Source organism: Diadema antillarum, unplaced genomic scaffold, assembly GCF_040938485.1.
Source record: "Diadema antillarum isolate AM-2024a unplaced genomic scaffold, OU_Dant_1.0 seq00002018_RagTag, whole genome shotgun sequence".
In the NCBI taxonomy this organism is placed as follows: Eukaryota; Metazoa; Echinodermata; class Echinoidea; order Diadematoida; family Diadematidae; genus Diadema; species Diadema antillarum.
In genome coordinates this window covers 189,203-261,291 of record NW_027272673.1, presented here as the reverse complement: position 1 = coordinate 261,291, position 72,089 = coordinate 189,203, and the positions used below count along the sequence as shown (strand labels likewise).

General features: G+C 38.2%; 1 protein-coding gene across 1 annotated transcript; it reads right to left on the bottom strand.

Annotated features, from left to right (window-relative positions):
• Positions 1 to 31,970: 31,970 nt before the first annotated feature.
• LOC139713624 (sodium/myo-inositol cotransporter 2-like) lies at positions 31,971 to 56,815 on the bottom strand. The gene is made up of 15 exons (XM_071625330.1): positions 56,729 to 56,815; positions 51,969 to 52,040; positions 50,472 to 50,576; positions 49,389 to 49,448; positions 47,629 to 47,733; positions 47,106 to 47,211; positions 46,364 to 46,444; positions 45,414 to 45,625; positions 44,716 to 44,851; positions 43,680 to 43,787; positions 42,533 to 42,683; positions 34,707 to 34,875; positions 33,555 to 33,770; positions 32,954 to 33,164; positions 31,971 to 32,158 (listed from the first exon to the last, which is right to left on the bottom strand). Exons 1-15 carry the CDS (start codon positions 56,813 to 56,815, stop codon positions 31,971 to 31,973), a joined length of 2,007 nt encoding a protein of 668 aa, XP_071481431.1.
• Positions 56,816 to 72,089: the final 15,274 nt, after the last annotated feature.

The following is a 72,089-nucleotide window of genomic DNA, read 5'->3' as shown; positions in this document are numbered from 1 at the left end:
CCACTGGAACTTGTTCGTTACACTTACAGGATAAATGAATGACCATTGCCAGACGTTTTAAGTGGTGGGGGGTAGCCGCCAGACGCCCTTAAAGACCCAAATTTTTCCAGCTAGGCTAGCCTAGCTGAAAAAATAACCTCATGAAACCAACTGGAACTTGTTCGTTACACTTACAGGATAAATGAATGACCATTGCCAGACGTTTTAAGTGGTGGGGGGTAGCCGCCAGACGCCCTCAAAGACCCAACTTTTTCCAGCTAGGCTAGCCTAGCTGAAAATATAACCTAATGAAACCCACTGGAACTTGTTATTTACACTTACAGGATATATGCATGGCCGTTGCCAGACGTTTTAAGAAGTGTGGGGGGGGGGGGGGGTAGCCGCCAGATGCCCTCAAAGACCCAATTGTACCAGCTAGACTATAGCCCTGGCTGGAAAAGTAACCTCCTGAAACCCACTGGAACTTGTTCTATGTTTGTATCTCACCTGATAAACACTATCGACATAGTATTCTGGTGTTCTTTCAATAACTTTCCACACTTTTGAGCTATATGACCACCAAATTCACTGCTCAGTTAAATGATTGCTGTCAAGTGTTAATATTGGTGAAGTCCGACTACGTCAACAGTCAAAAAGTCAATGAACTAGGCCTATGCCATTTGAAAATCTCTGTAATCACAAAGTCGATACGTGGACGAGACATCACTTCGCTTTTGCCTTGTTAGATGATGAATATTTGTAAGCTTCAGTTTCTAATTCAAACAGCACCAGCATACTGTACATGTCTGAGAATAGCGGTAAAGAAGATTAGAGTCTTTGGCAACAAGTGCAAAATTAAATTCTGTGCCTTATTTGCTAAACAAACGTGGTATAAGAGGACAACGACCTGTTAGGCAATATGGCGGACCAATAGCTCTATATTATTAGTGTTATAGAATAAATGACAATGACATGAATGATGTAGTTCTGAAGCATACTTTTCATTAGATGCTTTTGCAATGACTCAATGTATACTTTTAATCGAACTAAGTATATTATATCCATGACTTGCTCATGAATTACGGCAGAACGATTCGGTGAGGAAAGTTTTCTGTCATGTCATTACGGAAGAAGTGAACGTGTCAATATTTTGCTATTTGTTCCATAATTATTTCTGAAGTGGTTAAATGTATTTTCCTAAAATATTTTTTCTTTTATATGATACCTACGTTGCATCCAAATGCCTATACGTTGAAAAAATGCGGGCCATGTATTCAAAGGTCAAAGATCATAGGTTAATGGAAGTAGGGCATACATTGTACAACATTTCACTAAGTTGTTGATGTTGTTGTTGTTGTTGGTTTTTTTTTTTTTTTTGGGGGGGGGCATGATTCAAAGTGTCCTTAAACCTTGTATAATACATGTAGGCCCTATTTAATTTTGTAGTCACGACTCTTGCTATGTATGATGCCAAACTCTTCCCGCTCATACAAATGCAGCCGTTTCAGGGAAATAATTATGATGATTGGTAATGCTGAAGTGGTTCATAACATTCCATTGATACTATGTATAGAACAGAAAGTGAATTTGACAATGGTAGTCCATGGGCCAGGCCAGATATTGGTACCATCTGAGGTGGCAAAACCTGTTTGGTGTCATTTTGTTTATCGGGCATAGACATGCTTATCAAGCTATGATAGCATTTCCAAATGAGTAGCTTAGTCATAGTAAATGAATTTTTAACCAATTTGGTCTCGTTGTTATATCCCTATACTTCTGAATCGAAACTAACCGCTATACAAAGAAGAGCACTGTCTTCTGTATGTTCCACAGAGCTGTAAAGTGTAGCTCTATGGTATGTTCACAGGTGTTCTGTTGTAAACGCGGTGCGCTTAGTCCTTATTCAAGGCAGCGAAGGGAATATCCAAAGGTTATGATGCCCACAGCGCTTAGTCTTTATTCTAGACGGCGAAGGGAATATCCAAAGCGTATGATACAGTGTATATCCTTTTATCTAAAAACAACAACAAGAAAAGCAATTCCTCTTGAATTTTACCGTATCTTTAAATTATTTATCATTTTCCGGCGGAAACGCTACGGTGAAAACGCTGATACCACGCCAATGTCGCTTTATTTCCCTCCAACAACATAAGATAATGCAAAAACAATGTACCGGTACACTACGATACATTATAATGAATGATATTGTAAATGAACAGAGTGATTTTTGTTTAAAACTGATGCATTTGTTGATAGGGTAGTATAAAAACAGTATAGATAATCCCTTTTATGAGGAACTTTAGATATGATAACGGTACATTGGTCTAGATAAAGACTAAGCACACCGCGTGACAGCTGTGGACATCATAACCCTTTGGATATTCCCTTCGCTGCCTTGAATAAAGACTAAGCGCACCGCGTTTACAACAGAACACCTGTGTAAGAGTTCTGTGGGACATACAGAAGGCAGTGCTCTTCTTTGTATAGCGGTTTAGTTTCGATTCAGAAGTATAGGGATATAAAAACGAGACCAAATTGGTTAGAAATTCATTTATTATGACTAAGCTACTCATTTGGAAATGCTATCATAGCTTGATAAGCATATCTATGCCCGACAAACAAACTGACACCAAAAAGGTTGTGCCACCTCAGATGGTACCAACAACCCATTTTTCGGGTCTTGGCCCATGGACTATGGTATATGATATCCGCAATTTACTCTTTGACAGGTTCTATCATCCGATTAATAATGTATAAATTGAATATACAGTAGTCCCCTATTCAGTAACTACAGGTTAACTTAGATAAGCTGCATTCATTTTGCACGCGACCATGGCGTTATAGCCAAAGATGATTGAATTCTGTAAATCTCTGTGTGCCTGCACAGGATTGGAAAACGAAACAACTTTCTGTGTATAGAACAACGAAACAGAAAGTGGTGCATGCATTATTCTCAGTCACTTTGTTATGCATAATGATGGTTTGCTCATTGCAGTCCAGGAATCTCAGCCCGAGGGACTCGAATTGATCCCAAATCAGTCGGCACGCGTGTATCACCCAAAACAATATCTGAACACAATTATAACTGCAGTCCTCCATAGTCTGCATTGGTTGCCGATAAGGGCTGGTATCAAGTTTGATTTTCATATTATTTACAGTACATTGTATTTAAATGTTTTCATCGAAATGCCCGTGTACGGTATGCGTATCTCAGTTAACTCTTTAAACCATAGTTGTAATCTACGTGCCAAGAATCTCACGTTTTCAATAAGCGTGAACTCCAAGACATGTCGTGATAAGGACTTTAAGACAATTGGAATCGTCATTATAAAACGAATTCCCCTTTTACAAGACACGTTTTAGATTTTAGATAGAAATATGGATTCGTTTGAATGCATACAAACAGCTTCTTAAATCCTCTTACATTTTGTTTTTAAGATATGGTGTATACTTTAGAAGTGTAAGAAGCATGCTCTTGTTTTAGAGGCTTTGAGTACTGGTAAGAAGCATATGTTATTTTTATAGATTATGTCAATAAGTACGCATTCAAGAACGTTTTGAATAAAACGTATCCAGACAACTGCATATCATATTTTTACCTCTTCCTTCATGCAGATGTATACTCTTGCCGAGAAGGTTAACTGTTTGATAGATATAGTGCTCACCTTATTGAAAAGGTAATTTGGTAAATTTTTGGTTTCAGTATATTATTCAAACACAACTAAGTTAACTTTTACATTAACATTTTCACAACTCACAAATTCCACACGCACACACATTTCATGATTCACAAGATCCAAGTTACACTAATCCTATTTACTTTGCAGAGTGCAACAACAACATAAGTTATATACTGAGCAAATAGGCTTGCATCAGTTCGCACTATTTAAGGTTTAGAGTAGTTAAGGAACTAAATCGTACTCGATTATGTGATGCTAAGTTGCACCTTGAGATGATGGGCAATATTGTCCCTTTAAAGGAGCAGGCAGTGACACTGACTTGCTCCTTTAAAGGAGCAATTTTGCAGCAGTCATGGAGCAAATAAGCACCACATAGGTGCAACATCATACCAATAAGGCACAAGAATGCACCCTCAAGAGAGGGTACATTCTTGCATCCTTCGGGCATAAAGTTGCACCTAAAGGTACGAGGTTGCGCCTTTTTCAAGGGGGCAAAGTTGCTCCCGAGGGTGTAACTTTCACCCTTTCTTGCGGGTACATAGTAGCACCCAAAGTTCCAAGATTGCACCCTCAAAACAAGGCACAATCTTGGAACTTTGGGTGTTTCTTTGCACCCTCACAAAAGGATGTAAAGTTGCACCAAGATGTAAAGGCTACACGGGGTGCAAAGGTGCGCCGAAAGGTAAAGGGTGCAAGATCGCACCCTCAAGAAAGGTGCAACTTAGCACCACTTAGTGTGGGTGGAAAGATGCACCCTCAAGAAGAGGTGCAATCTAGCACCACTTAGTGTGGGTGGAAAGATATACCCAAGGGAACATTTTCGCACCCTCAATAAAGGGTTCAACTTTGCACCCTCTCTGCAGTATTATTTTATACACACGTGAATTCCTTGCTCCTTTGAGCTACGTTTAATATGAGCGTGACCCAGTATTAGACACGTGTCAAGCCTTTGCAGACACAGCATTTTTTTTCTTCATATTGTTTAAAGGTCATTTAAAACAAATTTAAATATATATTTATTTCTTTTAAGTGAAGAGGAGCAAATGTGGAGATCATGACCTGTGATACATGTTACGGGAAGTCTATATCTTTATGTGTACTCGGTTTTTTTTTTTTTCAACTACAAGGAATTGCCTATGAGCTAATTGGATAAAGAAGCTGAGCATTCCTTTTTTTTTCATCAGTTAATGTCAGTGCTGGTGTATTATTCTTGAGTTACGTTTCTTATGAGCATGATAGATCTGTAGACACGTGTCATAGTGGTTACAAACACTAAGTTTCCTTTGCTTTCATCGTTATCAAGAAGCGATTTTGAACAATTTCAGATGTTCTGTTTTTTTCAATTTCGTTACGAGAAGGCAATAATGATTTCATATAAAACATGTTAAGGAAAGTTGATAGTTTGGTTATTTTATCATTACTCATCTTCGTCTTCTCAACAAGAAGATGATACACATGAGCTCATTTGCTAAAGAAGTTGAAGGATGTTTAATTGCTGGTAGCCACGTAGGGGCTTTTGTCATAACATTTTGCATCTTAATCCCTCGAAACTAAGTACATGCAGTATTAGTTTATAGATAACATAATATTTTTGTTGTTGCTGTGAGCTTATTCATATGAATTTAAGACATGTTTCTCATATGTTTCTGTCATATGCTTTACTGAAGAACAGCAAATGTTGAGTTTATTGGCAAGAGAGGTTGATCACTACTTTACATTTAAGTTCATTGAAGTGCCGGAGCATAAACTTGTCTTGAAATATTAGCATCCAAAACCCTCCAAGCCAAAAACGTGCAATACTAGACACGACAGGAATTCCTTGTTGTTGTGAGTTATGTTTCTTAAAAACACTGAATTTTTTCTGCTTTTACAATGTACTATGTTCAAAAACACTCTTGAACAATTTTCAGATTTCGTTTCTTTCTTAAGAGAAGAAAACGGTGAGGTCATGTAAAGCATGCTCCTATAAGTTTTATTTCGTTAATAATTTTCTTTACCCATCTCCTCAACCGTAAGGTGATACGGTACCTAAAAAGTCATAGGCCAAAGGTGTTGAGCTTTACTTCCCCTTTTTAAAGTAAATTTAAGAGCTGGGGAATTATTTTTAAAAAGTTGGCATTTTAAGCTATGTACACCGAGGACGAGTCTTACTGAATGGATTTCTTGTTGCAGTAGAATTGTATTGTTTATGAGCTTGATGGAGTATTAGACAATAACATTGTATAAAATGTTTGCAAAAACTGTTAATGTATTCCGTTTTGCTAATGTCCAAAGAGTTCATTTGCCAAGTTTTGATTGTCTTTTGTTTTAATCATCAGGGGTTTGTTTTATCATGGTCATAGAGGAAAGAAACTTAATTATAAAAAAAGCCTTCATATAAGAAGAGATACTGAGAATTTCATCAAAAGTTGTGATTTTCAACATTTCCAAAATGCAATTGATGAATATTTCTCCCTAGGGCACAGAAAGAAAGTAGTTTTTGGTCTTTTTTTTCACGTCAGTATGTTATAATACCCGCGGGTTTACGCCAATCCCACCAATTTCCATCCGGATACTGTACCCGGCCCTGTTTTTTTTTTTTTTTTTGTTTTTTTGTTTTACACTGCAAAGAAAATGAGAACACTGATGTTTGAGAAAAATCCCGACATGTTTGATTGGGCAATTCTTTTTTGATGTCTATTATTCTTTCCAAATAAGTTTTTTGGTTATCACTGAGGACAAATACAGATACCCTATTTCTTCTATCAAAACCACAGCACTGTATACTCTCATATTTCTACAGTATTTCGTCTCAACACTTGCCCTATTGATATTTCAAAGCATGTTTCCCTGTGCGCTCAAGAAACTCCCCCATTAAAGGAGACCTTCGGGTGATTCTCAGATTGTTACATTTGTACAACTATGAATTAGTTATACTGAGGACAGAGTTTCCGAATTTGTGATAATTGGGATGAAGAATAAGAATATTTTCAAAAAATAGAACAAATTGCAATGAACAAGGATGATGACATGGGAGAGTCACCATAAGAATGCATGAGTTGGGGCTCAAGGAAGCAGAACAAAAGAATAAGGCATGCATAGATTATAGACAGGTGAACTCGCAAGCAAGCGGTATTGTTATGGAATTACATTGCTATCATTTCTGAAATATGTGAACCTTACAGCTGGTAAAAAATGGGTCTTTGAGAGCGTCTGGGGGCTACGCCCCACCACTTAAAGCGTCTGGCAACGGTCATGCATTTATTCTGTAAGTGTAAGAACAAGTTCCAATGGGTTTCATGGGGTTACTTTCCTAATTTTCAGCTAGGCTAGCCTAGCTGGTAAGAGTTTGGTCTTTGGGGCGTCTGGCGGCTATTGTCTGGCAACAATCATTCAATTATCCTTTGAGTGTATCACAAGAACAAGTTCCAGTGGGTTTCAGGAGGTTATTTTTCCAGATATAGGCTAGTCTAGCTGGTAAAATTGGGTCTTTGAGGGCGTCTGGCGGCTACCCCCACCCCCCCCCCCCCACCACCACCATTTAAAACGTCTGGCAACGGTCATGCATATATCCTGTAAGTGTAAAGAACAAGTTCCAGTGGGTTTCACAAGGTTACTTGTTCAGCTAGCAAGCCTAGCTGGAAAAAGTTTGGTCTTTAAGGGCGTCTGGCGGCTACCCCCCACCACTTAAAACGTCTGGCAATGGTCATTCATTTATCCTGTAAGTGTAACGAACAAGTACCAGTGGGTTACATTAGGTTACTTTTTCAGCTAGGCTAGCTCAGCTGGAAAAATTTGGGTCTTTAAGGGCGTCTGGCGGCTACCCCCCACCACTTAAAACGTCTGGCAATGGTCATTCATTTATCCTGTAAGTGTAACGAACAAGTTCCAGTGGGTTTCATGAGGTTACTTTTTCAGCTAGGCTAGCCTAGCTGGAAAAATTTGGGTCTTTAAGGGCGTCTGGCGGCTACCCCCCCCCCCCCCCACCACTTAAAACGTCTGGCAATGGTCATTCATTTATCCTGTAAGTGTAACGAACAAGTTCCAGTGGTTTTCATGAGGTTACTTTTTCAGCTAGGCTAGCCTAGCTGGAGTTGGGCCTTTAAGAGCGTCTGGCGGCTACCCCCCACCACTTAAAACGTCTGGCAATGGTCATTCATTTATCCTGTAAGTGTAACGAACAAGTTCCAGTTGTTTTCATGGGGTTACTTTTCCAGCTAGGCTAGCCTAATTTTGGGGGGTCCTTTTTGTGGCCCTCCTGGCCACACCCACCACCGATGACCAGCCAGACGTGCATTTCCATACTCAGGGGCATATGTACTAAATTGCTATACACATAAAAATTGGTAACCTTTTCAGCTAGGCTGACCCCCGCTGGCTCCCGGACTACAGGTTCGTTGTTTCTTCGTTTGGTGCGGCCCCTTTACCGTGCGCGTACGCTCCTCTAAAACGGAAACTTTGCACTTTGTCCACCGGATTGACGATTTGAACAACGGATGAGCAAAATATCGCCCGTTTTTTGTACGGTGGGCCTATCCGGCAAAGTGTGACAGGGGCTTTAGTCTCCCCACACCTCCGATGGGCTCGACAAAAACGTCAGAAATGAAGTTGAAGGATTATGTTATAAACAAAGTAAACATAGCCTAATTACATGAGTTAACCTTTACCCAGATGGTAATAGATAGCTTTAGGAAGTGGAAAAGAAATGAAATGAATATAATACGATTGTTAACACTATAATCTCAGAACAATTTGCGTAATGGCGAGTATTTGTAATATCAGTCCTTTCGTAAAATATAGCATAAGTTATCAAAATAAATGAAGTAGTATTAGTTTCAATTTACAAATAGGGTGATATTGAAATAAAAGGTTTTTCTAGTCATTACGGAATTACTTCGGGTAATGATTAATATCAAGTAATTTCTATAGTAAGCCACGATCAAATAACATTTGATAGATATCCATGAAAAACTGCTTTCTTGTTTTGAGAATGATAAAGATACTAAGTGTCACGAAACGGTTTTTGGCTACACTGTATTATCAGCTTTACCATTAATTTTCGAGTGGGGGGGGGGGATGGGGGCAAGTAATTTTCCCGGGAAGGGCTGTATGCGATTGTAAGTGTTTTATTGTTATTTTGCGAACAGCACAACAAAGTTAATATTGTCCAGGAATTTATGGCATTTATGGAAATAAGTGTACTGAGAAGTGACATATAATCCTGCCAGGCAAACTTAGACAGACTTAACTCATCCCACTTTCAAAGTTCGAAGTTTTGCGGTATAATTCCCTATTATAGTTATTTAAACAAATCGTTTTGCTTTTCGTAAACACCATTTGAATACTGGAACTGCTTTAATGATTACTTTCCAGGCATTCAACAGACATGTGATCATAAGAAATATTGGCTCAAATTTCACCATGAATCACCACAAAACATAAAAGCTATTACCGAGAAACAGTAGTCATAGCTACTCACCTAAACATGACAACAGCATGAATGCGGTGGAGGCTACAAGAGGAATGAATAATCCAAGTCTGCGTGGAATCAGAAATGAAATGTCTTTATTTGTGAAAGCTAGAACGTAGGGTAACAGATTCTAATGTAACATTATGTATATTAGCTTTAATATGCTTCAGCACAAGGAACTGATTAGAATAATAAAATTTCCACAAATTCGAGAGAACCTTTCTTTTAGAAGAAAAGGAGAACCTCAATCCTCCTAATTGCAATCCAGGACTACAGACACCTTAAAGTAAAAAGAAAAATGAATCAAAATTTTGTGATCTGTAAATCCAGACCTACGTGTAACTTGTAGATTTAATTCCAGCCTATAGCAAACATTGACTGTTGAAGTTTTTTATACGAATTTGACATTTATGCATGTCTTTGGCGCTCAAGCATGACTTGCTGTAGTCATTTCTAGTATGTGAAAACACCTCGAAAAATACAGCAGCTAGGGCAAATCACATCAAGTGAGAATCAAAAATGCTAAAGGCCGTGTCACACCAGCCTTGCGTGCGACTTGCAAAGAACAATTTTGACTACCCGGAGGTCCCCGTAGATATCCGCACATGACAGTACCTAGCATGTATCTCAAAAGTAGTCGCCCGGAGGTGCGCACGCATATTTTTTTACCCGCAACCGCGTTTAGGCCCTGTCACACCTTTCCGGGCAAGCTACTCGGGCTTGTTACGTGTAGGGATTTTCTAGCATACCGGACATTCCTGAGGGCGGAAAAGGATTTGTGCGAGTCAGTGCATGTGCCTTACTTGCTGGACGCGTTTTACTTGCGAGTATACTGTGTGACCTTTGTACCAGTCGCGTGGGGGCTGACAACTTAGTGAAGGAATTTCTCTAATGGAATGGCTGAAATCTCACAGAATTTCATTATCTTATCATTATAGAGCATAGAGCCAGCGTCATGATCGGACGTGTTTTTTGAAGAGCTCCGCTCAAACGTAACTTGTCATTCATTCCTTGTCACCAGAGTGCATGTGAAATCTGTATTCTTCCATGGTTCTGTGGTGTCTGTGGTGTTAGTCATGTTGACAGGATGACTTACCAATTTATACCCGCAAACTAACGTTTCTGAGATATTTTGAGGACATTTTGGATTTTGGATTTTGGATATTGTTCCCACAATGGCAAACACTCGGAACTCAAAGCTTCAACCCGAGGAGCTGCACAATACCATCCGCACAGAAATCGACAAAGTTTTGGAAAGTAATGCTGTTGCTTGCAAACTGGTGAGTGCCATAAAACAAACTTTAATTGATGAAGTGACGCCAATCATTACGGAAAAGGTGACTGAAAGTTTGCGGGAATATATTGATTTTGAGATGCAGACGAGAGATACTCGTATAGCTTCTCTCGAGAAACACATTGAGTCTCTACTCGACCAGCAGGACGAGTCGGACCAGTATTCTTGAAGAAACTGCCTAATATTTCACGGGATTAATGAGAATATGAATGAAAACACAGACGAAACTGTGATAAAGTTGTGTGCTGACAAGCTCAATATTGTCGTCGATTCAACAGACATTGACAGGAGTCACAGATTGGGGCCAAGTAAGGAAAACAAAACCAGAGGAGTGATTGCAAAATTCACAAACTACCGTATCCGAAACGAAATCTACAGAAATCGCAAAAAGCTGCGAAATCTTCAAGGGGGAGGTATCTACGTTCACGAAAGTCTCACAAAGACTAGGACAGAACTCTTTTGGAAAATCAAAACCAAGTACAGCAATCATATCGAAGCCCTGTGGACCCAAGATGGCCGAATTCTCGCCATTTTGAAAGACACAAAGAAACGAATTGCGTTCACGAAAGAAAGAGATCTGCACAAACTGCCTCCGCATAATCCCTCCGGCACAAAGGATGGAGTCAACTAACTTCCACTGAATAATTACATCTTCTATGGACAAGTTCGATAGCCGTGGCTTGCCTTTTGTTGAACCATGTCTATACGCGCCTCTTTCACTTCAAGATAAATCGCCTGGTATTCTGCTGTCAATTGAGCCAACTTGAGGGAATCTTCTTTCGGTAAAGTCTTTTGTGTTTAACTCTATACAGTTGTGTGAAGCACTCATATCGTCTGAATTGGAAACACCCCTGCCTGCAGGACCCCCACGTTCTAGCTCGTGGTTACCATGACTACCGGAAGCTGTTCACTGCAACGTCGCCCCACCCCTTTCACAAATTCCACCGAAAAATAGCGCCATCACCTGTCGGCAACAATACCCCACTCCCCTTTCGCTCTGCTTTTAATTGTGTTCTAATTGTGTGTGCTAGCCTTGCTCTACTGGTTGCGGTGCAAATGGTTCCAGCTGACACCCTCTCGCAATATCTGAATAGGATACACCCTGATTACAGTTCATTACGCCGTAGGCCACGTTATTCATGATTGCCAGACGCCGAGTAGTGTATTGTCCCCATATGTATGAGTGTAATCGAAGAATAGCGCCATCACCTGTAGACACATTACCCCACCCTGCTCCGAATCGTGCTCTTTTGGCTTGCCCTCTGATTTTCGGCCGCTATGTCGGCGCTTATGATAACTCAAATATTGTGTGATTTCAGCCATCGCATTATCTGTTCTAGGATTAACCCTTGACTGTAGCACTTTATGTTCTGGCCAAGGGTTTCCACTGCATTTCCGCCCCCACACCCCTACCCTCACGAATTTCATAGATGAAGAGCGCCATCACTCGTCGATGTATAGCAGCAGTTGCTGCTTTACCTCACCCTTCCCCGGACGCGTATTTTCCTACTAACTGAACAATTGTTTTACAGATCAGATTTTTGTTCTCCATTATGCGGTCGGCTGGTTACTGTTGGTAACCATTTCAATCATATTTAAAGTTTAAACAATTTAAAAATTAAACTATTTTTGTGAGATCGTACAACGTATCTGATGAATGCATAGTGATCACCAGAGATCACTTAGCATGCTTAGTACACGTGTTTTTAAAATTTATGTAAGATTTTGAATGATTTGTGTTTTAAATCCATAATTTTAGAACACTCATGCATATTGAAGTCTATACATTGACATCCAGTTGGAATATGACATGGTTATTTTGAGGAGTCTTTGAATACTCTGAATACTTTTATATTCTGTCTGCGGAACATTGTGTTCCTATACTCGCGATATACATGCGATTATACTTGTTTGTGTATTTTTTTCTCTCATGCTTTTGTGTTCTGCACAGTCAATGCTTCATTTTTGTTTCTTTTTCCCTGCTAAATGAAGTCTAGTATTTATAAATTTCCATGTGTTTGTTGTAAGAAACCTGTGAAAAAAAAATCAAAAAGGATTGAGATGTACTAACTGCCAGCAGTGGCTTCATATTGCTTGTTCTGGTATTTCTGAAGGAGTTTATGATGATTTGACAGAAACTTTTAACGACTGGCAGTGTAATATTTGTTTATTTAAGCAGATGCCTTTTTATATTGATTGTGAAACTGCTGCAGATGTTGATTTACATGAGGTCAATATGACACAAAGAAATTTGCCTACTTCAGGGGAACTGCATCAAGATGTACGAGGTAACGGTCTAAGGATTGCACATTTAAATGTCAATGAGCAGTCTCTTGAGACATATAGATGAAGTTAGAGCGTTTGTGACGTCAAACGACATACATTTACTCGCTCTAAATGGAACTAAAATTGATTTATCTATTTTCGATCATGAACTCAATATAGAAAATTACTCACTGGTGCGAAAAGATAGAACTCGTCAAGGTGGAGGAGTAGCGATATATGTTCATAAGTCGATTCATTTTGAGAACCTCATACATGAAAGTTTGAATGAGTTAGAAGTGCTTGCAGTAAAGGTTTATTTGAAGCGTTCAAAGGCGATGGTGTTCACTACTTGGTACCGACCCCCCTCTTGTAATATCGGTGTCTTTGATTTATATGAAAATTTCCTCAGTTATGTTGACAGTTTAGGTTGTGATACAGTCCTGGTAGGAGATATAAACTGTGATTTACTGTCCCAGCCTTTATCTGGTGTCACCAAAAGGTATATTGATCTTAATACTACGTACGCGTTGACACAGATAAATTGCACTGAACCGACCCGGATAACTAATCTTTCTGCTACTTTGGTTGATCACATTGTAACTAACAATCCCTTTAAAGTGAAGAGTTTTGATGTAATTCACAATGGAATGAGTGATCATTCGATTAGTATTATGACTTGGAAGTCTGATATTTCATTTTCTTCAAGAATTATAAATTTCAGAAGTCGGAAAAATTTAAATATTGATGACTTCAGAATTGATATTCACAATCAACCGTGGGAAAAGATTAGAGAATCTGAGTCTATCGACGAAGCTGTTGAATTATGGCAGAATTTGTTTCTAAATGTTATTGAAAAACATATGCCTGAACGGTGTAAAAGAGTAAAAGATAATTTTTCACCTTGGATGACTTCTGATATCTATAGACTTATGAAGAAACGAGATAAAGCTAAAAAGAAAGCATATAAATGTAAAGATGAAAATATGATGAATGAGTATCGAAAGTTACGAAATAAAGTTACAGCGGAAGTTCGGAAAGTAAAGAAAAAATATTATGTTGATAAATTCTCCCAAAATAGTAAAAATTCCAGATCTACTTGGAGTTTGTTGAAATCTATCATACCAAATAAGAAATGTGATAGCTCAGTCCATGTGAATTCTGATAATTTTATTGAAACTGCTGATCATTTTAATGAATTTTTCGCCACAGTGGGAAGTACTTTAGCAGAGCAAATTCCTGATGCACCTTTTATTCACAGTAAAGCTAACTCTGTTAATGATATATTTGAATTTACTTTGGTGTTGGAAAGTGAAGTTTGTAAAATCATTCGTAATTTGAAAGAGGTTAAATCCATTGGTTTTGATAAGATATCTGTTTATATGCTGAAATTATGCGCTTTTGATATATCACATAGCATTGCTGATTTGATTAATCTATCTCTGTTAAGTGGTAAGTTTCCCAAGCCATGGAAAAGGGCAAAAATCATTCCAATTCATAAAAACGGGCATAAAGATTATCCCTCAAATTATCGACCTATTTCAATATTGTCATGTGTTTCAAAAATTCTCGAACGAGTTGTTCAAAGACAGATACTAGCTTACCCACACAAAAACAATATTCTGACGTCTGTGCAATCTGGTTTTAGACCACAACACTCAACTATTACTACCCTTATGAAAGTCACGGATGACTGGCTTCATGCAATTGATAGAAATGAATATACAGGAGCTGTTTTTGTCGACCTCAGAAAAGCTTTCGACACAGTGAACTGTGATATACTAATGAAGAAGCTTAAGGAAATAGGCATTGATGGTACCCCCGGAGCTTGGCTGAGAAGTTATATGACGGACAGAGTCTGCCAAACATTGGTCAACTCCAAACTTTCCTCCGAATCTAATATAACGTGCGGGGTCCCTCAAGGGTCCCTTTTAGGACCACTGCTTTTTATAATCTATATCAATGATTTGGTACAATATATTAAAGTATGTAAAGTGCAATTATATGCCGATGACGCCGTTTTATATTTTTCTCATTCTTCAGTATACAACATTGAACTTGCTCTTAATCTGGATTTAGAAAATGTGTATAACTGGATGTGTCAAAATAAGTTAAGTGTAAATTGTCAGAAAACTGTATGCATGTTATTTGGAAGCAACCACATGATGTCCAAACAAAATGTTTTACAAGTCTCGCTACACAACACTCCTCTGAATCAAGTACGTGTTTTTAAATACTTAGGTCTGTGGTGTGATGAAAATTTAAATTGGAAATATCATATTGAAAAGATGTTGATGAGTATTGGAAAGATGGTAGGTTTTCTCGGTAGACTAAGACACTCTGTAAGTGAATCGATTCTGAAATTAATTTATAAGTCATTGATTCTTCCTCACTTTGATTATGGAGACATTATATATGGGTCATCGTTTAAGAAACACCTAGATAAGCTACAAAAATTACAGAATAGGGCCGGCCGAATTATATTAAGATTACAACCTGGTTCTCATGTTTCTGTTCTTGAAATGCATAACGCTTTGAATTGGCAACTCCTTGACCAAAGAAGGCATCATCACTCCCTTACTCTTATGTATAAGATAATGAACAATTTAACTCCTTCTTATTTAAAAGATGAATTTGAAATTGTAATTCATTCCTACCCCTCCCGTTTTGGGCAAAAATTAAGACTTCCCAAACCTAGAACTGAATATTTGAAGAAATCATTTAAGTATAAATATGCTAAGGAATATAATGACCTTCCCATGGATATCAAAATTTCCCCCAGTGTTCATATATTTAAATCTAAAATAAGTATGTTTAAGGTCACTGCCCCGTTGATTTAATTTTTTTTTCTTTTTGCTGATGAAAAAGAGTTATTACAGAATTATTTGAATTAGTACAGGTTATTGAAAGTTATGATTTATCATTTTTCCACTCCCTTTCATTTGTATCCTTCTCTTTTGCTATTCGCCATTCGATGTTGTTGTTGTTGTTGTTTTCTTTCTCTCAATCTATGTATACTGTATTTCAAATATGTACATTTTTACAAGAGTTATGTATTTCACAATGTCACATTGTATTTGTATAACTTCCATGTTCTGGACCCCATGGAAGACCAGCGATGCCATGTTGGCATCGCTGAATATGGGCCATCCAGCCGTTGTTGTTTTTATACGGAAAATAAAATCAATCAATCAATCAATCATCTTGGCTGCACACGGGACTGCGAAGTACCTGCGTGGGAATTGCCTGGGAAGTACTGCCGCTAAGGGTCTCCTACTGGCGTTCTGCGTGGGCCTCTACGGGCATTCCCGCGACTCACCCGGAAAAAGTTTTGGTCATGCTCAAAACTTGGATGCGGTTAAATCGGACTTGCGTGAGCACCTCCGGGCAACTACGCGCTAGATACTGTCAGGTGCGGACCAACTGCGGAGAGCTCCTTGGAGTAAATTTGTTTCCCCGCAAGTCAAGCCGCAGAAGTTCCCCCGTACGGTATGACCAGGCATGAATGAAAATTGCAAACATTCTTGTTCGCCCGCTGAAAATCTTCAACTACCTCCTCGCCACAAGCCCGCGTTATGGTGTGACACGGCCTTAACATCATTCGAAACCCCTCTATCGCGTGCGGGACTCTTTTCTTTGAAATACAAGTGAAAAACCCGACTCTCCACACAATGCACATTGTTTTGGCTCAGGGATACATTTCTAGAATCCTGACCTCACCTGTCTATTAGCAAACTCAGTAGCAGGGTTAATATTATCCGTGTCACAAACTTTGCCGCTAAGATTATCCCGGTTTCCCTGTTGATCGCCGCCTCACACCTGGACAGAGCTTTCTCAAAGGCTGTCTGCACGTTCCTCAACTCTTCCCAACAGCTGTCGTTGCCAACTTCGTAGCCCTTGTCGATAGTCATATTGAGAAAGGATTTCGTACTGGTTCTAGGGTCTTTGAGAAAGTTTGAGAAATTCTCACTGTCTTCAATGCACATAAGAAATTTCGGACTACAGCCAGACCCGTTCTCACAGAATCGGAAATGAGAAGCACGTTTTTGACAGGTGACCCTCAGAATCTCAGGAACCACGGGCACTGAGTTGAAAAAAGAATTTTGGTTTAACACGGACCTAATTCTTCAGAATGTCCACATAATACTCATGCACCACAATATTATGAAGATTTTTCTAAAGCATTGTACAGTCGTTCAGTTTAGGTAAACAAAACAATCGTGATCATTTTGATTATCCGTTTACGTTCGAACAAATTAGATAATTATCCTTTTAACACCAGCTTGGGAGTTGATTCATAATTTCCCTTTCTTGGTTTTAGTATAAGGTGAGCTCTACACATTCTACTTTTCATTGTCTTTTGTCTAAGACTGTGTTTTTCATTCTCGATTACATTTGCATTCCTGTTCCTCACTTGATGAATAATAAACTTGACTCATGTATCGAAAATTATAAATTATACTGGCTCTCGTTATGCTTTACACTGCGAGCAACAAACGATACAGAATCCGTGTTTTCGTTGCATCTCTCCTCACGAGACTTGAGATCTTTTTAAAAAAAAAAATCTATTTATCATTTCACTAAAGGGTGATGAGTTTGGATTGGACATAAAACGGAGGTCTCTTGTATGAGAGAGTCACAACTCATGAACGTAAGAGATCCCGCTTCATTTATTCATCGCGAAGAGCAGAGTGTTTAACCCAGTGAAGTGGTGCCGCCTTTGCACATCCAACTGGACCCTATATGGAAGACCAACTCTTGCAGTTGAAGTAGATGGACTATCCAGTCATCTTCTCACATGAAATGGAACAAACAAAGAACTGCTCGATTTGTGTCGACGGGACTTCAGTAATAGATTTACTTCAAGGGACCTTGGCCAAGATAATTGCAAGCTCTTTTTGACCTCTGCTGCCATATTGTACATAATGTTGTACTTATTACTTACCTACTGCTGTCCTCAACACCTCGTTGACGATGATAACCATGAAGATGATGACGCTTGCAAAGGTGCGGTATTTTCCCATCCTATCATTTGAGGCGCTGGATGATGGAGTACACCTCATGCACTTATTGTCCATAGTCCCGTTATAGTTGACGATCAACTCTGACAATGTCTGATGAAATCACATTCTTCTGTGTTCTTCGTTAAAAGTTCTTTTCATCGGCGAACCCAGCAACGGGCACAAGAGGGAAAAAAGAAAAAAAACGTATGCTAGTAGCCACAAGTGGTGACTATGCTTTGTTGACCCCCCCCCCCCCAAAAAAAAAAATATATATATATATATTTTTTTTTCTAAAATAATTCAAATTAATGGAAGTAACAAGGGTTGTATCATCCTCGAATAGGACACAATGAAACAACTGTGAGCAGAGATTTTTGTCGTTTTGTATTGGAAACAACAATGGACCAGGTACCAATGTACTGTATGTAACGCAATGTATATGCCCAATATGGCAAAGATTTTCCCGAAAGAAAACTATTGTGCCATTACACGCTGTGTAAACCTACTGTCAGTTAAGTAACTTTTACACGAGATAAGAATTCGGCCACGTTTGCTGTGTGTTAGTATTGGATTTTATGCAATGAAATGTACTGTTGAAAAGTGTTGAAATGCATTTGAAAGATAAATGAAATGGCAATAACGCCCGTATTCAAAAGGTGAGTCCCACCTTTCGTTAGGATCCCTTCGTTTTGGATATCTCAGCCATTTCAGAACCAAATTTCCATCAAATAAACTTTGAATCCCTGTTAAAATTACATTTTCTTTTACATTTCATTGAGGTTTCCCATTATCTCACAAAAATTGGAAACCGGAAGCCCTATCTCAACCAGATCTCTACCATCGCTGTAAAGTGTCGGATTTGTGACATTAGCAACCTCTGAAGAAGAATGTGGTTGAGGTTTTCCAGAATATTTACATGCAACTTAAGGGGCAGTTAACCAAAAAAAAAAAAAAAAAAAAAAAATGCTGGGCAGCTTCTTTGTTGCGTACTTCTAACCCCTTTTTGGCACTTCAAATGAAATAGTCTGCTTTGAAAGTTCATCGTTATGCGTTCGAGTGTCTCATTTTTTTTTCGGCCCTTGTTCAACCAAGCGATATTTTTATACGCCACTACCTCTTGGTCACAACACTATAGGGAGATAACTTATTATCATCATACATACCTCGAGTAAAATACCATCTATGATATGGAGTGTGACCCCGTGTGTGGTGACCATGCGTACTCTCTAAAAAAAAATCGAGTGAAAATGTTCACTCTTGAAGGAGTGAATACAAAAAAGAGTGAATTCAGAGTGAAATTGGAGTAAATTTCGATCACTCGTTTTAGAGTGACGTCAGGGATCACTCCAAAATCTTCGAGTGATCCCTGAGGTCACTCCAAAATGAGTGAAAATGAACGTTTTCACTCGAAATTCACTCCAATTTCACTCTAAATTCACTCTTTTCTTGTATTCACTCCTTCCAGAGTGAATATTTTCACTCGATCTGAGTTTTTTTTTTTACAGAGTATACGTGCCGGATTAAATCACTGATTCAAGAGCAAGTCAGTCAATCCTGTATTAACCTGGTATAAACAGTGAAGTTACGAAGATGTTGTTGCCTATCCGTGCGATACTTTTTCAACAAATACATCATTTTTTTTTTTTCAAAAAAGTGTGTAATTACGTATAGACTATTTTCAATGAATCAAATCCTTGCTGGAACGAACGCAGTGTCCCACCGTGTGTTCACAATATGTTATAACATAGCAGGCTTTGTGAAATCGTTTGAATCTTAACAGTGTGAAGATAATCTAACACTGTTGTAGTTATTTCTTTGAGAGTTTACATAGTTATTCTGTTTCACACCGTAAATTAATTATTTGAAAATGTATTCACAATGTTAAAACGCTCGAATTTAAAAGTGTGAAAAGATTCCACACCTTGTTCACAGCGTGTTTCACACCGTGGGAAATACTGTGTTCTTTCCAGCAGGGATGTGCAATCACACAATGACAAAAATGTAATGAAAGTGTTATGTTTGTGACATGAGCAACCTCGAAAGAAGAACATTGTTGAGATTTTCCTATATTTACAAAGGATGGCAATGGAAAATGGTTGTCAGCTGCTCTCACGGATGCTGAGAGGAGAGAACCATTGTGGGGTCGATGACAAATTGAATGTTTTAATACACGAAACTCTTCGTTCCTTCTTGCCCATTCTACGGTGTTGAATTTTTCTTGGAAATAATAATATAAAGCAATATGGTACAAAGGTATTGTTTACCATTGGGAACAGTGATTCTAAAAAAAAAAGAGAATGTTTGAGTTATCACATGTGGTGCATAAATATGTGTAGGTCAGTTGTACCACAAAACATCCTATCATACGAACGTTTTTTTAAAAAAAGATATGAAGGTATCACTATTCTATTCAATAAACCATAATTGCAGATGAGTAATTATAGTCATAGTCTTGAATCTTATCATAACTATTGTTCACAATCTGCATATTAAATAATACATAGCATTGATTATACGGATTAACATTTTTACATTATTTCTATTCCTTACTCACATTTTAGAACTATTTTGAAGCAGTAAGAGTGTGTTTTTGTTTCATCTGCAAATGGTAAATAATGCCTTCATAAACTCCAGAAAATGTGCTTCTTCATTGTCAACGTATGTAGTAGGATCACAGTGAAAAAACAAACTGGAAGTCTTTTTGAGATGATACTTTGTAAAACACTAATTACACAATCATGCTATAGCGACAATAATATATATATATATATATATATATATATATATATATATATGACCATGCGTACACGTGCCGGATTAAATCACTGATTCAAGAGCAAGGCAGTCAATCCTGTATTAACCTAAACAGTGAAGTTACGAAGATGATGTTGCCTATCCGTACGATACTTCTTCAACAAATACATCATTATTTTTTTTTTAAGTGTGTAATAGGTATAGACTATTTTCAATGAATCAAATCCTTGCTGGAACGAACGCAGTGTCCCACAGTGTGTTCACAATATGTTATAACATAGTAGGCTTTGTGAAATCGTTTGAATCTAACAGTGTGAAGATAATTTCACACTGTTGTAGTTATTTCTTTGAGAGTTTACATAGTTATTCTGTTTCACACCGTAAATTAATTATTTGAAAATGTATTCACAATGTTAAAACGCTCGAATTTAAAAGTGTGAAAAGAGTTCACACCGTGTTCACAACGTGTTTCACACCGTGGGAAATACTGTGTTCTTTCCAGCAGGGATGTGCAATCACACCATGACAAAAATGTAATGAAAGTGTTATGTTTGTGACATGAGCAACCTCGAAAGAAGAACATTGTTGAGATTTTCCAATATTTGCAAAGGATGGCAATGGGAAATGGTTGTCAGCTGCTCTCACGGATGCTGAGAGGAAAGAACCATTGTGGGGTCGATGACAAATTGAATGTTTTAATACACAAAATCCTTCGTTCCTTCTTGCCCATTCTACGGTGTTGATTTTTCTTGGAAATAATAACATAAAGCAATATGGTACAAAGGCATTGTTTACCATTGGGAGCAGTGATTCTTTAAAAAAAAGAAGAATGTTTGAGTTATCACATTTGGTGCATATGTGTAGGTCAGTTGTACCACAAAACATCCTACCATACGAAGGTTTTTCAAAAAAAGATATGAAGGTATCACTATTTTATTCAATAAACCATAACTGCAGATGGGTAATCATAGTCATAGTCTTGAATCTTATCATAACTATTGTTCACAATCTGCATATTTAATAATACATAGCATTGATTATACTGATTAACATTTTTACATTATTTCTATTCCTTACTCACACTTTAGAACTATTTTGAAGCAGCAAGAGTGTGTTTTTGTTTCATCTGCAAATGGTAAATAATGCCTCCATAAACTCCAGACAATGTGCTTCTTCATTGTCAACGTATGTATAGGATCACAGTGAAAAACAAACAAACTGTAAGTCTTTTTAAGATATTACTTTGTAAAACACTGATTATACAATCATGCTATATAGCGACATTAATATCACTGAATATAGCACAACGATATATATAATATATATATTTATATAACCAAGGTAGATAAAGAGATTTTAAAAAGCAGCAATCATTTGACTTTTGTTTGTGTGCTTTTTTACACAGACACGTGAACTTACCTGATGTATCTCTACTACACTTGTCCACTACCATGCAAAAGGGAAAGCCGCATTTCTATACCAGTAGGCCTTAATGGCGGGAGGCAGCTGTAGCCGTCATCTATTTCTGTGTAATCTTCTACTGTGCCACACTGCGATGGGTCACAAGCTTGTTCAACAGCAATCGCATTCAAGTCATGCATGTTTACTTGTACCCATTACAATCCCAGTGCACCCCATTCTTCTCGGGGTTGTTCACTGGTCAAATCGGAAAAAAAATATGTTATTGAAGGGCTACCAAACTGCAGTATTAACAATAATACAGGGTCAGTACTGATAGAGGTACAGTTTAGGGATCAAATTAAGCCTGTATCAGGGTCCATCATACAGAATACAACCTAGAAGAAGTTTTGTGCAAGCGATTCAATTCATCTTTATCCCCACAAGCGTTCTTTCCTCTCAACATCCCACTATATAGCAGCTGAGCTTGCAACCATGGGGCCATTGCCGTCCTTTGTTCATATTGGAAAACTTCAACAATTTTCAGTGTAACTAAGATGTACTGGCTATCAAAATAATGAAACATCACTTGGTTGAATAAGGATAGAAAAAAAGAGATGGTCGAAGGCATAACGATGAACTTTCAAAGTAGAACTACATATGTATTTCATTTGAAGTGACAAAAAGTGAAAGCGATTAGAAGTAAAGAAGAAAAAGACTGCCACATTATTTGAATTATGTCGCCGCGTAAGATGGCATGTAAAGAACATTTGTGTATTTAGACATAGGCCATGGGGTGAAGCTGAAAAAGAGGCTTAGAAAATGGGTTTCGTTCCAGCAACACTGGCACTACTTTCTGAATGCGGAAATGTGATGTTTTGTACATCCTAAATATACTGTAAAAAGTTCTCCTCGAAATATCCTGCAGTTTTTGCGAAAATCCATATTTTATAAACTGCGACCAGCAGCCCAATACACATATCGTAATGGGGCTGCGGATTGTAGCATTTAGGATCATGACAGGGAAGTATCGCGGACAAATGTCAACCTTAAATCGAACAAAAATTCTTCAATTTGAAGACTTACAAGTAAAATTGAAGTATTGACAACAGGGTTCGTGCAAGGTTTGGTTCTACATATAGTAATTTTCTGTTCGATTTGATGACTTAATATGACTAAGTCGAGAGGAATCTGGGAGAGCTACGCTGAATTGACGGTCAGCGCAGGCGCACACATCACTGCGCACAAATTTCGTATGCATTGACTGGATATTAGATGTCTGTGTGTGCATGCGCTGGCCGTCAATTCAGTGTAGCTCTCCCAGTTTCCTCTCGACCGAGTCACATTTTAATAGTCATCAATTTGAACAGAAAGGAACTATTTGCAGAAGCAAACCTTGCACGAACTCTGTTATCAATACTTGAAATTTATTAATAAGTCTTCAAATTGAAGATTTTTTTCCGATTTTAAGTTAATATTTGTCCGCGATAAACTATCCGTCATGATCCTGTATGCTACAGTTCACAGCCCCATGACGCTATGCGTATGGGAGTTCAGTTCACAGCCCCATGACGCTATGCGTATGGGGCTGCTGGCCGCAGTTATGCGTATGGGGCTGCTAGCCGCAGTTATGCGTATGGGGCTGCTAGCCGCAGTATAGTTCCCATAGTGTTTCTAAGCTGAAATGCATATACACATTTGTAAAGCACTGCTTTTAGCCATGTACCTAGAAAAAAAAAGTGAAGTTTTGGTTTAATAGTTGCATTATATCTCATGTTTCAGCTTTTCCTGATGCTGGCTGTGCAAAGGAGGACAAGAGCAAAGTGGTTCAAGACCATATGAGAGAGAGCACTGACTGACCGTCAGAGGTCAAGGCAAATGCCTTATATTCTGTTCAAAGACATGTTATTAATCAAATGACTAATCATTCAAGGCAAAAAAAAGAAAAAAAAAATCAGTGTGTTTGTTTGTGTGTGTGTCCGCGTGCATGTGGGAGAATCTTATTGTACACACACACACACACACACACACACCCTCACATGCACACACACATACGCACACACATAGTTATGAAGATTCAATATACCCAAGTGTATTAAAATATTATTCTTCATGCCTTGGCCATTTATCACATCAGCATCATAAAAAAGATTATCATAAACATGAACACACACAATGATATAATACATGTACTGATCAGTGCATTACACATACACAGGTGCATAAAAACGCTGACATATTATATACACTCACACGCACACATACAAACTCATTTACACACATGAGACATTACTATTAAACAGATCATATTATTTATCAGAAAACATGTTTTTCTTTTCTTCTTCTTCTTCTTCTTCTTAATTAAGAAGCTTTAATATACTTAGATCACATAGCAATCACGTTGTTCATGAAATATTATACATTACTTTAGTACTAGAAAATTTAATCTTCATAAAATTTCCTGAAGTTTTCATTGCTATCATTAGGTTACAACATGGTGGGACACTACCTCCTTTCATGTAAGATAGCTCAAAATGATAATCAGTCAAATTTTCTAGTTTTAATAAATTTCCTGGAACATTCCATGGTCCAAATATCCTTGAAAGGGGTGTAAAAGTTTTGAAAAATGCCAATATATAAAATAAAGGCAAAATTATAGTTTACCCATTCATGAGTGAAAACTGTTGGATTCTGCATTGGAGGCAATGTGTACCTGAAAATCTTGGAGAGAATAAAACAGGTTTGGCATTAAAAATTATGATAACATTGCAATTAACATCCAATATCAGAGGATCTGTGCAAACCTGACTCAACTTATGCAAAATTTTCATTTGGCTGGTGTGTATTAGTTTTAGCAAACTGATTTTGTACTCACACCTACATTGTACTGACCTTTCTACATGAACATTCTGTTTCAGTATTAATAATAGTTACATATTTTTTCCCCAGAGTGGGAGAAACAAATTTTAATCGTAGTCATTCAGTTTTATGAAAAAAAAAACACACTTGAGAAAACATCTTTGTTCTTAGAACAATTCAACCCTAATCAAATCATAATAGTGGGCAGAAATGTTTGCTAAAGGGCGAACAATCACATACTGAGGCAAGGAGTCAAAACATGTTGCATAAACATTGGCATTCAAAATACAGGAAGCAATCTGTATTACAAAGACATTTTATCATGCACAACTTTGGTAAGATGTCAATTCTTGAATATCAATCACATTGACCAAAGCATTGGTGCATATACAGTACATTCTGTTGTTTCTGAACTTTGCACTGAAGTTCTTTGTGTATGTGTGTGAATGTTTCAGTGGTGTATAGGCCTATATATTGCTCCATTTTATCAAGGACAACTTATAGTAACATGTTTTCATGCTTCAATATCAATCATATTAACCTATTTCCCTTGGCAAGTAATGAGCAGGTTGACTCTGTTGCAAATGATGCATTTCACAGGCAACACAGCAGAACCTGAAGAGCTTCCAGAAGAAAATCTTGATCTTGATGTGAGCGTCTTAGGGGAGGAAACAGATGCTCCTGCTGACGGACCAGGCTCCTCCTTCAGCTTTCGTTTCCTAGCGAGATTCAGGCGTTTGCTATCTATAAACCTCTTGTAGCACGTTTCATGGAATCCTATTTAATACAATGGAGAAATGAACAGCAATGATTAGCCGTTGGATTTTGTTAGGGGGAAAAAGGCTAAATGCTAGAGGGAGGGGTTGAACATTACACTCAATATATCATTAAATATACGGTAGACTATTGACTGCCAATATTTGAATCTTGTAATTACCAATACACAGGCCCTAGTACTATGCCAGGTAATCATTAACACCTCATGATCATTGTCATCATCAACTACTTCAACTTGTACTTGCAGTGCAATTACTGATTTTAAATTACATCTACAGCTTTCAGCACCTGATCACATGCAATATCAATTATCATAATTATGAATACAACTGCCTTATCATCATTAATACTAGTAATCCTTGGCCTTTCACTATCACCACCACCCACTGCTTTATAGTTTGGCACAACATAATGGTAATCATATGTTTTAGGGAGTTTAATTGTTGCAATTATGTTATTGTCATTGTTGGTCTTTTAGATCTATTTATATCAAATATTAATAAGTTAATTTAATGAGATGCTAAATGTGTGTTTTGAGGGAGGATTCGCCAATTTCAGGGTGAGAGAAACAGGATGGGTTTTTAATATCAATACTCCATGGCCATGATTATGAAAATATAAATTTACATGCAGTTTAGACCTTTTTCAATCCAGTCCTGTGTGTCAAGACTTTTACAAAACAATATCACCGATCAGCTACATCAACCTAACCTGGGCTGTACATAGAACAACATGTAAAATTACATCTAGGCGACATTTTATAACGGCGCTATGCCATGCCAAGGTGAAATTCAAGATAATTTATCTAAGTAACAGACACGCTAACGGCTAAGCTACTGCATTAGCGCCCATTATAACATACACAAGCAACGTTCATAACATAGCTATTAAACGTTGTACAATTGTACTTGTAGTCATCATGGTCATTAACATTATGAGTGAGACTGCACTGCAGTGTCGACTGCTACGGCTCGACTGTACGCACGTAAACTAACCTGTAAATTATCCTACTACGTAGGTTGCAGTCAGTCCCCTGAGCAGCTGAATCACTTCGTTCTGGTCTGCGATTTCACGGTCTCCCCCACTCAATTTGATCCACTCTTTGGCACACAAAATAGGTTTCGTCTATCTTAGGTTTGTCATAGCCGTGAAATGTTCAAACTTCATCGATGTTACATGCATAATAACGCATAATAAGTTTCGGCTGAGCAGACGACGTAGACGCGTCGACAGGCTCACAGGGGGCGGCCATTTTGACTCGTAAACAATAATTCTCGATTCGGATTGGATAACATACATCACATGATCGTTCGCGAATGAATATCGTACACGGCAAAGTGTACATATTCAGCTCCTCAGTGACAAAAAAGTTCACTGTTTCCCCCTAAATTACCAAAATACTGCAGGAGGGTTTGTGTCGAACTTTTTCCTGTAGCCTTTTTGGTTATTTGTTTACACGTAGCTGTGGAGAAATTTTAGTGCCGCAGTTGTCGGAACGAAACAAGCGAAAAAACCAGCTCACCCCATGGCCTAACACCACGAGTAAAACATGAAAATGGCGATTGACGCCTTATCTGCTTTAAATATAGCATTCTATTGCAGGTACTGAAAAAGCTAATTTTCGTCAGAAAAAAACATACAAACGTATACCTCCCTTGCGGTGGACTCAAATGCCCATGTTCTATTGCGCAAACGGAGATAGCCCTAGATTCAGTAGTTCATTTTATAAAATGGGTTCAAGAATGTAGCCAATTGGAAGCGCTGAAATGAGTCACGTGTGCGTGCATTATTTTCTTCAGGTAAGCACTAAGAAGAGTCTCTCTTCCACCTCCCTGGCCTGACGTACGTCACAATGTTTTACACTAGCAGTGCGCACTCAATCAGTTGTTACAAGTGCGTCACGCGCTACTATACGCGCTGTCAATCCCGTAAACAACTTCTAGTTCGGGCCGCGGGCTGCCACAACAGCCGGCGGCCTTTCTTGTGCATAACAGTACGTGGCGTACGTATACTCTTATACGTACGTACAGTACTCAGTGTGCGGGATTTCCGAGTGCGACGTGCGTAAATGTTTGGGACGAACATCTTCGGACATCTTGACTTTTGAGCGAGTGCTACATGTAGCTGACTGGTATTGACCCACAAAGGTACGTGAATAATGCTGTTAGTTTTCGACCCATTTTATAAAACTAATGATGCACAGGATTATTTCGTGGCGTTAGTGAAGGTGCGGCTCACTCTCGAGTATTGACAACGGTTGCAAACATGCACTCGGCTGCGCCTCGTGCATGTCGCACCATTGTCAATACTCTCGAGCGCGCCGCACCTTCACTAACACACTCTCCTGTGCATCATTAGTATAATATTGCATGTCCAAATTCCAATTGCCTTTAAGATTACGTTTACAAGTAGAGAAACTAGATAATTCATTGAGTCATATAAAGAAATCATCACAGCTACTTTTCCGGGCATTAATTCAAAAATACTGAAGCGAATCCATTAGAAATTCACAGGCTCTGCACGCGGGTCGGCCTCCACTAACAATTTGCATTCTCATATGGTTTTAGGGATTTATACCGGTGCATGGATATACGATTATCTAGGTTCCGTATCTTTGCAGAATACATAACGTTGAGCTTAAAGGGACTGTACAGTACTGGTTGAGGAGGGAGTTCATGTTTTGAACATTCCTTAGTGAGATAATGAGAAACCTCTTATGAAATATGAAAGAGCATGTAATTTTAAGAAGGATTCAACGTTTATTTGATGAAAATTGGTTTTCAAATGGCTGAGATATCCAAAAAAAAAGAGCAATTCTAATAAAGTGTGGGACCCACACTTTATTACGATTGCTTTGTTTTACTTTGTTTTTTGATGTTTCAGTCATTCCAAACCCGATTTTCATCAAACAAACTTTGAATTCCTCTTAAAATGGTATGCTCTGTACTATATCATAAGTGTTTTCTTGGTATCTCGCAAAAAGTTAAAAGCCCAATTCTTATCTCCACCAATACTGTACTATCCCTTTAAGTATCGAGCTTCAAAAGAGACTGAAACAACGTTTTAGTTTATCAGAGTTGTCAGCGTCTCTGTACTGTCATTTAATGTCAATTGAAGGGATATACAGTAATACATGTGTGTGTGTGTGTGTGTGTGTGTGTGTGTATGTGTGTGCGTGCGTGGGTGTGGGTGTGTGTGTCTGAAGAGAAAGAGAGATTAAGAGAGAAAGAAAGAGATAGAGATAAAGAAAAATGGACCGACTGAGTTGGAACTTTCCTACACAAGGTGATACACGTTGGACTATTTACAGCAATTTCTGAACGAAAATGTATAAATAAAATGAATTTTGCTGCACTCTAAGGTATACGTCAAATGGTCTGGAAATTGTCCTGAGTGTGATATGTAGAAAAAGGTTTCTTTTTAGAATATCCCTTGCTAGCAATTAATTGTCAATTGGCTGTAAGCAGCACGGATTATTAACATCAGTTGCATGTTTGAAGCATGCACACGTTTGAAAATCAATGAATGCGCAAGGAGTATAAAAGTAAATGGTTAACACATGCGAACACACGCACAAACGTATGCACAACCCACATCATTCATCGTGTTCATGTAGCAATTTTTGCATGACTAAAAATAACTAAATGGATAAAGTGAGAGTAAATAGAAAAAGTAATAAGTAATCAAATATTTGTTGACAGTCAAGTAGTTTCTTTTTTTTTCTGCTGATTATTTTGTAAAGGGATTTTCATGATACAACCGTATCACTAAAAATGAAAACTAGGGAAGAAATATTCAACACTCAATTCTGTTTATTTGTGTCACACATTAAACATGCCAAGGTTCATTTTAAATGACAATGCGACCTGCACTAAACATTTGCAGTCAGTTCCACACGTAATTGCACAAAAAAAAAAATGATTATTGATCGTCTTTGTACATCTTGAGGAAATGAAGCGGAATTCTGCAATTGAACTATTATAATACAATAATTTTGTACCACTGGAATGCGCTTGTGCTATGAAACTACATTCAAGTTAATGCAACATCATAATCAAGAACAACCGCGCACACTCATTAGCACACAAACACATTCAATTCAAATCAATTTATTTTCTCCCACAAAACATATAAGAAAATAACAAATGGTATTGAGCAGATAGTCATTGATAGTAAGATTAAAATTAGAAGTACATGTAATTGACGAATTGCAAACATGTATGTGTATCAGTTATTTTACTGTAAGATCTTCTTTGTGTATTTTTTTTCTTTTCTTTTCTAATTTCATGGCGTGTTTACTAATCTTTCGTGTACTTTTTCGGTATCATTTACATATTGTTCTAATCAATTTTCCCCAAGTGTATGATCTTCGTGAATATCTTACATGACACGTATTTGATGCTGGATTCGTTAGTTTTCACAGCTTATATTTGTAATATACCCTACTTTATATAAATAAACATGTTTGAAATATCATCCAACTATTCTCTCATGACATTTTTACATCATCCGAGTCTGCCCGTTTTAAACTGTCATTAAAAACTGTTGTGGCTATATGAGAAGTTAATGAAGTTTATAGACAGGTTGATTTGGTTTTGTTTTGTTTTATTTTATTTCTGTACAAGTATTTTTTTTTCCAAGTCCAGTGACACATCAACGCAAATTCATACAAAGTATGCATGTAAATTTCGTAACAATACAGTCACGTTAGAAGAGGCTGTGAAGCAGGACATTATGGGCAAGTGACCGGTTACATCGGATGAGAGTATAATAATAGAAATCTGGAGGGGCAGAGTGCTCCAAAAATATTAGGAATATTACAGCACACACATTTACCATACACTGTAATTATTAATCTACAAAGGTAGTTACAAGTTACAGCGAAGTAATCGAGTCACATCCGTTACCGGTATTACGGATTGACGGTCGAAGCATTCGTAAGATTGGACGGTAGACAAAAGATGCAAAAGATATCCTGCTATTAAGTCTAGACCGATCCGGCCTGGCAGAAAAATCCACCATTTCTGCGGTGTCCAATGCGCGTGTAGCGAATGTAAGGTATAGTATACGACATAATAATGTGCTCGCGCCCACCGCATTATTACACCTGTATATCATGCAGTCAGCATACGCGTGCGCAACTGGGCTACCGTATTGTAACGGCGGGTGTTCTACCAGGTCGGATCGGTCAATATTAGACAGAGAGTAAGGCACAAAATGAGGTAGTGTTCATGAGTTATAAATGTGTAATGACTACAGTATAAGCATTCAGTAGGCCAACTCAAGAAGTCAGGTATGGAACGAAATAAATGAGCTCTAATTAAAAGATATCAATAAAGCATGCAATGCAGGGTGACATGAATACATTTTGTATGGCACTGTCTCCGTAAACCAGATAATGTATTTACAAAATTTCATTTCCACTATGGTCAGCTGATGGCAATTGTAATAATTGTAACTTTTATAATTGTACGTTAATTCTTACCTGATGTCTTAAAGCAAAACAAACAACAACAAAACCTAGACAGACAGACAGACAGACACACACACACACACACACACACACACACACACAAAACCACCTACGATTCAAGCCACGAACACTTGTCAACATCGTCAGTCTCGATATACTTGGACCAAGTTCCGAATACGTTGATACGTGTATGTATATACTATGTATCTTCCTGTATCTGTAATCGACTGATTCATTTAGTTGATCATGGACGTGAGGCTGAGTGAAAACACACAACTGTGCCCACCGAGTCATACAGCCCATGAGTTTGACACTAAGCTGACAAGGCCCACGAGACCGACACATTAAGCCCCGTGTTATATCTGGCGAACTCGTGGGCTGTTTTTACCTACTGTAGAACTCATGGGCTTTATGTGCCTAGTGTCGAACTCATGGGCTCTATGACTCGTGAGCTGTATGACTCATGGACCTATTTTCAATGTCGAACTCGTGGGCTGTATGACGTGAGGGTGTCGGTCACGTGGGATGACCCCCTTCCATCTTCCTGGCAGTCTACAAAGGCTGAACTGTTAGTCCTTTCTTGCTGATTCATACGTAATATATTTGACTAATGCCGACTACGTGTATACTTAAGTTAAAAAAAAACAGGAAATACAAAATCTCAACGTATATCGTTAATCATACTGTACATCAATTTTCCTACTCGCCTACAATATTGAATAAAATATTTATTTACACTGCAAATGTTATGTTTTATGTTGTCACAGATAGGAATTCCCTTTCCAGTTTAATTTGCTACAAGGGAAAGAGGGAGAGAGAGAGAGAGAGAGAAAGAAAGAGGGAATACTTCTCAGAGTCTTAAAGCTTCGACGGAAGATATCACACATTTAAAATTGCAAGTTGATACACCCCCTCAAAAACTAGTGTAGCTTGTGATGCTGAATTCAGTCAAAGCATACGGGTGAATTATCTTGCGAGGCTTTTTAAAGCGAAATGACGCTGCTCCTTGGTGTAGGTCTTAATGGGCATCCTGTAACCATGGTTACCACCACCAAACCATCATGGCTATACACACCCCGCAGAGGACGACGGCGTTGACGAGAGCAAACTTCTGCCAGAACGGATTCTCCTCAATGCTCTTTATCATGCTCGCCTCCTCCGGGACTTCATGGTCCTCATCCGGCTGATATCCCAGGAACCAGTAGAGACATCTCTTCCATTTGGGTTTTTCTGTTTGGAAAAAAAAGCATCATGTGTGTTCAGTAAGGTACCTCATTATATATGGCGTGACTGGATGGCAGTCACACGAGACATTTTACAAGAAATCAACTTAATGCAAAGGTTATCACAAAATAGCCTCTGAATGCTTAAATGACAAATATCTCTATGTTTTGAACAAAGCGTTTATAACGGTCACTTATGTCCAAATGTACATTAGTATAGTCTCAGCATGCCTACATAGATAAAATAATCAAGTTGCGTAAGGCATAGAACAATATCAGCTCTACCACTGAGAAATTCTTTTTCCTAACACATGGACTAAAAGGAGGTGTGAAAACGTGTAAAACAAAACGAAAATAACAGCATCTCGACTGTTGTACAGAGTCGATTTGGATACCCCCACTTCTCATACATTCACTACATTTGCCGCAATAGCATGACCCTTCATTATCATTTTGATAAAGCTCACTAATTTCGACCACCTATGGTACCATCGAATGAGATTTACCCTTTCTGTAGAAATTATATTTCTATCCATTACAACAAACAACATTATTTTGGAACGCGCATAAAAGGTACAACCATTTCGTAATGACAAGTTAGCTATATTAGAGTAACATTTCATCATTTCCTTTTCATTAAAAAAAATATTGATTTATTTCTTGTTTGCCTTAAAACTCAGATTCGAGATGAACAGACGAATGGGCAACCTGAAAACATATTGACCCCGCATCTTTCGACAGAAGCATAAAAGGGATAAAAATAGAATCTTGTTTCTGCAAGGCCTGGGCAAAAGGTCTCTACCTTCGTCATTCTGCGAGTTCGGTGTTGCGTCACTTTCGACTCTGGCGTCGGCGTCTTTCTCCGGGCTTTTCTTCTCCTCCCCGGACTCCTTTGCGGCTTCCGGCTTCGTCAACTCAACCCCTTCCGGGCTCTTATCTGGCCCCGTTTCAGACCTGGCGGGTTCGCCTGTGGTTGGGTCCATGCCGCGGGTCCAGAACGTCTTGCCCATGACCTAACACCGGAATCACACGAATCAGAGTAATAAAAATTTATAAGCAAGTAGTTCATAAAAGCTAAAACAAACAAACAAACAAACAAACAAACAAACAAACAAACAAACAAACAAACGATAAAGACCGATTGAATGGATAACCTGTTGCTATTCATTTACTTGGCTGGTTAGTTGGCTGGCACACTAGCTTTTATCCATCATTCGTGATTCGTAAACGTCTTTTTCAATATAACTTACACGTTTAAGCTATACTATGGCTGCTTTTCTGTAGCTCCATAGGATACAAGAGGTTTCACGCTAGTAAGTAATAACGAGCAAGGTTTACATGCGGAAAGGAAAAATCTGAATAATAATGATAGAAAACAGTAATTAATCAGCATCAGGGCCTACCTGTGCCGGGGTGGGTTTCTCCGTAAGAAGACTAACGGCAATAGTGACTATCATGGACACGGCGGTGACGATGCAGTTGTAGTAGAGAAAATGGACGCCTTTCACGATGGAAGGCCGTGTATCATCGACACCGCATCCAGGTTCAGGGTAGATAATGTCTAGAATCATCCGTGTCAGCCCGAGTGCCACTCCGGCAACCAGCCCCCAGAATGCCCCCTTGGAAGAAAGTGGAAGAGATTTAGTGACTCCCTCCTGTATACGCCATTTTCTATTTGGCATGATTTTATTCCGGCATTTGTTATCTTCTCACAGTGTGGTGGTCGTATGTAACAAATTTACAATTCAAAAACACAAACACACACATATTAATCATCTGTGTGTGTGTGTGTGTGTGTGTGTGTGTGTGTGTGTGTGTGTGTGTGAATACGTTTCATGATGAATATGAAAATTATAGCCCTATCAATGAAAACAGGTTCTAGTGTAAATGAGGTGCATGTTGTGATGTATTTGATATTGAAATGGACATTATGACTATAATATACATACACACATGATTTAAAATCCCTAAATATATCCTATATACATTATATATAAATGATTTCAAATCACTATGTAATCTTGGGCACTCTTCTAAAACATTGTATAACCTGGGTATATACGAGTTTGACTTTGATTACAAAGCTTTAAAATCACCACGGAGTGTTTACCTCTTTTTTAGCCAATAAAGTAGTTCTGGTATCATGGCAGCTCAGACACTTTTTTTTCACTGATGAAAACTCAACGCGCAGACAGTATCAATATTAAAAGCCCAAGAAACTCCTACTTATGTTTACATTGTACATGTGAAGAATTATATCACAAAACGAGTTAACTCCCTTCATGTTAACATGAGATATTTCAGATTAAAGATGTTAAAAAAAACAGAAATGAAAGGATTATACATTGTGAAGGATACGTTCAATCATAGCTTTGAAATATTTCTTGTTATGTAAAAAGTGATGTATCATTGGAAAGGTTGATGATTGACTCACTTTGAAATGTGTGCAATTGGTGCTTAATCTGTATCGGCATCAAACTTTATACAAACATAAATAGAAATATGATTCTAAAATCAATTACATTCTCATCATTTTGTTAAGATTTCTTATTCACCTGTTCGTTGGTCCTCTGCCAAATCACGCCCGAAACAAAGCAGATGAAGATAGAGGGCGCAAAATATGACTGTAGTGACTGGATGTACTGGAACAGCTGGCCACCCTGGGCTACCTGGACGATTGGAACCCACAGGATGCTGACTCCAACTAGGACCAGGACGAATGCCCTAGAACAGAGTCGAAAATAATTATGCAGTCTTTGAGCATGAACGACCAGATGCCTGTCCGGTTCTCTACGTATTTACGCACCTGCTCTCTCATGTATCCAAGATACAACGACACGACCCCATGCATGTGCATTATAAGTGCGATCTATATATATGCGATCTACTGTAGACTTTACTGAACCCATCCTATTATGAATTTAAAACAATTGGTTGGGAGTGTTTTCGTCTGGGGTTGATGTTTGCCTGATAAATTGTCATACCTTGTCAGGAGTCAGATTAAAAAAATCACGTGACTCTATCCACAATGTCTTTCTTTATTGAACTGATCGGCACTAACATGTACTCTATACATGGTTATATGTTTCAAAATTTCGATAAGCCATTGTTGGTGCTGTTGTTCTATAAATGGGATGATCATAAAGTCTTCATAAAATTTGAAGTGCGCTGAAAAGATGAGTGGTCATCGGGATTTGATAGATACAATCTCTGAACTTCATCTCATCGTCGTGCTGGTCTAAGGTCCATGAATATTCATGTAGGCCTTTACAAATCGACGTAAGTCTTCAAAGAACGGCAGGTATCTGCGCATCGTGGTTGATAGCAGCGATAGCAGTGATAAATGCTTGGTTTTGCTTAGTATGCTTTTTAGGCCTGCGGACTGAGGCTGAATTTTGGGGTCAACTGGCAACTATCGTATAACAAACAAATTTTGTACTTTTTTGAAAGTATATGTCTTAACAAACTTACCAGTAAAATTTACCCAGAATTTCTGCGTCGGAACATGCCCAAATGACGTCATCAACATGGCCACCCCCAAACCAGAAAAATTAATAGGAATTTTAGAATATCTCAAGTGTTCATTATACAACTGACATTAATCATCAGATAAGTTGCCAGTGTGTGTATTTCTTATTTCCTGCCTTTCTTCAAGCAAAATTGGGTCCATTTTTGACCTCTTTTCCAAAAAATCTGAGCCAAAATTAGGTCATTTCTATGGGAACTTTATGCTGAAAACAATTTTTTTTTCTCAAACGAAAAATGCAACACCCTCTCAACGATAAACACCATTTTAAATTTATATAAGTATGTAAATTTAATTGACTGGAGTTGAGACCTAACCTGTGAGAGACCATAGCTACCATGGTTACACTCAAACTTGCCTGTAGCCATTATAACACAGCTGTCCAAATATCACAATTTTCATTACTAGTGGTGTATTATGTATATTCCATCTCAGTAGCTGGATTTTTTGTTGTTTTTTGTTTTGCATTTGGCACAATCATAAGAGAAGAATACATTTTGTTCAAGCCAATTAGGCATAGAACATGGGTAGATTAAGTCAATTTCTCATAAAATGAGACCCTCCTCCACCTCAGCCCCCACTCCCGATAAAAATGGTTAGTTCATGGCTGTTCCTTTCTTACAGTCCTGTTATATGGCGTTTCACCAAACTTCTCATTGGTTTCAGTTTCACTTCACTGGTTTCAGTCTCGCTATCTCACTTTTCTGATTGGTATGTTTCAGTCACGAGGACTTGCTAAGTGAAACTGAAAACACTAATTGACACTGATCTCACTGAAATCAATGTGGGTGAAACGGGTCTTGCATGGACTTCTGCACGATACCAAAGCAAGCTCATTATACTCGATGAAGTACTACAACAAATACTGTACTTCTGAAAGAAATGAAGCACTGTTAACAGAAACTGGATACACATTTTGTCATAGATCACATTAGTCCAGTCAAAATAGGGTTTCACCCACTACTACTACTGCAGTGCTACTTGTTTTGGGCTCCTAAACACCATACTCAAAGTCCCAAGAAATCCAGTGGGGCAAAGTGGCTAAATTTCCATGATATGCAAATTAGCTCCCATTGTGATAAAAATACAGTGTTTCCATGAAAACTATACTTCTAGGTTTTAGATTGGAACACCGAAAGTGTTGAAATCTATGTTTACAATGTCAGTTAGTGCGATGCAAACATTCACCATGTACATAGTCTGGGCCTCATTTGCATAATATGCAAATTAGCTCCCATAAGCCTAATGATAACAATACAGTGTTTCCATGAGAACAATGCTTCTAGGATTGAGACTGGAACATCGAAAGTGTTGAAATCTATGTTTACGATGTCAGTTAGTGCGATGCAAACATTTCCATGTACATAATCTGGGCGTCATTTGCATAGTATGCAAATTAGCTCCTATAATGATAAAAATACAGTGTTTCCATGAAAACAATGCTTCTAGGTTTCAGATTGGAACACCGAAAATGTTGCAACCTATGTTTGCAGTGTGAGTTAATGCGATGCAAACATTTCCACGTATATAATCTGTGCCTCTTGCATAATATACAAAGGGTTCCGAGCCAACGGAATATTCTAATGCATCAAAGTGCCCGATATGAGCATATCAAGAGTGTTCAAATATGATATATCAGTTTCTCTTCACCAAAAACAAACTTTACAGCCTTAGTAAACTAGCATGAATAATATAATAATATTAGAGTTTGTTATCAGACAGATAATGATAGCTTATTCATTAATTACGTAGAATCAAAGTACGAAATTAAACAAGCGTCAACATCTATAATTTGTCTAATTTTGTAATGAACGAACTCTATTTGGAGGGTGGTTTGCTCGAATCTTGATGATTCATCTCTTGCATCCTTGAGGGTTTTGAGATATTGAAGATGGCACAGTCAAAGGAAACCCTGTGGGTAGGGTAGTGCTCAAAGTCACCCACGTCGATCATTTTATCCCCACGACCATTTACACAACATGCATCAACCAACGCGATTTCCGTTGTTCTAAGCGTAAAAGATGTTATTTTTAAGTCGTTTGGCCGTCCAGCAAAGACTCTTTTATTTCCATGAAATAGAATTGGCACTGACAGAGACATTTTTCTACAATGTGTTAATAATTATCTTTTAAAAAGTGGTGAACAGTCAAAGCGACTCGTAAGGAGGTACCCGAATTCATCCCTATACCCTCACGGCCCGGTACAAAACATAATTATATACACACGTGAATACAGACGTTTGAAGCGGAAAAAACTCTGTCCATAACGCCCTTTTCGTTTCATTTCCATTAAAATTCAGTGTGAGTTATAGAAGATTTTCTGTTCTACGATGTCTATACGGTAAAAATGGTTCACATATAACGAAGACAACCACGTGGAGGGTGCCCAAAATTACCCCACCCAAAGGCAGTCTAAGACATGCTATAATCATGTACCAACGCAAATACATAGTTATGTTCTATGGGGGGGGGGGGGTCCTTCTGGTCCTCTAGCAAAGAAACGTTTATTTAATGAAATTCAATGGAGTCAACAGACGATATATTGCGCTGTAATCTTGACTTACACTGACATAGTTAAAGTGATTATCATTCGAATGGAGCCTACTATATGGGAAGTGTCCACATTAATTGCCTCTATACATGACCCTTTGTATCGCAAATATCAACGCAATTACAGTCGTTCCAAAAGTGCATGTCTAAAAAAAAAAAAAAAAGTCGTTCCTTGAGTTTTATGATTATGTATGAATTATCGTTTGGTGCTATAATCATTGTAAATTCTTTTCGTTCGACATAGTTTTACGCACCTCATTTTCTGTCACACAGAAAGTGATGTCTATCTGTTCTTGTCGAAAAATGAAATAAAGATCAAATTGAATTGTATTGAATTGGATTCCTGCCATATCAAGACACTTTTTTTTTCTATAAAAATTACCGGGGAAGAGATAAAATAAGAACATTGATCTACAATATCTATGCAGTCCACAGGGTTCACTTGCAGAGACCACCTTGTGGGAGGTGCTCAAAGTAACTCCATGCATCCTAAAGGCGATGAAAAACATGCAGTATACAACCGCGAAAAATGTTCCATGGTTACATACCTCTGAAAAGCTCTTTCACCTGTGTAGCACATACGCTTTTATTTTCGTAAAATGCAATTAAGGTGATACAGGAAACGTTGCTTTACAATATCTATTTTGTCAAGCCCTTGGGAAGTGCCCAGATTCCCCCTACCCTGACCGTCGTGGTCCCAAAACAGATTAACAAAACATGCATTATAATAGATTATGCCAAAGCAAACTCACTTGTACATGCATGTAAAGTCGTTTTGCCGAGTGGTAAATAAAGACACTTTACTTTTCATGATTTTTAAATGGTAAAGAACACTGCTTTACAATCATCATAATCATAGTCAAAGGGGTGCACATTCAACGGCAACCGAGTGGGATGTGTTCAAAATCATCTAACCCAAGGGCAATATAAGAAATGTGCACTAGCATATAGCACAAATATGTTTCAATTTTCCATGCCTTCACATTGTCCCGATCGTTATGGTTGTACAGCAATTGCACTTTTGTTTGTAAGAAATGCAATATGATTACAAAAAGAAAAATGCTCTGCATTAACTACATTGTCAAAAGGATGAACATTCAAAAGCAATCCCTTAGGAAATGTCCAAAATTACACCGCCGCTCAAGACCCGTAATTACATCACACGGACACTATGAACGCAAATACTGACGTTCTTTCGTGCATGGTTTTAGAAGTAGTTCTAGCAATACAGCTACACACTTTTATATCAATGAATGTTGTGGAAATGATAGGAGAAGCGTTGCTTCAAAATATCTATTTAGTGGGAGGATGCACATTAAATGTCAATCCTGTGGGATTTGACCCAAAGTACACCACCCTCATGGAAATATAGAAAACATTGAATATTATTAACGCGAATACACTATATGTTCCAAACGTACATGTTTTCAAACTTCGATCGTGCCGCACATCAAGGGCACTTTTGTTTTCAAAAATACGTTGAAGTTAATAGAGGAGACATTGCTCTACAATATCCATATCGTCAAGAGGGTGAACATTAAAAGATAATCCCATGGGAATTGTCCAAAGGTATACACCTACGCTCAAGCCCCCTTAAGACAAAATATAGATATTAGCAACGCAAACACCGTTGTTCTAGCGTGGACGGTTTTAAAAGTAGTTCCGGCAATATAGCAAATACACTTTTTAACAATGAAAAGTCATGGAAATAATAGAAGAGGTTTAACTTTGCAAGATCTATGCAGTGAAGAGGGTGCACATAAAATGGCAACCCTGTTGGTATGTGCCCAAAAATATTCCACCCTCACGGCAATATATAAGACATATAAAATCATATAATGCGAATATGTATATGTTTCAAACGTGTATGTCTTCAAAATGCCATCGTGCCGTATAGCAAAGGCATTTTTGTGTCCAAGAAATGCAACTTATTAATAGAGGAGACATTGCTCTACAATAACTATATTGTCAAAAGGGTGAACATTCAAATTTAATCCCTTGGGAAGTGTCCCAATTCACACCCTGATCTCACGCCCTCTTGTTACAGAACACATATATTAGCCACGCAAATACCGTTGTTCTAGCGTGAATGGTTGTAAAAGTAGTCCCGGTAATACAGCAAATACAATTTTTATCGATGGGAAATAATGGAAATGATAGAAGAGACTTAACTTTACAAGATCTGTACAGTGAAGAGGGGGCGCATTAAACGGCAACCCTGTGCGGGATGTGCCAAATATACCCCACCCTCACCTCAATATAGAAAACATTATAATATCATATAACGCAAATATATATCTGTTCCAAACGTACGTGTTTTCGAAATTCCATCGTGCCGTATAGCAAAGGCACTTATGTATCCAATAATGCAACCAATTACTAGAGGAAGTATTGCTCTTCAATAACTAAATTGTCAAAAAGGTGAACATTCAAGGTAATCTTTGGGGAGGTGTCTACATTTACACCTACGCTCACTGCCTTTATTACAAAATACGGATATTAGCAACGCAAATACAGTTGTTCTAACGTAAATGGTTTTACAAGTAGGTCCGGCAATGCAGCAAATACACTCTCACATCAATGAAAAGTCATCGAAATGATAGAAGAAGATTTACCTTACAAGATCTACATGATAAAGAGGGTGCTTATTGAAGGGCGACCCGGTGCCGTGTGCCCCCAAAATGCCCTTTATCCTCTTGGCAATATAGAAAACATATATTATCTTATAACGCGAATATGTGTTTCAAACGTACATGCTGTCGTGCCTTATAGCAAGGGCACGTTTGTTTCCAAGAAATGCAATGTACTGAGTCATCAATACGGATTGTCACACAGTTCTTTACCGCAAGTGTGACATCCATATTAGTATATTTTAATAAATAGAATACACAAGCAAAATGACACTTGACAGACATGTTGAAATTGCACTCTCATTCCATTGCCTAAACCTGTTTCCGAAGCTCTTTCTCGTTGCCATGGAAACAATTTCATTTGGTGACCATGGTTACCCTTACAATGAGTTGAGTCATCTAGTGACTGGATACTTTTATTGGGCACCTACTTATTTGAAAGTTATTAAGCTTTATTTATAACTATTTGCGTAGAAAGAATTACATTTTATCATTTAGGTTTTTTTTTTTTCATGAAAGCGTTACCATGGCAATGACTATATTCCCCCCCCCCCCCATTAACACATGATTAAGACGGAAATTGGTTTGGCACTTCGCTGAAACCAACAAGACACGTAAAAAAAAAAACATATTTAGACATTATTATTATATTTCAACAAATTAAATGAAAATTATGAAAATTATTATGAAAATTTGTGTTTATTTCTACTACGTCAGTGTAAGGTTGCTATAGAAACGCTATTGGTATGCGTACAACTCACCAGCTCAACTGAAAATGAGCATACTTGATGGCTGATGACCTGAGGTACATGAGAAATAGCATTACTGTAGCTAGAATCACTTCCTTTCCGAAATATTCGATTTTCATTATTAGAGATGTCGAAGTGACAATTACTGTAGCAAAATTGCAGTTCTTAAAGGACAAGTTCACCTTCATAAACATAAGGATTGAGAAAATGCAACAATATTAGTAGAACACATCAGTGAAAGTTTGAGGAAAATTGGACAATCGATGCAAAAGTTATGAATTTTTTAAATTTTTGTGTTGGAACCGCTGGATGAGGAGACTACTACAGCTTGTGAGTCATATGCGTACAACAGTATAAAGAAAATGTAAAAGAAAATTCAACATATTTTCACTTTTTTCGCATAATAAAAGAGCACTTGACTTGTCTCTTTCTAAAGGCAGGGGGAATAATATTACCCATAACATTTGTCGGTAACGAGTCAGGGGAATGTGTACTTTTTTCAAAAGATGGAATTTTGTGAAATTCTCTTTATATTTTCCTTATATTGTTGTACGCATGTGACATCTAAGTTATTCATACACTGCAGTAGTCTTCTCATCCAGCGGGTACTGCACAAACACTTCAAAAATTCATAACTTTTGAACGGATTGTCTGATTTTCCTCAAATTTTCAATGATGTGTTCTACTAATATTGCTACATTCTCTCAATCCTTATGTTTATGAAGGTGAACTTGTCCTTTAAGAAGCCATTTTGATGACGTCATTTGAGCATGTTCCGATTAGATATTTTTGGGTAAATTTCATGTGGGATATTGTCAGGATGTATACTTTTTTTAAAAGTTAAAATTTGCTTGTTATACGATAGTTGCCAGTTGAGCCTTTTTTAAGCCACTTTTTGGCCATCGTCTGCAGGCCTATTTCCCTCACCTGCCAACGATCATCAACTCGGTGTTCTTAGCTTTTGGACGTAGTCGGCGCCACACGTCCATGGTGAATATTGTACTTCCGCTGTTGAAAATGGAGGTGAGGGAACTCATGAGGGCAGCAATCATCACGGCCATCATAAGCCCACGAGCACCTAGACACGAACAAGGCCAGAGAGAGGTAGGCGAAGACAAGAGGAGTAAAAAGAGGAAAACGATGGTAATAAAGGAGCAGAAATCAAAAACAAGAAGAATGAAAAAGAGATAACATGGGGGATAAAGGAGACGAAGAACAGGTCAAAAGAAGCAGAAAAGAAGAAGAGTATAAAGAAGAGGAAGAAACGATAGTGGTAGCAATCATAGTATTTTTAGTAGAATAATATTAGAAGAAGCAGGACAAGCAGAACATGCAGAAAAGGGAGGTGTGATTAGCTTTACACAATTCTAGTTTGATGCACAATATTCTTTGGGGAAAAGCAAATGTTGATAATTCAAGGACAGTTAAAGAAAGTAAAGAGAAGATATAGTTATATCACATGCACCAGTGACAGAGCAGTAAACATTTGTATAGTGAAATATCAATGAAGAGTCAACAGCACCAATTTAAAAATGATGTTGATTTAAGCACTTTGGCATTAATTACAACGTTATTGTTTTTGCTTTTTTTTTGTTTGTTTGTTTTCTGTTGCTATATTGTGAAAATTAGGAGAAAGCTGAAGGTTAAAAACAAAACAAAACAAAACAAAACAAAACCTGAGCGCTTTCTGCCCGCGCCCAACTTTCATATATGATAGAGGCTCTACAGGTGACATCGTGTACTCCATTTTTTGTTTGTATCATAATATTATGTTCTCTTTCTTTCAAATTGATAACAAATATCGAAGAATTATCTCGCAATAAAAACACAAGACAAACACACAAACACACACACACACACACACACACACACACACAAAAACCACAGTCTTATAGAAAGGAAGACTCAGTACAGTGATAGACCAGTTCATAAAGTCTGCACTTCATTTTCGGTTTTCCTCACAACCAGATCTTCCCGAAAAAGTCACTAATCGTAACATGAGAAATCAAACACAAATGAATCAGGCTAGGGTGAATGTCGCCATGAGTAAACTCAGCCATAACTTTACACAAACCTGTCGGCATGAGTCGTAGTATGAGGAGCGGGTAGGCGATGTTGGAACACGAGCTGGGGTTCTGACAATACTCCATGCAGGAATCACTGTCGACGCACGCAACCTCATCTGCAAGGTGAGATAGCAGTGAAAATAATGGTGATGATGATTATGATGATGATGGTGATGATGATAATGATAGTAATAATAACAATCATCAACATCATCATCATCATCATCATCATCATCATCATCGTCATCATCATCGTCATCATCATCATCAACATCACCCTCTTCATCAATATCGTCATCATCATCACTATCATCATTATCATTATCATCATCCATTTTTTATAAGTCGCTCATTACAACATACCCTATGCACTCTAGGAAGGGAAAGGACAGAATTATGTCATTCATATTATTCAACATGATTATCAATAGCGATTGTTACGGGCAGAGTTTACCCTGATCAATATTTTTTAACGTTTTCATCTTTTTCAGGAATAATCTCCTTTTAGAATTCACTAAAATGTTACAATTCACTTAACATTTGTGTGCTTCAAGTAGAGGGGGACTTGTCGACAATGACCGGCGGGTACTTATGGAGCATGTAAACCCATTCTTACAATGAATTCAATACCTCATTGCCTTCCCCACAAATCCAGTCCGACGAGCATCTTTTTGTCTATGTTCCTCTACCGCTATAATTATACATAACTTTGTCGGGCAACCAAATAGTATGTTTGACGGACAAAGACTACACTTGACTTCAACTAAACTATCCTATCTTTATTTTTCTGAGCCCTCCACACACATACGTCTGTAACTTGGGGGCTACTATCGCTTCATGCAATGACTCACGGATGATAGTCTAACCTCCTGTACTGATCACAATTGTATTCATTTTACCAAACAACGCTATGAATTAATATTATCGTTAGCCTGTATTTTGAAAGAAATGCGGGAAAATATCTGCAAACAAATAATTGTTGAACTCTGGATAGGATTGAAAAGAAAAATACGGGGAGAAGGATGGAATTGGTGACGGGTTTACCAGTGTAGAGAACGCGGGCAATCATGCCGGGCATAACGATGAGAAACTGAGGTAGGAGTTTGAGGTATCCAGCTAGCAGCGACCCGCCCTTCGCGTGAGTCACATTCTTGGCAGCTAGAGAGCGCTGGACGATCACCTAGGGTTCGGAACACGACAGATGATTGAATGTTTTTAGTTTTCAAAGAAACTCCTTGATGAGAAAGTGTTGCATAAATGCATCAGTCGATTTCAGGTCACTCATCATGTATGGAGTTTTCTGAACACCACATGCACTATTACAAATCAAGTATGTCTTCTCTTGTATAACTCTTAATTAGAATCAAACGTCAGTTCAAGGTTTAACCTCTGGTTCACCAACATTAGAAGAGTACAGAATCATCGTTGACGCGCGTTTGTCAGTGCAAGGTCTTCTTCAATTTGAACGTTACTCGTGATTAGGACATCAGTTAAAACAGAACTCGTATGATAGTGCACTGGAACAGAGTTCTGCTCATCATCCTCATTATGAGGAAAGCGACTGTCCTTTTTTGACGCATATCAGTCATGAAACCGTCCTCTTCAATACAAATCCTCATTTTACATTCATAGATAGCTATGAAAACAATTAGGTTATACAGTGTATCAACCAACTACTACTGACGAGTGAATCATAATCATGACAAGTTGCAGAGGTGCCTTGGTCCACCATCTCAGCTTACCTGATCAGTACACCAGTACCACACCCCGATGACCATGATACCAATGATGGTACCAGGCCAAGGCTGGTCTGAGGTGACGGGGTGCCGCATCAAGCTGAAGGCGTCACCCCGCGGGTAGCCGCACGTGGTGTTGGTATCGTTGAGGGTCGAAGACGGGATGGCCTGCATGTAGCGTACCCGGAGCTCGTCTAGCCCGCCGATCTCAACAAAACCTGAGATGTATCGAGAAAGATAAATTTATGAGCTCTTGATGTATTCACGGATAAAATACGTACGCAATGTAGGCGTCTTGATTATCATACGAGTACGTGTGACTTGATAATTGTAAGAATTTAAAACGCAGCCAGATATAAAAACAGCAAACACATGGAACCTCAATTTCATTTCATTTCATTTCATTTCATTTCATTTCATTTCATTTCATTCCATTTCATTTCATTTCATTTCATTTCACCATTTCATTTCATTTTATTTCATTTCATTTCATTTCATTTCATTCCATTTCATTTCATTTCATTTCATTTCATTTCATTTCATTCCATTTCATTTCACCATTTCAGTTCATTTTATTTCATTTCATTTCATTTCATCTCATCTCATCTCATCTCATCTCATTTCATTTTTCATCTGAGAGGATGGCTGGACAGCCCATATTTAGCTGTGCTATCTGGTCTTCTATGGGGTCCAGTTGGGCGTGAGGCGGCACCACTTCACCGGGTTATTGCACCCTGACTGCTCTTGCAATAGATAAATGCGAAATCTTTTACGTACATGAGTTGTGACTTGTTTGTCGAGTTGTGAGCCTTGGTTTTTTTTCTGCAGTATACTGCAGATCTTATTCATCATAAGAACAGCAATGGCTCCTGTACAAGACGAGGAACACAAATTACAGAAATGGGCGCCAGGAATTGTCTGTTTGTATGGCATGCAGTGGTCAATGTCTGACTTACTTATTATCATTAGTGCGACGCCTCCTATTACCATGATGAAGGATTGTAGCGTGTCGGTGTATATCACGGCTGCCAGACCACCTGAAAAGACAATACATAATAATTATAATCATAGTCAGCCAAGACGAAGAAGGAAGATCTTCAAGTAACCATATATAGTGAGGGCAGACATCTGAATCAACCATAACGGCAGCGATTGTTTGTTGTATGACGTACTTCATCTTTGCAACTGATTGACAAATTGCCCTACATCGACGTAAGAATTTCATGAATTTGAAGTTCTTCATCTTGATGTGCCTTTGTCATCCAGCAGTTTTTGCCTTTGTTTCTGTTTTTGTTTTCACTTCGTCATACCTGCTGCTTGTTGGATAAAACTTTTAACCTGAGGTAAAAAAATCTGGTAAGAAATGAAAATTCAGTTCACTTTGTCATCTACTCTAAAACAGGAAAAATCTCTGTTAAAAATAGCCCGAGTTTTCTCAGGTTAAAGATTTTATGCAGCAGGCCCCTGAACAAATTACTGTTCTCTCTTATTCATCTTTGATTTTTCCTTTTGTAATTCTTTCATTTTATTTTCTTCTCATTCTTCTCCCTCCCCACCTAAATCTCTTTCTCCTTGACCTTCTTTATTTTCTTTTAATTAAAACTCTACGACCAATATCTCCTATTGCCTAACGGGAATATAATTATAAAGGATACATAATGTATAACCATTGATATACTCGTTGTAACTGAATGTTACCTGTAATGGTGTACACTGCCGTCACAGCCAACAGGATGAAAATGGAGGCATATATGTTCCAGTTGAATGCCTGCTGGATGAATACTGCTCCGGCAAATATATCAACCTGTATTTCAATATGTGACATATTGTATATGAAATACATAGTTTGCATTGTGTTTTATATTACACTGTATGATATAACATTATATGGAAGTATATCATACAGTATTACTGTATAAGTCCACTGCATCACAGTAGTTCTTACATTACGTCATTTGAATAAAATTACCTAAAATGGTGTAATAATTGATATACATGTACATAAATAAACATATGTATATAAACAACACAAGCACAACATAGGAATAAGTTTGAGTTTCTTGATCATATCTTCAATTTATCTATATTTTTTTCTTTTCTATTTTTCTTTTTAAGTTTTGGACTTAAAAAGGATCAGTACACCATGGATGTGAAAGTACATCAAAGAAACGCATCGCCATAAATTATCAAATAAATTTAAAACAGAGAATGGGAAACACACCGATATTTTTGTGAAGACGTAGAGAAAGAGGGCTGAGAGAGACATGAATATACGCAGCCGTTGTCCTCCGAACCTCACTCGCAGATACTCCGGCATAGTGTAAACCTGTAAATCACAGAGTCAAAGTTATGAAACCTTGAGGGAAGGTCATGATTGATCTCACCACATGATACTATGGTATCGACGAGTCTTCTGTCAGTCTTCGTTTAAAGAGTGTAAAAGGAAACAGAAAAAAAAAATAACCCTAAACCTACGGTAAGATAAAAGCCAGATAAATATTGTTCCTATGTTCTATTTCGATAAATGTTCGATAAATATTAGAGTTCATCTAAAACGAAAAGAAAACAAAGTTTATCAACATAAAAAAAAATCTTAGAACCAAATTAAAGGGAGCTTCATCGAGCAATCTCGTGGTTTCTGCTCATGAGACACTTGACTTCAGTAAAAAGTCTCTAATTCTTGCATTATAACGTGTTTAAGAAGAATCAGATTTTTTTTCATGCTTGAATCACTCAGTTCTAAAAATGTTCGCGAAGCTAACAACCCCCCCCCCCCCACCGTCTTTCTGCAGATGAGTTCAATGCAATTTACAATATTGTGTCGAAACAGAGTCTCACGAAATGACGTTCGTTTTATGTATGTCAGGTCGTTCAATGAACGTTCAATGAACAAGGTTTTATTATTTGGTCTGCAGCGTGTAAGGTACCCATCCCCCCATAAACATTTGTTTTCGAACATTTAATTATCAATTACAGATCAAAGGTGGATCCATACACCATATTCATTCCTACGGTTCCCAGCTAGTTATAAATGAGCTCGGCACCCAGTATATAGAACATAGAAACAACTACAGATCATTATATTATTATGGACCGTTACCCATTTTCGGGTGGGCTAGACGGGAAGGTTAACCGCGTGGAGAGTGCATTGTATTGTGGCAACAGCATCGGGCTGTCGTTATCAACGCGAGACGTCGTGGGGTGAGGGGCGTGATGTGCAGTAAACATATTAAGTCGCAGTTTATGATCCTAAGTGTGATCATTTTACGGTGGCTTATTTGCTTTATCAGGTACACGGCTTCCTAACTAGTACAGTGTATTAATATTACAAGGTACTAGAATCACAACACGGCCGACCAAGACGATTTTGTTTTTCTTCTCGGTACCATTATCTCCACGCCATTGCACAGAGCATGCAATTGAAATATTTTCGTTAATGTTATTATCACATTGATCATCTTATGGTGGGTAAAAAAGGGACATTATTATAAAAAACATGGGCACCCCAAACTCTTCAAAAAGGAAAACATATATTCTGACAAAGATTTGATAAAATCCCTTTGTAAGTTTGGATAAAATAAATTTTGTAGTGTGCAAATCAATAGCTGCTAATGCATTCAAAATTATTACAATGATACCTTAAATTACATTTCGTGCCTCGGGTATCATCAGCTAACAAGTAATTGATTTACTTTTTTATACTGAACACTTGGGAAGTTATTGCTTTGCAGGACAGGCCTCAAAACCAGGGAAAAGGATGGTTGTAAGAAAAAAAAAACCTGGTTCAAAGAGATGCGAATGAAATTCATGTGCATTGATTACCGGTCCTCTGACAATCGTCAATTCCATTGCCCTTTCTCATACATACAATTCTATTGGTAGGAACAAGAAGATGGATATCATAAAGATTTGACATGGCTGGACAGAAGGCGTTTACGGAGATTGTGATTGACGTTTCTTTTTGTTTGGACGGAGACTCACCCCTGATGAAACGTATACTGGAAGGAAGATCCAACCTAGCAGTAAAATGGCAAAGGACGCCTGCAATTAGGGATAACAAATGGATGAATAAATAAATAAATAGATGAATAGATAATTGCGAATAAACTGAAAAATCGGTTAAAAATCTCTAGATAAATAGATAAATGAACACATACCTCAATGGATATAAATACACGTATGTGTAAAACTTAGATGAATAGATAACTGATTGAATAAATGTTAATAATTACACACGAATACTCTGAAAAATCGGTTAAAAGGCGCTAGATAAATAGGTAAATGAATAAATACATCAATACATCAATAGATATCAATAAATGCATAACTTGTATTAATGACAGACATCTAAATTATCAGCAAATTGATAGAAGTCCTCTAAATTTATTAAAGCAATGGCTCCAAAACACATGTTGCAGCCAGCCCCTAAACTCGAGTGTAGCAGCAGTTTTGAGTAGCAGCATTGATAAGGAGTCATTCATAGGTGACGTTGGCGAGGTATGTAATTGTACAAGGCATGCATTTCGGATTACACTGGATGGTTTCATGAACGTGTAAAGCTTGATTTGTTTAGCAAGCTGGCTTTGATATTCGACGGAACCACTTTCAAATTGCTTAGAACACAGCAGTTTCTGTTTCTCATAAATCTTGTCAGGTGCAGGTGAAATAGCTGTTGAATCAAAAAGATTTGACAAATTAAAACAGGTAAACAAAAGCATAGCAAAATTGATAAATCCTACTTTGCCTACACTTCTCGAGATACTAGAATAATACCATATACATAGATATTATGGATCATACAAATTGATATTAAACGTTTGTCAACTGATCAATAGTAAAGGTGTAAGGTGAGGAAAATCACCCATTGTCAAGACCGTATTAATGTTCCAGCACTGCCAACATTCACATTTTCAAAGCAGACACATTCCACACAACAATCAGGAAAACTTAGTGAGTTACATTAGACCCAATCATTTGAAAATTACTCCATAATCGACTTGGCATCTAATGTCGGTACTGTCGATCCATTACAGAAAGCCCATTACCCCTTTTTCGGACAAGTACCATTATTTCATAAGCCGCCACAGCCAAACCGGAAGCGGCCCCCGTGCCCGCCAAGCCTATGAAGTGTCCAGTACCGATGTTACTGGCGAAAAGAGACGCGCCGATCTGTAGAGTACGAAAAAAAATGCCAATAAACAAACAGAAAAACACACAAATCAAAACAAAACGAGGTTTTCATAAGAAGAGTACAAACAAACTCTTAGTGATGAGATATCTTCTTGGTATAGAACCAATGAGAAAAGGCAGTTTCTGGCTTGCTTCTTACTTGCCCTTTACGTAATATCAGTTATCACTGATGAAAGATTGTGTGATTCAAACGAGTCTTCAAAATGAACGATTTCCCATTCTCCATTGCTGTACAAGTACCACTTAAAGACACCATAGTTATGTGAATTAATTGAGGCATTACATCTACTTAACCCTAATTGCACTGGGGGGGGGGGGGCCCTCGGAGGCCCCCCCCCCCCCCTCGACATTTCGCACGATTACTCTGCAACACGCAATGCTCTCGCCGCGATGCTCCATGACTTTTTACTTTTGAGTTTCCCGCACATTTTGACACCAAATTTGTGACGCCTGGGGGTACGGTTCTGAAGTTACATGACTTTTTGTACATGCACGTGAGGCCAAAAATGGCAAAAAAATGTGATTTTGTGTACAAAGTCAATGCAAATTGAGTTTTTTCACATGGTTCATATAAATATGCTTATTTTTACTCTCAATGGCTAAAATTAGTTTGTTTTAGGAGTATTATGCTTCAAAAAGTGTCTGTGACAAATTTTGTTACAAAAAACAACAGAAACAAAAGGTCGAAAAAACAAAGAAATACATAAGAAATTCATGAAACAATAAAATAAATAAGAAATTAATTTTGATACCGAATTTTTTTCAAGTACATTTGCATAAGAATGCCACAAAGAATAATTATACCAAAAATGAGCACTTTTAGAGCTTTATTTACTGATTTAGATGAAAGATTCTGATTTCTTGCATAAATTATCATAATTAATCAAAATAAAATAAAAGAAGACTATTTTCAAAAATTTAAAAACACGATATTGTAGATTACATCGCACACTACCATTGTGCAAAGTTCCGCGACGATCGCGCGATCCACGGCCGAGATCTTGGGGGGGGGGGGGGGGCAGTCTTTCGAGCTACCAAAATAGCCCAGTCTTTTTAGGGTTAAAGCATTGATTGTAGGACGTAGATTCCCGGAAGCTAATATAAAGTGAATTTTTACAAGAATTTGAAGTTGTATAGAAAGGCAAATTATAAAGTGGGAAGCTGCACATGCCGATCAATTTCACAAAATGAAAGTCCATTACATGAAACTGCAAAGAAACGCCTTGATCACCCGTGTTGTCTTCACAAAGGGGAAAGTATGATGGATATGAAGATACACGAAATCAAAGACGGATATGGAGTATTTGAGGAATTCTTTGAGAGGATGATTTTAGTTCAGAAAACAGTGATATACAAGAGCACAATACTTACGGGCAGCCACAGCATGGAACGACCCGCCAAGAAGTAGCCGCTGGCATTTCCGCGATTCGTCTTGTACATGGACTGGCAGAGGCAAGGGATGTTGGGCCATAAACAGATTTGTGGGGAAATACATGTAGAACGGTTTAGTCGTCTTTCCATGTGGGACTGCGTTAAGATATCAATCACAGGTTTCTTGAGCTAATAGATTCAACTTATCTACTTTATACTCTTTGTATTATCATAATTATCATTTGTATTATCATATTGTATTATTGAATTGTAAGCTCTTTTCTCATTCTATATTAGTACATTGTCACTCTTTGTTAAAAACGAAACGAAACGAAACGAAACTAAACAAAGCTCATGCAAAGATAAAACATAGACGTCAATAACCATTATTATGATACCGTCATCATTAGAACTACGGGAAAATGGTATCATTGTCAACATTAAAAATCAACTTGTAATCATCATCAGTTCAATGATCTTACATATCCTTGACTACTTGTCCTAGAGCTACATGTCACAACTTTACAATATCACTGTTTTCTTTCTTTTTCATCTCAATTACTAAACAACTGTCACTATTTGCAAAGGTATACTTTCAGACCTCCCTGAATAATCACTGCCTTAAAACACAGTTATTATTTTCTTAATTCAGACCGGAATTTACTGTGGTTAGATGGAGCCCCAACTACACACATTCTGCCAAGTAAACTCTCCGCTGAATAAGAAATCACGAGTATTCTATCGATTTGACAAATGTATGAGTCATCGTAGACGCTAACAAGTGTTAGCGCCGTTTTCTGTCAGAGGTGATCTTTTGGCGAGCAGCGGGTGGCACTCTTTACGCTCGGAGTTAATTCAACCTTTGGATGGTGTCCAACATCACAAACGACTGTCTTCCATGAATTTTTGTAAAGTAATGATTGCGAAATCACAAGACCGCACAGTAATTAGACACAGTGAGCTTCTGTAGAGTCCCGAAGAACTGCAAAAACTGAATCGCAGAGTCATGACAGCAATGAGTGTCGAGATGTAACTTTTAATCTTGGACATCAAGATAAATGTAGCTGTTTTGTTTAGTTTACTGTTGTTTTCGTTTCGGTTTGTTTGTTTGCTTGCTTGCTTACATATTTTGTTTCACCTGTAGGAGAGTTGCCATCATCTGCGCATCTTGCCGTCGCTGAGGAGATCCAGGGAGGTGGCCCCCTCCCTGGAGATCAAACAATTAAGGAATATTTGCTAGACGGAAAAGAGATCTCCCGTATAGCGCACCACGTCATCGACTGAGAAAATCGGGGCTGAAAGGGGGCGGGGGGACAACAACAAAACCTATGACTTTCCGAGGGTTCCTCCCGAATGTTCACTTTTGACCAAACCACTCCGTGACCACCGGCTCCCCACAGTCCCCTTGCCGACCCCATGATAGAAATGATATTCTGTAAAGCGCATTGTAATTCTTGAAAAGTTTAAAATGGGCTACATAAAAACTAGCTATTACTATTATCATCACTATCCCCTGTCCCTCACCAGTTGAAAACTGCGATGACGTATGATACATTAAATTAAGATCGTGTCGGGCACTCGTATTCCTGTAACACAGATTAATGATGATAATTGAATAAACAGGTAAAAATGTAGCAGTCAAAAGTCGTGTCACTTTTTTTTTTTGGTTTCATCATGGCAGATTTAACCCTAATACCACCGGGTTTTTGAGGGACTTGAAACCACCGGGGGTGGGGGGGGGGGGGTGGGGTTTTTTTTGCCCCCCCCCCCCCCTCAGATCTCGGTCGTGGATCGCGCGATCCTCGCGAAAATTTTCACTGAGGTAGAGGCCAATGTAATCTACAAGACTGTATAGTTAGATTTTTCAAATATTAATTTATGTATTTTATATTAATTAATTTATGCTAATTTATGCAAAATATTTTTTTTTGCCTATAAATCAAAAAATAAGGCTCCAAGACTTCTTATTTTTGGTGAACATATTCTTTTCAATATCCTCAACAATAATATTGAAGCAAAAATTCGGCTTCATAATCATTTTTATGTATTTTATTGTTAATTGAATTTCTTATGTATTTCTGTGTTTTTTTACTTTTTGGTTTTGTTGGTTTTTTCGTCAATATTTGTCACAGAACTTTTTAAAAGCATAATCAGGCTAAAATAAATCATTATCAGCCATTGAAAGTAAAAATATTTGTTTCTATATGAATTACTTGCAAAAAAACACAATTTACATTGGATTTGTACACAAATCACATTTTTGAGCAATTTTTGGGTCGACAAATTTTTTCAAAGGGGCGTGGCTTCAAAACGGTACGCCCGGGAGCGACAAATTTGGTCTCAAAAGTTGCGCGATACTTGAAAGAAAAAAGCCATAAAATGTTGCGGCGAGAGCATCACGTGTTGCGGAATAATCACGCGAAACGTCGTGGGGGGGGGGGGGGGGGCAAAATCCCCCCCCCCCCGGTGGGAATAGGGTTAAAGACAAGACTGTAAACATATAAAAAAATATCGATAAATCAATGAGGCCCACTTGTAACAGGCCTTGACTAGCAATGTCAACGCTTTTCGGCATGATTCTCAGGATCAATTTTCGTCATCAGCCGACTTGAGACAAACGTTGTCGCTGCTTTAAAAAAAAAAAAAAATCCTGCTCTCTTACACTCTGGTCGCGGTCGGTCTGGAGGTTCTAATTGCTGCTCTCCAGTTTTCCATTCTGTATGGAGGCCTGGTAAAGGAATGCCGTGGTGGTTGCGTACTTCTTCGGAAGTTTGTAGTTAGGTTACTGTCTTGGACAAAATCCAACAGAAAGCAGTGACCGTCGATGAAATTACCGTTCAAATTTATCTATCTGACGAACACTGAACAAATAAGAATTTCGATCTAGGAAGCACAAACAGAACATGGCCTCGCGGAGTATCCGAACCCCCCACCCCCCGAAATCAGGGGCGGATCCAGGAATTCCGTAAAAGGGGGAGGGCAAAAAAAAAATTATCCTGCGGTGCTACTTCTGGGTTTCATTTCATTTTTATCTTTTCATTCCTTTTGTTTTAACCACAAAAAAAAAAAAAACAGGGGCGCGCGCCAGGTGCACCCCCCCCCCCGATCCGTCACTTGAAGTGGACGTTGAGTGCGTCTTGTGAGTGTACTGAGTAGGGTGCAAGTAAAGTCCACCTCCCTGATGTAATATAGAGGTGGGACAATATCCCTGCCAATGCGGAGAAAGGCATACGCGACAAAGACTATAGACGCCAATATCGTATCCTTACTATCCATATGACATGTACTTACTATCATATACATGTACTAATGTTTCTTTGAATCTAGTTATCGGAGTCACAGCCCACCTGCTATTGTTGCCCCCTTCCCCCACCCCACCTGCGTGCTGCGCCATTCCCCCATCCCTGTGAGCCGCGCCTGGCGTGTCCACCTGCTCATCAAAATTTGGACAGTTGCTGCTCTGTAATAATTGTTATCTTCTCGACAGTTACACGTCAGCGGAAATTCAAATTTCCCTCCGCGGTAAGCTCTGGGGGAGATCGAGGAGGTTCTGGATATGAGCACTGGAATATAAATACGGTCTTTAGAAATCCTCACATGGTTCTTCAAATCCAGTCGCGCCAAGTGATCTTTTTGTCGCTATAGCACTACGAAAAAGCCGTCATAGAGCTAGTAAAACTGCCTTTGATCTGGTCGACAAGTTCAATGTGCCCCCCATTCGAGCCTATACACCGTCCTTTATATTTTCTTTTCTGTCATTTATTGGTAACTGTTGTTACTTTCATTCACAATGTTTATTGTGTGGTTGATATCACTGAAAAAATGTCATTCCTCCAGATCTTGTCATTACGCAGGCAAATTAATTGCATAAATCCATTCCACAAAGACATTGATTAGTTTGATTGAGTTTGTCCTGTAACATACTTTTATTTGCCCATAAATATCAATAGCATTTGACATTGTATTAAAGAAATCGAGTGATTTCACCTCGCTCTAAATCCCCACTACATCGACTAACAGACGCTTTGTAAAGTTAGGTCCCCGACAAAAAAAAATAACAACAACAACACACAAGCAAACAAACACTCACACTCACGCACACACTCCCTTCTCTCTCTCTCTCTCCCTCCAGCCCTCTCTCGTACATTCTTGTTTGGACCTTAAAAAAAAATCAGCTGGGAGACACAACTGTCAAAATGTTCTGTTTTTACGTCTATTTCGACTAAGCAAGACGCAGACACGTCCCCTGCCCCGCCCCACTCTCTTTAGTCTTGGGTCAAGGCTATGGAAATTTTGCGAAATAGGGAGAGCCAGAGTATAAAACCAATGGCCACGAGAAAAAAAACAAACGAATACCACATATTCTACCTTGGTTATGTGATATCGACCCAAATCCTATTACTAATCCAAGCAAAATATGTCTTGTTAGACTAAGGAGGAACTCTCGTACTAGTAGTACCTCCTTGGTTAGACGCCGTGCGTGCAGTTACAAACTGCTTTCTTATACATGTATGTCGATTTTATGTGGGGCTAAAGTGAACAGACAGAATCGAGAAGGAGCCAGGCGAGCACTGCTCCCCTGGTATCGTAAGGGCAGGGTATGCACACCACTGTTTAACCGTGGAATCTCTGCGTCTTCGACGTGTAATCATGTAGGCCTACCCTAATTCCAGACGGAGAATGGGCAGGTGGTTTTGTGTATAGGCCTATACATCCAAAGAATCTCTTCGTGTACATCACACTTGAGAGCCTGCACTTACCCACAAACCCACTGCTATGACGAACACGAAGTACACGACAATGATAGCGATGTCAGCAGCTCCGATTTCCGCGGTTTCCGTCGCCATCGTAGTTTCGTAGTGTCGAGAGCTAAGTGATGACGAGATGTGAAATTTGTGATTCTCGATGCGAGTCTACAGACCAACTCCAAGCAGCTGACTCCGAGGCCTTCCCGTTGACGAAACCCGTGGCAAGTGAGGACGAAGTGTGCATGCACTTTGGAATGTCGTCGTTTCGCTCTCCTGATGAGTGGGCATTTCCCGCTGGCCTGGCACATTCGGAACGGACAGAGCGCGCACCCTTTCTCTCTCTGCAAGTCGCGGAAATTTATGGTTTTTACATCTGCACAATAAGGCGACGAAATTTCCCAATCCCGCAAGAAAAGAGGGGTCGAGGCGATTTCTCAGTATATAGGCCTTTTCTCGTGGGATGAGTTAATACAACATCACCTCCTATTTACATCTTTGTTGCGGCCAATCATTAATATCAATGCTGAAATAGAAGCAAATATCATTTTTTATCTTCCTCTTTTCATCTTCATTTATTATTCTTGATGAGAGAGAGAAAAAAAATAGATTTGCCGCAGTCCTTACAATTTGGAGAAGCTAGCATATCGACATGTTGAAAGGGATAGTTTTTCTTTTCTACTATTGCGACGTCATAAATTCAGTTCCCATCCATCTACAGCGGGTGGCACACGGAAATTAGTAAAGTTTATAACAATTAAATGCATTGTTTGATTCTTCTCACTATCTCACCGAGTGTGCATTAATCCTTCTCCGATTCCCAAATCAACAAAGTTTGTTTGTTTGTATGTTGTGTGTGTGTGTGTGTGTGTGTGTGTGTGTGTGTGTCTGTCTGTCTGTCTGTCTGTCTGTGTGAGGAAAATACCCTATAATCCGACTATAGAGTATTAAATCCTCCATTAAAAGCGTGTGACCCATGCTACGCGTAACGTATGATGTACATCCAAATAACTTCCCCTAAACGTCCTAAAAGTGATTTTCTGCGGCGGAGCGGTTCCTATTCATGTTCCGATGGTTTTTGATTCGATTAAAATCAAAACAAAGTATCTTATTTCCGATATCCACATGTTCTACTTGTCTAACTCGCTGAATCTGAAATTTTCAAGTAGATGGAGTGAACAGGTGTATACCTATAAATTCGACACTGCTGTTTTGAACTCAGTCTGGGTACCGTCCTTGATTTTTCTTTTCTTTAATCGGTGCTGTAGGGCTCACACCCACAAATATTTCCCCATAGGGACGTGTGTTAAAAATCAAATTTCAAAAAATTCTGTAAAATAGCTGGGAGAAATGAGGTGTTTCAGCTTCACTAACCTGGATAAGTTAGATGTACCCTTTCATCCATCAAATTCTCAGGGTGGATAATTCAGTTCAAATTCTGTTCAGGGGTCCGAAAAGCCAGACTACGAGTTCTTGTCACTCAAAAAGTCACCCATTTTCCGTACACGTACCCAATGAAATATAGTCCCCTCAAATTCCACCAGAAAAGCTTTCATCTTCTAACCAAAATGCAATTTGTAGAGGAATTCATACTCAATATCTACAGCTATTCAGTTTTTTGCCAAACTACATCATTGATTTTTAATTAATTTTTTTCTTCATTTATTTTGGTATCTTTGGTACGAATTTGTGAAGGGGTTTCGGACATTCCATTGTATTTACGGGTGTGAGCCCTATAGTGAAGGTCATATTTCTCATTTGACTTTTAAACATTATAAATGTGTTTTTGATGATATTTGCACCTACATCATATGGGAAATTACACATTCTAGGGTTATAAAGCTTCTCAAAGGGACACTTTTGAAACTCACACCCTTTGAGGTTTTTTTAAAAAATAAAAATGTAGTGTTGATCAGTTCTTCATAAGATGAATACCTAGATGCAGGCAGTAATCTTTGATTATGGGGGTGTCATCATCACATTATTGCCTACAAAATACTTGAAAAGACTTTGTTTTGTCAAACAGACTAACTTTGTGAATTTTGACCTGTTCCAGTGGTAGCCAAACAAAGAAATACATTAAAATAACACAGTCATTCAAAGTTGTGTGATACTGATGACTGCTATGTACAAAGATCTATCTATACCACAACAACACAACAACATAATAAGAAAACAAATTATAGCCAAACAGAGTAAGGGGGGGGGGGGTAGAGGAGAGAGGGGGGGGGGGGTAGGAAGGGGAAGGGGGGAGGGAGGAAGAGATCTGACACAATACATCAACATAAACCAGCAGAGTTTGTATGGGATGAATACTTCCCATAGACTTGTGTGCATTGCATGCATGCATCCTCTATAGGGCTCACACCCATAAATATTTCCCCATAGGGACGTGTGTTAAAAATCAAATTTCAAAAAATTCTGTAAAATAGCTGGGAGAAATGAGGTGTTTCAGCTTCACTAACCTGGATAAGTTAGATGTACCCTTTCATCCATCGAATTCTTAGGGTGGATAATTCAGTTCAAATTCTGTTCAGTTGTCCGAAAAGCCAGACTACGAGTTCTTGTCACTCAAAAAGTCACCCATTTTCCGTACACGTACCCAATGAAATATAGTCCCCTCAAATTCCACCAGAAAAGCTTTCATCTTCTAACCAAAATGCAATTTGTAGAGGAATTCATACTCAATATCTACAGCTATTCAGTTTTTTGCCAAACTACATCATTGATTTTTAATTAATTTTTTTCTTCATTTATTATGGTATCTTTGGTACGAATTTGTGAAGGGGTTTCGGACATTCCATTGTATTTACGGGTGTGAGCCCTGTAACAGCTGTACTATTTCTTGTTCGCGACAGGCCGAGAGATGGCGCTATCTCCGAGTGGAGCGTATGTACTCTCATTAGTCGCGTCGTTATGATTCGGGGTATCGCACTCCTCGAAGTGTAGTCGCATGCATCGCCCTCTCAATACGGCCAAGAGTAGAGGCCAAAGGCTGATCTATCATGAACTCGACACTGAGAAGGATTTTAAGAAATAATCGACTTCACAAATAGCACAACACTTCTATCCAACTTGGCTTTGTAAATCCTATGGAAATATTTTTAATCAACTTTATGACCATAGAGAGAGTATAGGTTTCCCGGCCAATTTTGCACTTTTGTCAGTCCAATTCCTAATTGCTGCATTCAATTTAGAAAAAATTTAGCGTAGATGACATGTTCGGTATTTCTATTTTATGATCTCTTCATTCAAATTCATTTTGGAACATTCAAATTACCTTTAGCCTCATTCTAATGAATACTTTTTCGACTGAAATTCGTAAAACAAGCACCATTCCGTTATTCGTTCATTCAATTTCCAATGACATAGTCACGTGATCACAGATATTCTCTGTAGCACTCGTTCATTCGAATTCATGTTGGGGCATCCAATTTAAAATCTTTTGCTGTCAATTTATCACGCATGTTTACGCTTTGGTTTTTTCTTTCTTTCTTTTTTTCAATATAGTTATTGCTTTGCAAGCGTCTTACATTTCCTATTTTCGTATTCGTTTTAGAGATTTTGGCAACAGTTTTTTTTTTCTTCGATGTGCCTATTGAGTCTTCCAGTCCGAAGATAGTGCATGTGGCCACAACTTATCTTGGCCGTTGAGCGCTTTTATATTCCGAGTGTGTTGGACAGTTCTAGGAAGTCAAGGTTATGATCATCAAATGTTCCTATAATTCATTTTTTCTGTCTCCTTGAGAAATACGTCTGTATCTAACTTGTGCTGTAATGAATGTAAGAAGATGAAGTTAATTTCATTTATTTTTCATTTATTTTTTCCATCTCCAGCAGAACTTGTAAATACATTTTTCCTTCCACGTAAAATATAGATACATATATATGTGCATATTACAAAATATGACGAGTGGAATTTATAGATATACAAATGTTAAGGTGAAAAAGAAAAAGGCACCAAAAAAAAATCTGAAGTTACGAAAATGCAGGAGATGGGGAGGAATGCTGAAGAAGCAAAGCTTGTAGGGTGCATTCCCCCTAAACATATAATAACATCTTATATCATTGATCTTCTACTTAACACATGAGACTAAATTTGCACAAAGAATTACACAAACTACAGATAGAAACCTAACTAGCCCTAGAGAAACACCCAGACAAATCCACAAACTAATCTGTAGTATTGGTACATGTAGGCTTAAAATGACATGTAAGAAAGAAAAGAGGCGTTACAGAAGAACAAACTCGAGCTATATAGGGTCAAAAGTATGATACTTTCACTGCTTAACAGTGCTTGGATGAATCAAAAAGTCACATAGAAATAGGCGTTTAAATGTTCTCATCTCTTCAAAAAAAAAGTAACATGACGAATGTGAATGAACATGTATCTAATCTGTAGTATTGGTACATGTAGGCTTAAAATGACATATATGAAAAAAGAGGCGTTACAGAACGACAAACTCGAGTTATGTAGGGTTAAAAGTATGATACTTGGATGAATCAAAAATTCACATAGAAATAGGCGTTTAAATGTTCTCATCTCTTCAAAGAAGAAATAACATGACGAATGTCAATGAACATGTTTGGAATTTGACTGCCCATACGCGAAATAAAATGACTGAAATACTCTTTTTGTCCAGTGAATGGCACATGTGCAATTTTCATTGATCGAAATGCTAAATTGAACGAACAACTTGCAGTTTTGAATGACAGAATGTGCAGTGATGAGGATTTTTTGTTGCTAAATTGAATGAACTTTCTATCAAATAGACTGACAAAAGTGTGAAATTGGCCGGAAAAAACCTATAACAATGTACCCCATGTCTTTAATCCAGCATTTTCATGTACACTCGAAAAACTTCGATCCAAAGAGACATTTTTTTTTTTTTTGTTATGAAAAGGTGATATATGACAATATATTTCATTTGGAGAATTTTGTACTTTTGCACTGGAAATCTATAGCGTCCTATCAGAGGCTTTTCTCACCGCGTCTAGTCAGGCTAGACTACAGGTAAATTTCTCGCATACCCGCCTCAATGCTTCCGTTCACGTTTTCATCGCTTCCTTACTAGTCCAGTGTGTGGCAAATTATTTTGTTCGTACAGTATTTGGTTTCTAATGCACCTGATGTAAGGAATTCATTAGTAAAATTACACGCTTACAAAATGATAAGCACAATGACAGCCAGCTATTAAAACATAGACAATCGAACAAACAAGGGAGTAATTAAAGTGAAATACACACGATTTCAAAATGCATAGAGATAAGCCAAGAATAATTCAAGAAGAGAATGAAGATACGGCCTCGACTATCCAATGCAATTGTTTGTACAGTAAAATGTCGATTTTGATATTTGTGTTACATGTTCCCAGGCTGCCTGCAGCCGATCGCAAGGTGGCGTCCTCTGAAACTGACTGTACCAATCATTGTTCAAACGATTGCTATTCCGAAATATTTCACGTATTAATTTATCTAATGCCGCGTTTACAACAGTTTCCAGGCGGCCCCGACAGTCACGTTTCAGGCCACCGTGGACAAAAAGGGATGAAGTTGAGACAACGTTATCATGTGAATGGATAGACAAACGTGACAGGCAGTGTGATTGCCGTGGATGCCGTGTCAGATTTTTAAACTGTCAAAGAATTTGCTACGGGCAGTCCCTATGCTAATGAGAAACCTCATATACCGTAATAAAACGGGGTTAACCCAACAAAACACGACGGCGTGTAACAGGCTGTAACGAAACTTGGAGGCTGCCCGTAGCGGGACGCGACAGGTTTTTATTACTTAGGCCTATAGTCTAACCTGACCAGACACCGTGAGAACAGCGTCTGATAGCTATATGTTCACCGGGAAGAGGACTGGATCTAAACAAGAATAGCATACGGAGGGAAATACAAAACAAAACAAAGAAAAGAAAAAAGAACAAAAACAGAATATCATATCTACCCACGGCGCACTACGTTTCGGGCGGAAGGGCTGCAGTGGCCGCCGGGAACGTGGTGTAAACATAGCAACCGTCAAAAGATTTTCCAGGGCAGTCGCAGTGCCGATGAGAAATCCACAAGGCCGCAATAAAAAGGGGTAACCGCAACAAAACGTGACAGAACGTAATAGGCTTAAACAAAACTTTGAGGCGGTCCGTAATTGTACGCAGAGGGAAATCATGTGTATAAGTCTAGTCTGACCAGACACGGTGAGAAAAGCCTCTGATAGCTACATGCTCACGACTATGGAGTATGACAACACACCAGCACTGACCAGAGTATAAGAGGCAGGCGGGAGGGGAATATCCCACCTGTCCTACGCACGGCTCACCACGTTCCAGGCAAACGGAGTTGCCGTGGTCGTCGGTACCATGGTGTAATGAAGCATAACGCAAACTTGTATGATTCGTGGGTTATGATATTTGTTTTGACACACACACACACAAACACACACACACACACAGACACACACACACACACACACACACACACACACACACATTTCAGGCAAACAGAGTTGCCGTGGTCGTCGGGACCATGGTGTAATGAAGCATAACGTAAACTTGTCTGATTCGTGGGTTATAATGTTTGTTTTCACACACACACACACACACACACACACTTCATTTCGTGAGATAACATCCACTCTTTTAATAAAGCCTTCACTTTGAGAAATAGTGCCCTCACCATGACATAGAATATCAGAAACTGACAAAAATATAGTGCAAGTTGTGGACATTATTCAAAGACAACACACGAACTTGCGCCACATGATTCCTAACATCACAACTTAAATCGACTAGATTTTTTAGGTGATACGCTATCAGCGTATCACCTATTGTGATTGTCAAAATCTCTCTTTATTAGGTGATACGCTTTTAGCGTATCACCTATTGTGTTTGTCAAAATCTTCCTTTCTTTCTTTTTATTCTTCTTTCTTTCTGGCACATTTTGTGTCGTGAATATCTCAACATTGACATGACGGAATAGCATGACATTTTCAGTCAACATGTCTCATGACAATATCTAGCCACAATAAGGTTTTCATGACAGTAACGTATCTATGACGTCATCTAGGCGCCATTTTGTGATTTTCGGACATGTTACATGATCGATCATAACTTCATAACTAAAGGACATTTCCGTATCATTTTCGGTAGACATAAAGTTCAGGTCACGCTCAATCTTACTTTGTAATGCTAATTACCAAAGACATCTTTACGCGCGCGTACGCGCGCGTCAAACTTTTTAAAGGCTCAAAACAACTTCCCAATGGGAAATCTCGAAGTTTCAGACAATTTTAAGCGTTCCGCGCATTCGCGTCCGTCCGCGCATTTCCGCCCGCAGTGCGCGTAAGCAACATGAAAATGCACATTTTTTGACAGATTTGGATTCCTGATACATTAAGTAACAATATCCATTGATTTCCGATCAATTTCGACCTATAACAAAGGAATGCGATGGCGTCAAAGTTGAAATTTCGTGTGCGCGTCTATGTGGAAATATAGCGAAAAACATGTCTTTGTTTATTTCGCCATAGCTCTTTAAAACGTCAGGTGACCCTATGATTTTATTGCATATTACAAAAGCATATGAATTGAAAATAACGTTTCAAGTATCAATATTTCCCTAAATACATTATGACGTCATCATATCATCATCTGAAATCAAAAAAGTGGAATAAATTTTTTTGAGGTACTGTTTCTGACATTCATTTGCTCGTATCTCTGTTGTTTAAGCTCAATATTATCCCAAATTCAGATATGTTGTACTTTGAACATTTGCCTTTTAAGTCCATATCATGCTTTTGATATTTGATGACGTCATCATACCTTAAATTGTGATTAAAGGTAAAGACGCAAAATCGGACAAGTTTACGTGTATTGTCTATGGGAGGTGAGTTTTTTTTAAACCATGCATTGACTTGACAACGTTTAAGCACCTTTATCTCAGCTGATTTTGCTTCATTTCCTCTGAAACTTAAGTATGTTGTAGCTGAGACAATAAGCTTCAGTAATCATGCATTTTATTTTTTGAAATCTCATCATCAGGTTGACAATTTTGCAGTTTAAAACTGAAAATGAGAATGGAATGTGGACAAAACGATTCCCGATTCAGCTTTCACATACATAAGTTTACGTTCCTCATATTTTCTCGCCGAGACGTATGGCCGAGTGGTTAAAGGCGACGTCTCGGAGACGTGAGGTTGCGGGTTCGAACCCCACAAGATCACGAAACAAAATACTTAGCTATTTTACTTTTTTTCTTCAATTTTGTATTGCATATTCGTCCATGTAGAAATCACGTTCGTATATAAACGCACCTATACACACACACAGACACACAGACACACACCATATCCCTCTTTTTTGTGTTGGAGACCACATTGCTTCGACTGCTGCAAAATTTTGCAGGCTGACTTTGTCAAACCGATCATAGTATGTAATGACGACGACAGAGGTGTTGTACTTTGAACAATTGTCTTTCAAGACCATGTCATTGTTCTGTACTTTGATGACGTCATCACACTGAAAATTGTGATTAAAGGCAAGGTATCAAAACCAGCCGATTATAGGCTTTATGTCTACGGCGCGTATTTTTCCCAAGTTGCCAGAAATGGCATAGCGACATCAGTCGTTACAAGGCCGCATTTCCGTCTAGCAATGCAATACATGTTCACGCGGCCACGATTGTTGAGTGGGCATTGACTTTTTCCCCCTGTAATATCTATACATTTCTTTTTTGCCTTACCATTTCCGGGGATGTCCCGTGGCCGAGTGGTTAGAGAAACGGTTTTGCATTCACGCTCAATATAACTTCAAGGTGCCTATATCACATTCTTTTCTTTGTCGATCACAGTAACCGACACCTGATGACCCCAAGCGTATCACCTAACTCGTCAGCGTGACGAGTTTCATATCTCGTTTCTTTTTATTCTTCTTTCTTTCTGGACAATTTTGTGTCATCAATATCTCAAGAATGACATTACGGAATAACATGACATTTTCAGGGAACATGTCTCATGACAATATCTAGCCACAATAAGGTTTTCATGACAGTAACATATCTATGACGTCGTCTAGGCGCCATTTTGTGATTTTTGGACCATGTTACATGATCGATCATAACTTCATAACTAAAGGTCATTTCTGTATCATTTTTTGTGGACATAAAGTTCAGGTCACGTTCTATCTTACTTCTTTTGATGCTAATTACCTAGGACATCATTAAGTGCGCGTAAGCGCGCGTCAAAATTTTAAAAGGCTCAAAACAACTTTCCAATGGGAAATCTCGAAGTTTCAGACAATTTTATGCGTTTCAAACAATTTTGCGCGTGCGCGTCCGTCCGCGCATTTTCGCGCGCACAGCGCGTCAGCAACATGAAAATACACTTTTTTTGACAGATTTGGATTCCTGATACTTTGAGCAACAATATCCATTGATTTCTAATCGATTCCTACAAATAACAAAGCAATGCACTTGCGTCAAAGTTCAAATTTCGCGTGCGCGTCTATGTGCAAATATAGTGAAAAAACATGTCTTTGTTTATTTCGCCATAGCTCTTTAAAACGTCAGGTGACCCTATGTTTTTATTGCATATTACAAAAGCATATAAATTGGACATGACGTTTCAAGTATCATTATTTCCATAATTACATTATGACGTCATCATATCGTCATCTGAAATCAAAAAAGTGGAATTAATTTTTTTGAGGTACTGTTTCTGACATTCATTTGCTCGTATCTCTGTTGTTTAAGCTCAATATTATCCCAAATTCAGATATGTTGTACTTTGAACATTTGCCTTTCAAGTCCATGTCATGGTTTTGAAATTTGATGACGTCATCATGCTTTAAATTGTGTTTAAAGGTAAAGACGCAAAATCGGACAAGTTTACGTGTTATGTCTATGGGAGGTGATTTTTTTAGAAACCATGCATTGACTTGACAACGTTTAAGCACCTTTATCTCAGCTGATTTTGCTTCATTTCCTCTGAAACTTATTTATGTTGTAGCTGTGACAATAAGCTGCAGTAATCATGCATTTTATTCTTTGAAATCTCCTCATGAGGTTGACAATTTTGCAATTTAAAACTGAAAATGAGAATGGAATGCGGACCAAACGATTCCTGATTCATCTTTCACGTACATAAGCTTACGTTCCTCTAATTTTCTCGTCGAGACGTATGGTCGAGTGGTTAGAGGCGTCGTCTTAGAAACGTGAGGTTGCACACGTACGGGTTCGATCCTCACAAGAGCACGAAAGAAAATAATATATTTTTTTTACTTTTTTTCTTCAATAGAGTACTACACCTTCGTCCATGTAGAAATCACGTTTGCATGTAAACACACCTATACGCACACACTCACACAGTATACCTTTGTTTTGCGTTGGAGACTGCATTACTTCGACTGCTGCAAAATTATAGTTTTGCAGGTTGGGCTTTTCAAACTGATATAGTATACTGTCACAACATGAAATTTGTTCATATTAATTCAGTAACACAATGTAGTCGTGGTTACTTTGTGCTGATTTATACATGTAACAAGCTATACATTGTAAAAAAGGTATTCAGTCTTCTGTATTGATGATTATTTGTCAATTAGTGGTTTTTGTGGAGTTTCAGATAGTGATAAAAAGTATGGATGATAAGTGCAGCGATAATTCCTATAGTTAGTTCAAAGCTGTGTTACAGATGTTTGATACATACATTTAGCATTGTGTGTGTGTATATACGTGTGTATACAGGTTGGCCATATGACACATGCTAGACAATTACTCTTAATTGATTAGCAAACGTGATCAGCTATGGAACTGAATATGGTACTAATGTATGATGTTAATGATTCTGATTAAACTGTGACGAGTTTAAAGGGATAGCGTAACTGTGTGTAAAAATAAGGCAATTATAAGGATATTTTAGGGCAATTTGATAACCATGCCTATAATAATTTCATACAGGTACTAATGCCTGCCTCATATTCAAATGATAGATCGTCATGTCAATAGCAAACTGACAACGTACGATGAATGTGATATATATTGAACAACTGTCTTTCATGTCCATAACGTTCCCCATATTTTCCCGTCGAGACGTGTCGCCGAGTGGTTAAAGGCGACGTCTCAGAGACGTGAGGTTGCGGGTTCGAACCCCACAAGATCACGAAACAAAATAATTAGCTACTTTACTGTTTTTTTTTCTTCAATTTTGTATTACATATTCGTCCATGTAGAAATCACGTTCGTATATAAACGCACCTATACACACACACAGACACACACACACGCCATATCCCTCTTTTTTGTGTGTTGGAGACCACATTGCTTCGACTGCAGCAACATTTTGCAGGTTGACTTTGTCAAACCGATCATAGTATGTAATGACGACGACTGAGGTGTTGTACTTTGAACAATTTTCTTTCAAGACCATGTCATTGTTTTGTAATTTGATGACGTCATTACACTGAAAATTGTGATTAAAGGCAAGGTATCAAAACCAGCCGATTATAGGTTTTATGTCTGCGGGACGTATTTTTCCCAAGTTGCCAGAAATGGCATAGCGACCTCAGTCGTTACAAGGCCGCTTTTCCGTCTAGCAATGCAATAGATGTTCACACGGCCACGTTAGTTGAGTGGGCATTGACTTTCCCCCCGTTATATCTATACATTGTTGTTGTTTTTTTGTCTTACCATTTCCGTGGATGACCCGTGGTCGAGTGGTTACAGATACGGTTTCGCATGCACGCTCAATATAACTTCAAGGTGCCTATATCACATTCTTTTCTTTGTCGATCACAGATGACTGTCATCTCATGACCACAAGCGTATCACCTAACTCGTCCTCAATGTGACGAGTTTTCATGTCTCGTTTTCATTTATCTTTGCAAAGTTGTCTTTATTAAAAAAAAAACATAAAGCAAATATTCGAGACTACAAGTGACATGCTTTTTAGCTACATTACCAGCAAGACCGTACAAAAGTTACTGCAAACATACATGACATCTACTTCCAGAAGTAAAGTAATTCTTTCATCATTTCTTCATGCAAGGTATACGACTGGTGGCTATAATCCCTTGAATGAGCTCAATAGGTACATTTATCATCACATTCTTGAACAGTCATTCTTATACACGCCTGCTACTATAGGCCCCCTACGTCCTTTAAGCAAATCTGTACAAGGAGATTTTAGAAGCCTTTGGTGAGACATAGGGCCCATTTGTCACACTTATGATGACAAAATAATTATCTAGTTGAAAAAGACGCCCAGAATGTAGAGAGTGGCCCCAAAACTTGGTCCTTCCTATACAATTGGGCCACCCTGGATATGACATAAGCAAACTTGAAAATATACTCACTAACACATGTGGTATTTAATGCTTGAAGGATTTCTCAAAGGACCTCCCATGAGGGGTATATTCAACCATGAAATATTATTATACAAATTACAACACTATGGGATTCGTGGGAGGGCCTTGGAGTGGTTTGGAAGTTACCTTACTGGAAGAACTCAATTTGTTAGTTTGAATGGCCATGTGTCCAGTTCACAGCCTATAACTTGTGGGGTACCGCAAGGATCCCTTTTAGGTCCTTTATTGTTTATTCTTTATATGAATGACTTTCGCAGTTCGTCCTCTCTGCTCTATTTTCTACTTTTTGCCGATGACACCAGTATTTTTTATTCAAATCGAAACCCTCATGTTTTACTGAATACCGTAAATACTGAATTAAAATCAGTATCTAAGTGGATTCAGGCTAATAAATTGTCATTGAATTTGACCAAGACAAAATTTATGGTTTTTAGCAATATAGTCAATATTTTACCGGGTAAGTTGGTTGTAAACGACGTAGAATTGAACCAGGTGGAACATATAAAATTCCTTGGTCTCTATATTGATTGTAAGTTGACATGGAAAGTTCATGTTGATTCTTTGCGTAAATTATTATCAAAAAATGTAGGTGTTATGTATAAGTTAAAACAGTTTTTTCCTAAACATGTTCTGCATTCATTGTATTCTACTCTATTTTTGCCTTATATAGGTTATGGAATCCTGGCATGGGGAAACTGCTGTACAACTAGACTTAATTCTTTATTATTGATACAGAAAAGAGCTATACGGATAATTAACTTCGCCACATTTTTCGAACACACTAATGTCTTATTCTTTTCCAGTAGAACACTTAAGATCCAGGATTTATATCATTTTAATATCGGGTCATTTATGTATCAATTAAACTCAGGTGGTCTCCCTGATGTGTTTTCTTCGATGTTTGTCAAAAATACTGAAGTTCATTCTTACCCTACTAGACAAAAAGATTCTTTTCATCTTTCTCCTGTACGAACCGTATCTGCTTTAAAAACAATAACCACTACAGGACCTAAATTTTGGAATGAGTTGGATAGAGAAATAATCCAATCTCAGTCTCTTTATTCATTTAAACATAAACTTAAACTAGTTTTTCTGAATTCATACCTATAGCTATTCTTCAATCCTCCTCGATATTCTCTGTTCATACTTCACATTACTGACATTATCGATTATGTAACATGTGCCTCGCTCGTGATTTCTGTATTATCTCCTGAACTTCCTTTGTACACATTTGGTATCTCTGCTATTGTACACTGCATCTGACTTGTACCTCGCTCGGGTGATCACGCAACACTCAAGAAGTCTGTGCCGCGGACATTGTTGTCATTGTTTTCTTTTTTCTTTTTCTTTTTACTTTTTGGCGTTTATATTTCTCCAATTCAGAAATTGTCATTCCTTTAATTACATACCCAAGTAAGAAATAATCTCACATCCGCATCTGGGAATCTACACCCTACAAGCAATGCTTCTATGTAGATTCCTCATATTTCACATGTTTTATTGTCTTATAAGCTGTACGTGACAATTCATCCAGGCTTTTGTATCGTGATGTCTATGTTTTATGTATTTGTTGAAATGTGGAATATGGAACAATAAAAAACAAAAAAACAAACAATTGGTGCTCCAATTGTGCATAATCTACTCTATCACCGAGTGTTAAAACATTTGCCAAGTTTAGTGACAAACTTAAAGGCATACGTTTTTAATCAGATGAGAATGTAAAGATGACCAGTATACATGTATTTTAGTTCATACCTATCCATAGTGTGGTTTCCAGAAAATCTGCCTGTCTGCCTGTAGGCCTATTGTTTTGCTTTTCCAGAATATTACTGTTCTCTATAGGACGAGATACGTAGCAGGGTGAGCTGGTTAGTCTTTGTCTTCGGCAGAGAAATGGACTTTGTCGCCGCCTATAGGGTGCATTTTGTAGAAGGGCCAAGAGTCTGGAAACAAAAACTACATAGCCCTACCCCCCCCCCCCCACACTCACAAAGGTACTCCTTGCTCATTGCGGTTTGGCGCTATAATTCCCGAGTTCATAGAGCTTTTTTTCTTAGTTCACTCTCTGGGGGTTTCTTGGTCCCTAGTGCTCCGCAAGGAAGGAAAAAGCGCATATTCATTTTTACTATAATAACTAAAGTGATAACACCTGACGACTTCTGTGAACATTTTAACCATGCATTTTCAAGTAGATGATGATAATGTAAAAATTGAGCCCCAATTTGGTCCCCAATTTGGGGTAGCAATGGATCCACCACAAACAATTTTGAAACTACAATCATTAGTATACTTACTCATAGTACTAACTGCTGCGTAGCTCTATCACTTCTGGTTCTAGATCGGAATATTTATAAAGATTCCCGACTTCGGGTCCTCATGTGGCATGGTTTCCATAATTTAAACAAATTGCAGTCATATACCCTACCATTGCTGCCTCCTAAGTTTGGTGAATATTTGTCATTTTAAAGGCTTACGCATGGTGGACGCCGGATCATGAATGATCGCAATAGTTCACTTGAGTCTTTGCCTCAGGTGAGCTAAAAAAAAAAGAAGAACGTTGGTATCATTAAGAAAGGAAATCCAGGCAGGGTCATTATTTCCTCTTTGGCTGCTGGTGCACCTCGACTGTGGAAATCTCTGGTTGTGGAAGGAGAACTTGCTGATCTTCTGTTTCGATCAGTTGAGTTTCTGTCTCTGGGATCTTACTCAGCAAGGCACAGAAGGGAGAGTATACAACGATTGCTATGGCAATAGTCCACATTGTCCTGTTGGCGGGAAAATGACAGAAAAAAAATCGCAAGACAGTTATGTGTTGTCGGCAGCTTCGTACTCTTGCGTACACTTGCGTAAGTAGTGACTTCATTGAAACATCTGGCCTATTTGACTGTATGGAGTAATAGTCCACAAATGGTTAGTTAATGGTATATACAAAGGCTGAAATGAAATTGTGACGACCCAGTTTCCTGATTTTTTTTAAACGTTTGAGTATCCAACGTGATTAAAAATCAAGCTGGACCG

Bases quoted from the DNA above. Each gene is read 5' to 3' on its own strand.
- LOC139713624 (XM_071625330.1), bottom strand. From the start codon at position 56,815: ATGGCGACGGAAACCGCGGAAATCGGAGCTGCTGACATCGCTATCATT. The intron at 43,788-44,715 runs GTAAACCCGTCA...CTCACCTTGCAG, and splicing joins TGCCCGCGTTCTCTACACTG to ATGAGGTTGCGTGCGTCGAC. The intron at 33,771-34,706 runs GTGAATAAGAAA...CTTTCTTCCAAG, and splicing joins GGCAGAGGACCAACGAACAG to GGGGCATTCTGGGGGCTGGT.